The sequence below is a fragment of the Hyalella azteca genome, unplaced genomic scaffold (assembly GCF_000764305.2).
Source record: "Hyalella azteca isolate HAZT.00-mixed unplaced genomic scaffold, Hazt_2.0.2 contig15442, whole genome shotgun sequence".
NCBI lineage: Eukaryota > Metazoa > Arthropoda > Malacostraca > Amphipoda > Hyalellidae > Hyalella > Hyalella azteca.
In genome coordinates this window covers 85,724-146,671 of record NW_025945296.1, presented here as the reverse complement: position 1 = coordinate 146,671, position 60,948 = coordinate 85,724, and the positions used below count along the sequence as shown (strand labels likewise).

General features: G+C 38.4%; 5 protein-coding genes across 5 annotated transcripts; all 5 read right to left on the bottom strand.

Annotated features, from left to right (window-relative positions):
* Positions 1–401: 401 nt before the first annotated feature.
* LOC108664567 (transcription factor mef2A) lies at positions 402–11,883 on the bottom strand. The gene is made up of 8 exons (XM_018151182.2): positions 11,865–11,883; positions 11,218–11,407; positions 8,943–9,029; positions 7,700–7,761; positions 6,856–6,970; positions 6,324–6,501; positions 3,064–5,615; positions 402–1,685 (listed from the first exon to the last, which is right to left on the bottom strand). Exons 3-8 carry the CDS (start codon positions 8,976–8,978, stop codon positions 684–686), a joined length of 3,945 nt encoding a protein of 1,314 aa, XP_018006671.1. The 5' UTR covers positions 8,979–9,029; positions 11,218–11,407; positions 11,865–11,883; the 3' UTR covers positions 402–683.
* Positions 11,884–14,248: 2,365 nt separating this feature from the next.
* Positions 14,249–26,171, bottom strand: LOC125179149 (glutamate receptor ionotropic, NMDA 3B-like). The gene is made up of 6 exons (XM_047884424.1): positions 25,698–26,171; positions 24,666–24,862; positions 23,265–23,505; positions 22,361–22,429; positions 22,125–22,271; positions 14,249–14,881 (listed from the first exon to the last, which is right to left on the bottom strand). The coding sequence occupies exons 1-6, from the start codon at positions 26,169–26,171 to the stop codon at positions 14,249–14,251; spliced, it is 1,761 nt and encodes a 586-aa protein (XP_047740380.1).
* A 2,933-nt stretch (positions 26,172–29,104) lies between these two features.
* On the bottom strand, positions 29,105–31,162 carry LOC125179148. Its single transcript, XM_047884423.1, has 4 exons — positions 31,051–31,162; positions 30,330–30,564; positions 29,906–30,052; positions 29,105–29,272 (listed from the first exon to the last, which is right to left on the bottom strand). Exons 1-4 carry the CDS (start codon positions 31,143–31,145, stop codon positions 29,105–29,107), a joined length of 645 nt encoding a protein of 214 aa, XP_047740379.1. The 5' UTR covers positions 31,146–31,162.
* A 5,239-nt stretch (positions 31,163–36,401) lies between these two features.
* LOC125179157 lies at positions 36,402–41,235 on the bottom strand. Its single transcript, XM_047884445.1, has 5 exons — positions 41,183–41,235; positions 39,837–40,033; positions 38,538–38,775; positions 37,276–37,422; positions 36,402–36,657 (listed from the first exon to the last, which is right to left on the bottom strand). The coding sequence occupies exons 1-5, from the start codon at positions 41,228–41,230 to the stop codon at positions 36,490–36,492; spliced, it is 798 nt and encodes a 265-aa protein (XP_047740401.1). The 5' UTR covers positions 41,231–41,235; the 3' UTR covers positions 36,402–36,489.
* Positions 41,236–46,176: 4,941 nt separating this feature from the next.
* On the bottom strand, positions 46,177–54,127 carry LOC125179154. The gene is made up of 5 exons (XM_047884443.1): positions 54,086–54,127; positions 52,941–53,137; positions 50,003–50,240; positions 48,348–48,494; positions 46,177–47,396 (listed from the first exon to the last, which is right to left on the bottom strand). The coding sequence occupies exons 1-5, from the start codon at positions 54,122–54,124 to the stop codon at positions 47,229–47,231; spliced, it is 789 nt and encodes a 262-aa protein (XP_047740399.1). The 5' UTR covers positions 54,125–54,127; the 3' UTR covers positions 46,177–47,228.
* Positions 54,128–60,948: the final 6,821 nt, after the last annotated feature.

Genomic DNA, 60,948 nt, shown 5'->3' with positions numbered 1-60,948 from the left:
TAATATCGATCCTGGCTGCGATTAAAACACATTTTGCTCTCACTCGTCGCGAGGAATCGGAAAAAACGGGCTGTGAATTTTTGTCGTAAAAAGCTCTTGGGTAGAATACCTTGTATAACAACTAAAAAATGAATCGCCATGGTATAAACTGCGAGAATAATTTGAAAAAAAAAATTCCGTAACCAGCCTTACGTTAGATAAGCATCTTGCATATGATGACCGAAAAAACTAATGATGCATATCTGACTGCAGTATAAACCTCGTTGTCGGACACCCTGTCCAAGATGTCCCTTAGATCTTTCACATTACGAAAGACGAAACGTCTTCCATTGAGGCCGATTTCAAAGATGTGTAGGGTAATAACGCTCAATTTGATACAAGAGAATTCAACACAGAAGCTGTTCATTTTGTGAAGATTTAATAATTTTCAAACGTACAATTCGCTAAAATATTGGAAGGAGAATAGCATCGAGGTAAAGCGAGTACATCCAACAAATTTATTGAGCAGCACTAATGCTGCATATGAAGAGCGTAGTTACTTATATTGAAGAATAAAACCAAACCTACAGAAACTAAAACATTGTACATTATAAAAGAGTTTTTAATATTGTACAGATTTCGATGAACACCTGGATCGAAACATTTCATTGAGGAACAATTAGTTCTAATGTGCTAGGAAAATATTAATATATCCTATACAACCCATTATTCGACCAGACGGGGTTAAACTGGTCAATAGGGACAAGGTTAGGGTCATGACGAGACGGAACAGCGGAGAACCTCTGATCTCCCGAGTACCATACATCGTGTCTTCTTTGTTGGTTATGATCGAAAGCCGTATTTGGATGCACGTTTGGTTCGGCGTTATAGTAAAACCCGCCCGAGTTCTGATAAGTTTGAGGAATTTGATTGGGTTGTTGGTAAGCCGCATCATATCTAAGAAGCTTGCGCTGTTGGAAACCATGTCTTTCAGATGAAAACATTTCTGATGCTTCACTGTTACTCTGCAACTGCTCCTGCATGTGTGACGGCCAAGTTTGATGCGTTGGAGCTGTGTTGACGAGGAAACTTGACTGAGGATCTATTCGTTCAAATGTTGGTGCATTCTGAGCAGGGGGTGATTCTTGCTCCTGGGAGTCTGACATAAAGGAGAATTCCTGTGATATCGAAGAAATTTGTTGTTCTTGATCTAAATGAAACGATTTAGGCATATGGTGCTCATTGGGGTCAGGGTGAAAGGTCAGTGGCAGCGAGTTCAGTTGGTTGATGGACGGAGCGTTTTGATTGGACGCGTCGCCAGCGTCTAGTTTATGTTTCGCTTCGTTCGCCTCTAGAGCTCTCACCAGCCTGACGGAAGGTAACTCGTAACCCTTGGTGCCATGGGGTTTGTTATCAGCGCTTGGCGGACTGCTTGGTTGAGGAGTCTGGATGAATGATGAAGACGATGCCCTGCTTTCCTGATTTGGGTTGACCGCTGCTTCAGCCTGGGATGCCCTTGCTCCATTCGCTTCTCTCGAACCATCGACGAGGTATTGAGAGACATCTGCCTCATTTTTGTCGTCCAAAGATTGTAAGTTCGATTCTTGGCGATCTTCTTGATTTTCTTCCGATCTTTCATCAATGAAGTTGCTTGAGACAGGCTCCGAGGTCAAGAAACTGCCTGTTCTCACGTGTTTAGGATATACCTGACGGGGGGAAAGAAGCGAAATTTTAAGAGGCGCTAAATGAATGAAGCATTGATTATGTTGCATCAATGAATTGAGTCTGGCAAGGGAAAAATGCAGCATTCAGCACGTTTATTCGTTTGACTGCACACTTTTACCAAAATACTTTATGTTATGGAATCGGCTTTATTTTTTAAACATATTCGCAATCATATGAAAATTCATATTCTATGGATTATTATCAACAGTCGGAAAATTTTATAATGATAGTCTTCCTTGCGGCTTGTTCTAATTCAAGAATTATATTTAATGACTAGAAGCTTGTTAATTTATGACGTTAGTTCATGGATACGCACGGGATAAAATCTATTCAGGACATCTGGAATTGAGCGAACATATTTTATGCGCCCTTAGGACCATTATCATCGAATTCGGTCTAAATTCCACTTTATGCAAGAGTCTCCGAACAATATACTCGCACAAACCAACGTTCACCTCCTTGAAGCATCGTCACCTACTCGGTAGAATATGGTGAAATATTTACCCTACGATATTAAAAAAAGTAGCTTTAGCTAGGTACAAGTCGCCTTAGCCAGGTACATGTAGCTTTAGCTAGGTAAAAGTAGCTTTAGCTAGGTAAAAGTGGCTTTAACTAGGTAAAAGTGGCTTTAGCTAGGTAAAAACGGCTTTAGCTAGGTAAAAGTAACTTTAGCTAGGCAAAAGTAGCTTTACCTAGGTAAAAGTAGTTTTAGCTATGTAAAAGTAGCTTGAGCTGGGTTCAAGAAGTTTCAGCTAGGTAAAAGTATCTTTAGCTAGGTAAAAGTAGCTTTAGCTAGGCAAAAGTAGCTTTAGTTAGGTACATGTAGCTTTAGCTAGGTACATGTAGCTTTAGCTAGGTACAAGTAGCTTAAGCTAGGCAAAAAAGCTTTAGCTAGGTACATGTAGCTTTAGCTAGGTACATGTAGCTTTAGCTAGGTACAAGTAGCTTTAGCTAGGTAAAAGTAGCTTTAGCTAGGTACATGCAGCTTTAGCTAGGTACATGCAGCTTTAGCTAGGTACAAGTAGCTTTAGTTGCGTACAAGTAGCTTTAGTTGCCTACAAGTAGCTTTAGTTGCGTACAAGTAGCTTTACTTGCGTACAAGTAGCTTTACTTGCGTACAAGTAGCTTTAGTTGCGTACAAGTAGCTTTAGTTGCGTACAAGTAGCTTTAGCTAGGTACAAGTAGCTCTAGCTAGGTAGAAGTAGCTTTAGCTAGGTAGAAGTGGCTTTAGCTAGAAACAAGTAGCTTAAGCTTTGTCAAATGGTGTTAGGTACAATTGGGTTAGCCAAGCATTAGGAGCGTAGGCCAGAAACAATTTTAATGTACCGGCATATTATGTAATGCAATAACGGAACTTACTTTATCGTCCTCTGCTTGGTCACCCGCGAAATTGGGGTGTTTGTTTTCACTTGAATTTTCAGACGACGAAAAAACTGGTGCAATGTTGGTTTTCGGCATAACATTTGTGCTTTCAAACTGATGAGCAGATTTCTGAATTTCCGAATTGAATTTACTTTCCGAAAACTTAGCATCCGTTGAGTCAGAAGAAGTAGCAGTAACATCACTGAAACTTCTATTTATCTTGGAATTGAGTTGCTGGTGTGGATATGGTTGTCTGAAATTTGGTAATGTAATCGGTTCTTGCGGTTGATGCTCATTTTCTCTAGGAGTTACAAAGGAGCGCAGTGGCGAAACCTCCAGAACTTTTTTCGGGGAAGTTTGCGTATCATAATGCGGCGTTACTTGGTGGTGGCTTCCAGTGGTAGTTTGAGTTTCGAGTTCCGCAAACTTTGTTTGATCTTGAGAGAGTTGTTGAGCAGACTGAGTTCTTGAAAAAATTTCCTGAACTTTTCCTTCCCTTCTCACTTGTGAACCCCACTGTTGCTGCTGATGTAATTCATTGTTCCGGTAGAAAAGTGGCATGTGAGTTTCAGGCGGAAGCTGAACCGGGGCCTCTTGTTGCACTTGGGCTGCGGGCTGCTGATGCATTTGAACCGGTGTTAGTTGTTGCATCTGTTGCGGTGATTGCTGATGCAACTGAACCTGTGATTGTTGATGCGCTTGAGCTGATACCTGTGGATGCATCTGAAACGACAGTTCTTGTGGATGCATTAGAACCGATGCCTGTTGATCTACTTGAAGTGATCCCTGTGGATGCATCTGAACCTGTGCCTGTGGATGCATCTGAACAGGCGTCTGTTGGTCCATTTGAACCGGTGCCTGTGGATGCATCTGATCCGGTGACTGTGGATGCATCTGAACCGGTGCCTGTGGATGCATCTGATCCGGTGACTGTGGATGCATCTGAAGCGGTGCCTGTGGATGCATCTGATCCGGTGCTTGTGGATGCATCTGAACCGGAGTCTGTGGATGCATCTGAACCGGAGTATGTGGATGCATCTGAACCGGAGCCTGTGGATGCATCTGAACCGGGGCCTGTGGATACATTTGAATCGGTGTCTGCGAATTCATTTGAACTGGTACCTGTGGATGCAACTGAACCGGGGCCTGTGGATGCATTATAAGTGGTGCATGTGGATGCATCTGAACCGGTGCAAGTGGATGCATCTGAACCGGTGCCTGCGGATGCATCTGAATCGGTGCCTGCGGATGCATCTGAACCGGTGCCTGCGGATGCATCTGAACCGGTGATTGCGGTTGCATCTGAACCGGTGCCTGCGGATGCATCTGAACCGGTGCCTGCGGATGCATCTGAACCGGTGACTGTTGAGGTATCTGAACCGGTGACTGTTGAGGCATCTGAACCGGTGATTCTTGAGGCATCGAAGCGGGTTCTCGTTGGTGGACCTGTTCCGGTGATTGTTGATACGTCTGAACATGTTCTTGTTGATACACTTGATCCGGTGTTTGCTGATGAAACGGTTGTTGAAGCTGACGTTGTATCAGCACTGGTGCCTGGAATTGGTGTTGCAGTATCTGTTGTTGATGTTGTACTGAACTGTGATGCTCTCTTGGTTCTTGGTTTTGGTTCATAAATAGGGTTTTTTGGTTGGTTTCCGGCATCAGAGCCTGATTTCGATTTGGTAAATTTATTGACAGTTCTCCTTTCATCACCTGGGTTTGGTGCTCATTTCTTAGGGCCTGCTTATGTCCATGGTCTTGGTAGGTGTTGGTGGTTATGTCCAGATTTGATGGCAGGTTACCAGTTGGTTGGGAGGAGTGCATGTCTCCCAATTTCGATCCAATATAAGGCGGCAATTCAAAATTTTTTGGACTGACAGAAGATTGGTTCCCATGGAGGGATGGAGGATCGTTCATCATCATTTTAACCGGAATTCTAGTAGGCTGGACGATTCTAGCATAGAGGTATGTACCCCGACGGCTTCTCCTCAAACGTTCTCTACGAGATTTCATTAATGATTTTGATTTGGTCGGCGTTCTGAGCTGCGTGTCGCTGATGGGTTTAGCTACATTGGATCGAGTCTGTTCAACAGTTGCTTCGTTCGTTCCCAATGAACCTTGAGTAATTCCAAGACCAGGAGAAGTCATCATTTCGTCCGCGCGCTCTCGTTCCACATTGACAAGCTTTTCAGTGGCATCTTGCGTTTGCTGAGCCCCAGCCATGCTTGTCATATCAAGAGTCTCTACCGTAGTATTGGCCGCAGAATTTTGGGTCACGTCACGGCTTTTTTGCAGACGATAGTCACTAATGTTGTCTAGAGTATCGGGATCGCTTGTATTATTCTTGTCACTTATGCTACTTTTTGTATCGATTTTGGTGACATTTTGATGTGCAACTTTCATTGCTTTGTATTGTTTTAAAGTGACGTTTGTAGAAGGCGGATAGCCATTAACTCGTTTTCCGACGTAGGGAACACTCTTTGTTGCGTTGTTGATCTGCGGTTGGTCAATGTTTGCTTTACCTTGCTTTGGGTGGTCGGCATTCTGGTCTGAGATAAATAATTAGATTAGTTCGATATGAAATGCTTAATTTCCGCCAATTATACGTTTAAAACAAATCAAGATGTATATCAAGCGCTCAATTCCTGGATTAAATTGCGGAAATACTTGCAATAATTTAATTCGATTTTTACTTCAACAAATTCACTTATTTTAGATTTAGGATAACCGTAGCAGCTGGCAACTCCCTTGATATTACACAAATGAGAATTGAACTATTTGTAAAAATACTTTTCGTCTCCCTCCCAGACTTCGCATTGAAAATTGACCAACGGAACTACTTGAAGATTCGTGATTAATTAAAAAAATTTAACAGCAGTTGCAGGCAAAGCAAATGCTAGCCTCATCAGCGCACACAACGCAAATTCTACAAGGTTCTCTAGAATTTTAAAGCAAATATAAGTGCCCAGAAATTCGCTATATCTTTATAGATATAGAAAATTTTCTATAAAGGGATGTTGAATTTTCATTGATTTTTAATTTCCAGTGAATTTGCGATTCGAGCAATAGATTGACATTAATACTGATAACATCCTCTGCGATTCAATCAATCAATTTACATTAGAAACTTATAACATTCTCTCACCAAATGGTGAGAGAATGCTCAAGTTAAACGGGAACATTCAACAAGTTGAATATTGTTCAAGTTTAACTTGAAAAACAACTTTATATCGCATTTCAATATCAATTAGACTCACCAACTGGCCGTTTCTGAAGAATTAGCATCATGAAAGCAAGGAATAACCCGATAGCTAGCAGGGAGAAGACTATGAAGGCGACACTAGACAGCAGGGCGGAGCGTCGCAAGCTACTTAACCACGCTTTTCTCTTCGTCTGACGTCGGCCAAAGGATATTGGCGTAAACGACAACGGCATCTGCCAAAACAAATTTGATGTAATATCACAGAAAAAACTTGTATTTAAACAGTGAATAAAACGCAGTACTAAACAAAGACATCGAGACAACGGCAACTGCCTACCCAAATTGGACGTCAGCCCATAGAGGGCACTTTGATTTAAACAACGAAGACAACTTTACTAAGCACCTATATTACTAGTGTTTTCATTTATGATCCAAGTTTAGACTTTCATATTTGAAAATCATTATTCAAATATTTATAAAGGCTTGAAATTAAATGAATTGAGTATGCGTCATCTATACACACGTAAACTATATCCACGTTATACATTGACACGTTTCATATACACAAACGTGTCATCGTGACTCACCTGCCAGTCATCGCGCTCTGAACCAGGGCTAGTGCAGCGCAAACGTCGTCGCACGGGACTGTCGTCGTGGTAAGAGTAGTAGTCCATGCTATACCTACGGGGACTCCCAAACGGCCTGTCAGGATATCATTATGTAACAATCAGAGCATATCTTCATCAATGTGTTGGTTGCAATATGTCGAGGTATGTACTGGATTTGATGGAAACGAAGTGAAAACTATATTCGCTTGCCAGAACATATCTTCATCAATGTGTTGATTGCAGTATGTCAACGTATGTACTGGATTTGATGGTAAAGAAGTGACAACTATATTTGTTGCCAGAGCATATCTTCATCAATGTGTGTTGGTTGCAATATGTCGAGGTATCTCCATGTACTGGATTTGATGGAAACTAAGTGAAAACTATATATTTTGTCGCACCATCATTAATCAAATTGTAGTTGCCCTCCATATAAAATGAAGTGCTCGTTTACTACGCTGCATATTATATGACGTATAAGCTCATTGACATGGTTTAGAGCAAAGATGTCACTTTCCGTTCAAGACAGGAGCCTGTGTTCAGCTAAACTTCTTCTGAATAAGTATTCGGAGCTAAAAGCTTTCTTTGATTAATTAAATTTACAAATCAATTTCTCGTATCTTTCCAGAAATTATTGTTATGTCAAGGAATGCTATCCATGAACATAATTTAATTCAAAATTAATATTTTAAAATATTAATTATAAAATTTAAATTTAATCAAATAATCCTATTTATATAATTTAGACAAATTTAAATAATCCTATTTTGTATTAAATTTATTTATTCTGACTGATTATTGGGTTTAATTAAATAAATCTAACTTGGAAGTTCGAATCGGAGATGTGATGGAATTGCTTCGGCATCGATGCAAGTCTGCAGTGATCTGCTCGGGAGAGAAAATAGAAGGGACGCACATTAATAAGCGGCAAGTGACCGTACTATCATAAATAATTGAGTTCGCAACTCCCACAGCCAATCTCTGACGGCTTCTTATGCTAAACCCACCAATCATAGACGAGAAATCGGCCGCTACATGTATTCAACCCTCTACCGCCTGGCACAAGTAACCGGAGCAATATTGTCACAAGCCTACTTCCCCAAAAAGGATACGTTCTAGTGAGCGCAAAATGACTCGCACTGATGGTTGCCGCCACGTACGACAACTTTAAAAATGTTCTGTGTTGCGTACAAACGTCCTCAGGTTGCTACACTCAATTGTTTTCGTATAATTTAAGTTGAAAGTTATGTTGCCGGAGAGTGACACACGGCGGTAGAGGGTTAAGGAACTGTGATAATACGGCGCCAGCACACATTGAACTACTTTTGCATATTAATTTTGATTTGCAACCTATCATATAATCTTGCAGAGTACGAGATAGGTTAATGAAACGCTTGAGGCCTTGACTCTGGACAAGTGCAGATGATTAAATGTTTCTCTGAACGAACACCTGTTATGAAAATAAACAATGGGCAGCGTTGGGGTAGATCGCTAATGCATCTCTGAGGCATTTTTAAAACTAGGTTTTAGTCGCACTTGGTGTGTTCTAACATCCAAAAGCTTTTATTGCATTTTCGTTTAAAATAAAAATAGGGAATATAATTGGTCGATAATTGGGGCGGAGAGAGCGCTGCAGAGGAAGCAGTGCTACAGAGGGAGCAGCGCTGCAGAGGGAGCAGTGCTGCAGAGGGAGCAGTGCTGCAGAGGGAGCAGTGCTGCAGAGGGAGCAGCGCTGCAGAGGGAACAGTGCTGCAGAGGAAGCAGTGCTACAGAGGGAGCAGCGCTGCAGAGGGAGCAGTGCTGCAGAGGGAGCAGTGCTGCAGAGGGAGCAGTGCTGCAGAGGGAGCAGCGCTGCAGAGGGAGCAGCGCTGCAGAGGGAGCAGTGCTGCAGAGGGAGCAGGGCTGCAGAGGGAGCAGCATTGCAGAGGGAGCAGCGCTGCAGAGGGAGCAGCATTGCTCGCTTAACATTTATGTGGATTTTGAGATACAAAATGTCCCCAATGAAGCTGCATTGATTCACGGAACGTTAAAGAAAATAATTAAATACTGGCGTATAAATTACTCACGTCGGTAGGCACGTTGCTGGAAAGCAAGTACGTCATTTTTGAGGTTTCTTTCTTGCGTCTGCAAAACCGGGCCTGTAACGTTCGAGCCTGAAAAAGAGGTGGACTTTAGAAACAATGGGTGATTTAGTGGTGATCCGATATTATTTATTTTTATCTAAGTTTTCTGCACATAATTTGAAAATTATTTAAAATTGGGAGCATGAGAGGAGCTTTATGTAATAATGAGAAACATCGAGATGTCCAAGTCTAACTTTTATACGGCCCCAGATGGCAGATAGATCCGATCAGATGAATGATAAATAAGTTTCACTGGAGTGTCTCGTGGGGAATATAAGGCATCATATAAGCGACTTGGCCCATACAAATTGCATAGGGTGTTAGGGCGATATTACACGCTGGGCTACGCACCATGTGCAATTTAAATAAATGTTCGTCGTAGTAAGTCCTTCGCAAAACTTCAGTGGGGCGGTATACACGCTGGCCCGCTGGGCTACCGGCTACGCACCATGTGCAATTTAATGAAATGTCTGTCGTAGTAAGTCCTTCGCAAGACTTCAGTGAACATGCTCTGCAAACGAACATAGAAAATTGCCACTGCTTTGTAGTCTGACTAAAATAATATGAGCGACGCGTATCTAGTCCGGACCTAATACTAGAACCAGATGTACGTCTCTCACAGGAACACTAGCTGAAAAAAGTACTACCTACTAACATCAGTGAACAATAACTCGATAATTGACTAATAAACACGTATTAGAACTCAATTGACCTCAATTTATATCTAGAATATCCCTGAAAACTAAGTCGATATTCTAAAAAACATTGAAAATCCAGCCGTGAAAAAGCAGATTCAACAACTCATCGAAATTGTTTATTAACCTGAAATGTTGATGCAGTCGAAAGGGACCCCAATTCATGTCACAAACTGAGGCGTTAGTCATGTCTCTCACACAAACTATATAGAGAGTTAGTCATGTATCGTATTCGGACTGAGGTGAATGGTTTCGTTCCCCTCAGGTATCGATTCAGGTTCCGTAAGCTTCTATGGTGACGTGTTTAGATTAAATCTGCCCTTCGTCCAACGTACCGCAGCGCACAGAATTAAATGTCTCAACCTGCAATTCTTGCAAAGATCTCGCAACTTTTTCCTTGAGATTAAACTTGATGTTTAAGTGTACCCTAAGCTCTTCTTGTCCTGTAATGCTTTTCCCACTTGAATGCTGTGATAAGCATTCTTTCAACCCAGCTCATCAATATCTTAACCTACGATAAAATAGGTGAAAGTTTAGAGTTTACAGAGATTTTACGCTAGAAATTTTACACCAGATAACATGAATGAGGTCAGACTGGAATAATTTACAAAAAAAAATCGTTAATGTTTCTAACAAACAAGTCTGGCACCAAGACTGAAGTAAGGTAGGTAGGTAGAATGAGTAAGGTAGGTTGCAAGAATGAGTGTTACATCATAGCAGTGGCCTAAACAAGGATTACTATGCAAGTCTCTATTTTTTGGACTGGATTTTCACTCATTTGCACTGGCAGGAGAAGAAGCTTGCAAGCTGCCCAGTATCAAATTACAGATGCCCTAGTGAAGATCTACATATTGGCATTTGCATGAACCATCGTCCATCGTAGCCATCTTCTATTTCATGAGGGGTTATTTGAACAGTTAGAATCAATGCCCAAGAATGTGACATTCTTGCGGCACTTACATTTAACTGGTTCTAGAGTTAAGAAAAATTCGCACCCAAATTAGCGCCATCATTAACTGACCAATGAACTCCAACGCAATCAGTTAGATTTCTTCTGCAAGTAAAAAAAATGTGTTGATGTATCAATTCTCGACACAATGAGAATTGATTAAGTGCATCATTTCAGATGAATCGCCTTCGCCGATGCTAAATATTTATTAATTGAATCACCAATGCTGAATAAATAGCAGCTCTGCTGCCAGCTGCTACATGCACGATCCTTAACAATATCAAGCATAATCCATCGAAATTCCCCGACTGTTGAATCAAAGGGACAAAATAAACTGTTCCTCATCACAAAAACCTTGGTAAGTTAGGGACAATATTAGGCCATACTATGCTGTCTATAGGTTCAAAGGCGTAAATTCATAACTGCGCTCAGTTTCTCGATTAAGCTACACAAGAGTATATATAAAAATTTTAATGCCACATGGTGGAAACCCTGACCATTTCAATTATTCAGCAATACGTACGCTTCTTATTAAAACATGAAAATAAAAACTTCTTAATATTTTTTAACACACCTGCTCAGAAGCCTTTTTGTCGACACTGCAGTCAATGAAGCGAAACTTCGACACTTCAAGCAACTCAATTGGGGGTAAAGAGTTCTCAAAGAGGACGAGAAGAAAGTTAGGGACAACTGCAAAATATATTAATTTCAAAAAAGTTTACTGATCGACTACTGTCACTTCGCCACTTTCTCAAGTCACCGAGCTAAACAGAAAAAATTATTATTATTGTTGTAAACGGATTTCGGGAATGGTGGGTAGAGAAAACTTGCATGATTATGGTTGACGGCAAATAAAAAGATAACCGAACAAACTGAATAGCGTAGAACTTAGACTATCATACGAACTATAATTTTACAATGATTTTTTTTTGCAAACAGGGTTTTTACGATTTGAAATACTCAATATAGGATCTGAATTTCACAGCCAAAGGTTTATTATTAATAATATTTCATAAATTGTTAATGGAAAAATACGTCGATCGAAACATGACATTCAGACCCCAGCTGACTTGTCAGGGCCAAGAAGACGATGGCAATCCCGTTAGTAGAAACTATCAATAAACACGAGGAACATATGCGCCGATTAATATATGGAATTGGGATTTATTATTAAATTAGAATAAATTAGTCACCGTAAACCGTAAACACTTAAATTTTCACCTTCACGTTAACAATAGGCCAGCGCCGCGCTATGCCAGCCGTACCTTCTAGAGCCCGTTTAGTTCTTATTCTCTTACTGGCTCATAGTACCTAAATTGAGAAACGTTTTCTGTGGTCATCAAGTTAGGGAATTTTAACTAAGTTAGGGAACTAACTTAAATTAGGCAAAGCATTCAAATCTAAACTTGAAAATATTTTATCCCTTTCATATCTAGAATTGTGTGGAGTTTAAGCCTATTCTAGACGGAATAAAATGAGCGTTTATAGTTATTGTAACGACATTTTGAGAAATTAACTTCAGACATGCCTCTAATTTCCGTGTTTTAGATATCAAAATTAATTTTGAAAATCATATGTTTAATTTATGAACTGATAGCTTGTCAATAACAAATCTGGAATCATTCTGTAACATCGTTTACTAAATTTTTTCGAAATGTGTAACCTTGTGAAAACATAATTGCATCAAAATTTAAAAAGTAAAATCTAATATAACTAGACCAATTTTCAAGACGCCACCTTCACAGTTGATATTGCGAAATCAAAGATCAAAAAGCAAATGGTTCGTCGATGCCTTGAAAATAAACTTGATAAATTTACAGAAATTCATGCGAGAACCGCAAGATCGCTAATTACAGAACGGAAGTAAAAATCAATATAATTCCAAGCAAAACTATTTGGAGAGAACTCAGGATAAAAATCCTAATTAACAATCGTCCTATCGTTGTTTCAGTAGATGCCGACATTCAGTAGATGCCGGATAAATTTGCATCTGCCTATCAACACTAAACATTTATTTGCGTTGCCCTATAGTTATTCCTCACTATTTATAACATTCTCCATGAACCAATGGCCTCCCACATGTTTTAACTGATCCCCATTGTTTTAAATTGAACTGGTATTACTCGGATCAATTCTGATTATGCCATGCTTCACCCCGTTTAGCGTTTGGCAAGAAGCAATGGTATATGCGGTAGATCCTATCTTAGTTGCGATCTAAGAGGCAATTTACTGACATAAACTATAAGCGCCTGTATAGCCTCTATATATTTCCAGTGTCTTGCTATCAAAACACAAATGATTGATCTTTGATGAGTATTTTGCAGATTGTATGTTCCGACATCAATAACGAAATTTTTTATAAATTTCTTTCTATTTAAATCATTAACTAGTCACTTTTATTCGTAGATATCGCGCGCAGTTTCGTCTATAGTTACGTGCGTAAATAAAGTAATTCGTCGAAAAGGTTCCATTTGTACTTTTAGATCATTGATTTGATTTTTATATCATTAAACTTGTCGCTAACTTTAAGGTTTCCAGCAAGCAAGCATTATAAAAATGTATGTTATTGGGTTTCAACGATAAATCATTGTTTAAGGGTCATATATTTATTGGCCAATCGAGATAAACCACCCTACGTAATCCACGACATACTCATGAATTGTTCAATTCTTATAGTGTCTCAATTTCATTGTTTTTCTCTGAATCGAATTGATTTTTTCTGTTAGCCAAATTTCAATAGAAATACTAAATCAAAGATATCCAAAGTGTTATTATGTTAGAATTTTTTTTACCAGATTAACTTATAATCTAGAAGATTAAGATCGATGTTCCTGCATTATAATCAAGTCGGTATCTCACCGAGTGTTCTGTAATACCTCAGTCAAAAGAGTTCATTAGAGGGCAAACATGTCAGAATATATATTCTGAATATATATTCAGAATATTCATGAATCATGTCAGAATATAATTTTAATCCGGCAAGAAGTTGCCACAAACATTTTTTTATTGACAAAATATTGGATTTTCACAATGCTTTGCGAATATTCTGTGCCAAATTAAGCTCAGTATTCAACTTTCATAATTAATAAGGCAAGTCGTTACAAAAGAGCGAAATATGCTTTCATTTTTTATGGATTATAATGCGTCGAACGATTTAGAGCGGGAGCACTTGGCTTCCTGTCAAGCGTGGATCAAAGTCCAAAATTCGTTCCGTTGCTGGAACTGTTAGGTTTGACTACTGAAATAGTATTGAGCACAATCGTCCTTTTGAGCCTGTATTGATGCAATTACCAACGCAACGATACATAATCGTAATGATTACCTACTCAATATGCTACGATCAAAATGTAAATAGTTCGTTTTAAAATCAATGATATCAACGAAAGTTTCTTCCTCTAAAGTATGTTCCGTTTCATTCCTTCTTCGCATTTAGGTTAATTCCATTGAATTACATCTGTTTTAAATAGACTATGCTTTCGAAAGTCGTGTATCAATTGACAATGTGATTTTTCGAAAATGTTGCGGTGTCGCAATATCAGCTTATTTATTTTTTTGGTCTATTTAGAAGTATTGCACTGTTTTGGGGTCAACTTATACGGCAAAAATCAGGTCATTAGCATGCCAAGGTTATCCAGCTCATCTGACATCTGACTTGGTAAAGGATTTTCCAGCGGGTATATTTCACTGTGACGATTTTCCTGCGGGTATTCAAACGGCTGATTTTCGGATGGGTATTGTTCCAAAATATATGTTCCACGGTCTCCCCTTTCACGAACCTTTTCCAGATCATCGCGCTTGCGATTCTTCTTCGAAATAGATTCTACTTTACCTTCACTTGCGTGTTCACCTGTATGGTCCTGAATCGCTTCTACACCCTCGTTAAAGTCGTCGGTCGAGCCTTGCTTGTCCATTTCGTGGCAGTCAGCATGCGATAAATCATATTCATCATCATTGCTATCATCAGAGAACTTCTTTCTCAATTTTCTCGTGATCGTAGGGGATGTTTTCGTTGTTTGCTTATGATTCTGCCGGGCTTCTGATTCTGCTGGCCGTGCAGTGGACTTGGCTCGCCGTTTCCTCATCATGTCCCGCCAAATGAAGTTTTTCAAGATGCGGTCGCGGCTCACGATTCCAAGAAATGCCTGATGATCTCCGAAATTTTCTTGACTGTATGAGTTTGCGTAGAGACGCTTACCGAAGCGCATTGGTTCCCTGCTGAAGCCAAAAAAATCAATGAACTGGTGACAATAGAAGATTTAATTTACGGAGGAACGACAATTTCTCAGAAATATAAATGTAATGAGAATTGCAAAGTAAATCAAATAAACTGATAATGAATATATATAAATAAATAAATGTACATTAATAATAATGGACTGTCTATATTTTAGAAAAATTAATATATTTTACATCAACCTCAGTCTTTCATCGGACGCTGTCTGCTATCGTGATTCGCTGTAGGATCACCTGATAGCTGCGCACTGGGTGCAGAGTGTAGAACGTTTCTCAACGCTGCACGCAGTGCTGCACGATGCAGCGCCGACCAGGCTGCGGTGGGCTGCGCTTATGCAGCACAACAGCAAGAAGAGCAGCAGTGGAGTTGCTTTGCTGCCTGGGCAGTGGCCACCGAAAAAAACGCTAAACGATTTTAAAATTTCCATTGTGTAATTATTATATTTTTATTTAAATGTGTACTAGAGTCGTTCGTTCATCGAGGATTGCGCGTGTGGATCACAATCGTTCGTTAATTCTATTGGGATGCAAGATTAGTTCACAATAAGTTATATGAATTTCATACGCCTTGCAAGGGTCATATGTTCTACGAACACTTGCATGGACTCATTCACATTGAACTTTCGACTCAATTAACCCTCTACCGCCTGACATGATTAGCCGGAGCAATATTGTCACACAAGCCTACCCAAAAAGGATACGTTCTAGTGAGCGCAATATGACTTGCACTGATGGTTGCCGCCACGTACGACAACTTTAAAATGTTCTTTGTTGCGTACAAACGTCCTCAGGTTGCTACACTCAATAGTCTACGTATAATTTAAGTTGAATGTTATGTTCACGGAGAGTGACATATGGCGGTAGAGGGTTAAATATCTTGATTCTATAACGTCTCAATTAAATATCTCGGGCCGTTCGTCTCACTCACCACGACCACTTGATGGTCGCACTTACCTCGAAATTTCGACTCACTCACCTGTGATACCGGACTCGTAAACTCTTGTCTTAGGTCGCACTCTTCTCCTGGAAGCCATCTTGGAATCTTCCTGCATGAAAACGTTGTAGGTTTGAATAATAAGAATCTCTGGGTATTTTTATGGATTCAAACCTATGGATTATTAAACCCTTATACACTGAGAGAAATGGGCGGGTCTGGATGACCCACTTTGATGAGTCAACCGCGTCCGAAAATCGATGCACTTTTTTGACTCACTTGCCCCATTTGTGGGTCATACTGACCCATTAAATTTCAAGCATGACTCACTTGTGGCGTTAAATCGCTCCGACGCTCAGATGCTAACTACGTATCCATGCTACGGGTGGCGTCATAAGGGATTTGACGTCACAAGTGAGTCATGCCTGGAATTTAATGGGTCAGTATGACCCACAAATGGGGCAAGTGAGTCAAAAAAGTGCATCGATTTTCGGACGCGGTTGACTCATCAAAGTGGGTCATCCAGACCCGCCCATTTCTCTCAGTGTACTCATGGATTATTTAATCCGTGAGTATAAAAATCCATGAGTATGAGTAAGAATCCGCGAGTAAACACCTTCAGCTTGGGAGTACGACTACAAAGTTCGTGTCAAAACCACCAGAAATGGGTGTGTGTATAAAAATTTAATTGCTACAGCACGGATATGGGTTCCTATTATAACGTTTATTCGTACTCGAATTCATGCGTATATGTCTATTTATTTATGGTGGAGTTGAGAAAACAAAGTTTAGGTCAACACCGCAAGCTTGAGGCGCGACTACAAAATTTTATGAGCGATATTCGACGTTTGCGACGGAGTTTCTTTGATCTCGTGCGCGTCCGGGACATGTTTGTGACACGTCTTTCCCTGTAGTGGAGTGGGTGGGAGGAGGTTGGAGAAGAAGACGGGAGAAGGAATAAAATTGACGGAAGAAAGGTAAGGGGGCTACTGGGAGAAGCTGAAAAAAAAGTTTACCCGATATGAACATTTTGTCTTCATTTAAGGTACGGCTTTCTATGTTTATTTGCTTTCAAATTCTGGACGAACTTGTGATTTGAACAGACTATAATGATATTAGTTTTGCCAGCAATGATGCTTTGGAAATGTATGCGATTTTTCCCTCCGCCGTACATATCCGGATTTATAAAGCACGCAATGCATCATAAATGCACGCATATGAGATTGATGATAAAAAACGAATACTATTACTTTTACTGAAGAAATTTTTAATAAATTGCGCCTGTTAGGGACTTCGAGCCGTGACGTTGCATCACGCTTGAGATTGGCCTAAGTGTTTTTTTATTTTAATATTCACCAGAGAAAAATAGAGCTAGAAATTGATACTTTTCTCCCAAGGATTTATTATAAGTTCACATATATGTAATACTTGACTTAACCATAGATAAAAGGGATCCTCATTACATTTGACTTATCCACTACTATAGGAGTGTATGAGTGACGCACATAACACTTGACTCACCAAAGACTAGGATAACACATTTAACACTTGACTTATCCATGATTAGTAGTGATGCATCGACAATTGACTCACCTATTAATATTATTTATACGCATAAGACTAGACTCACTAATAACTATAGGAGTGACACACACAGCACCTAACTCGCTCATGACTGTGAGCGATACATATGACATTCCCTATTTTCTAAAATTCACCTGATTCATGAAAAAAATTGACTCGTGACTCACCCCCTGACTCCTGACTTACCCCCTGACTCGTGACTCACCCCCTGACTCGTGACTCACCCCTCCTGACTCGTGACTCACCCCTGACTCGTGACTCACCCTCCTGACTCGTGACTCACCCTCCTGACTCGTGACTCACCCCTGACTCGTGACTCACCCCCTGACTCGTGACTCACCCTCTGACTCGTGACTCGCCCTGACTCGTGACTCACCCCTGACTCGTGACTCACCCCCTGACTCATGACTCACCCCCTGACTCATGACTCACTCCCTGATTCAGTGACTCACCCCCTGACTCATGACTCACCCCTGACTCAGTGTCTCACGTGCCACGGTCACCGCAGAAGATGGCAGAGTGTGACGCGCTGCGGCCGACGGCGCTTCTTAAGCCAGCCGCTGGCGGGAAAAATACCGCGGCCATCTTTGATCTCCCACAACACCCCTCCCCTCTCCCCCTGAAATGATTTGGGTGTTGTATGTGTTATGGGTGTTGTATGTGTTTTGGGTGTTGTATGTGTTTTTTGGGTGCTGTATGTGTTTTAGGGTGTATATTGATTTTGGGTGTTGTATGTGTTTTGGGTGTTTTATGTCTTTTGGGTCGTGTATGTGTTTTGGGTGTTTTATGTCTTTTGGGTGTTGTATGTGTTTTGGGAGTTGTGTGTGTTTTTTGGGTGCTGTATGTGTTTTGTGGGGTATATGTATCTTGGGTGTTGTTTGTGTTTTGGGTGTTGTATGTGTTTTGGGTGTTGTATGTGTTTTGGTGTTGTATGTGTTTTGGGTGTTGTATGTGTTTTGGGTGTTGTATGTGTTTTGGGTGTTGTATGTGTTTTGAGTGTTGTATGTGTTTTGGGTGTTGTGTGTGTTTTGGGTGTTGTATGTGTTTTGGCTTTTGTATGTTTTATGGGTGTTGTATGTGTTTTGGGTGTTATATGTGTTATGGGTGTTGTAAGTGTTTTGGGTGTTGTAAGTTTTGGATGTTGCATGTGATAGAAATGTTGAGCGTATTGCGAGTGTTCTGTGTGTTTAATTTCACGTGTTGTAAGCACGAATAAACGTTATGCAAAACGGCCAAATTTGAATTACCATGACTGACTGAATGAGCCAAGTAAATATGTCTGAAATTCTACGGATATTAATTTCTCAGAGTAATTTTTGACTGTGATTATTCATACTGAGCACCAACAAATTCTTGTGAAGAACATCGCAAGATGAATATAGACTTAAAATACACATTCCTAATTTTTTGCGTATCGTCAAATACTTTTCTCAACCGGGTTCGTCAGTTAAGCAAAAACTTGCTCCCTTCGCTTCTCAGAATTTCCGAAACCTTGACAGGAAATTGGCGTCTGGTGTGCACCAAAACTCCTGCAATTTGTTCTCACTCAAGGAAGATTGCATTGGTTATGCGATTGACTGAAAATAGGTTGCATTTTATCTAAATATTATCAATAAACTTAACTGAACTGAAACTTTACGGCTTCTGTATGATTAATTAAACCGCGGTTGATGAAAATTGAACACAGAACAATTTTTGTTCAGCTTCTGTTCAGCTTCTTAGACAGCTTTGATTTGTCAGACAAGGCAACGTTTAACCTCAATGGTGAAGTGAAAAAAAATTCAGTAGGACTTCAGGAATATTTGCCTAAAATCTGAAATCGAGAAATAATTTATAACAAATTTCATTGTATCAAAATGGTTCATTGGTTTATAATTATCGTTGAGCATTGATAATTTAGTAAATGTTTGAGATTAGGAAAGGAGCCATGATGGTCGCTATAGTCACTGTAAGTCAAGACATAACACATCACAAGTTACATGAGGAGTAAAGTTACTATGACGCGAACGCCATGCGCCTACCCCCGTCTCCGTACCACGCACCCAAAATAAGAAAAATTTAGCTCTATGATGGACAAGGAACATTTGAAGTAAGAGAGCCGGACCTAAGTGACAATGACATAATTATATGTAAAATATCGTAGTAACGAGAAATATTTAATCAGTCGTTGTTTTTTAGGAAATGATGAGCAAAATTTGCTTCTTATTTTGTGAGACCAACGGTCTATTGCTGTATGGCGAACAACTAAACTAAAGTTTACGGACAACATCGCCAAGGAATAATAGGAATAACGTCTGTCCGAAATGAACGAAGTGTAATACCAAACGAATAGTGAATGAGTATTTAACTTTCAATCAATATTATTTCCTATACTGTCTAGATAGATTGTAGAAATCCGCTGACTATAAAAATGTAAGCTCCTCTTTACTCTCCTCCATTTTTGAAGTGTCCCTAAGAAATTAGCTAGGCATACATTGTGTGCACTGTGCAGCTAGATTTAGGTAACGTTTGACGGACAGAAATTTTTTTCAATAGTCATTTTTAGGATTGATATCTCAACTAAGGTGAGACTCCAAGAAAGTTTCCTTTCAATTCGAAGGTGAACACGGGCGAATTCCAAATAGATAGTTAAATTTCAGGAGTATTTCCCGCAGACTTAACCATGATCAATCCCAGCACAGGCAATAGCAGTAATCCTCGCAGGGAAGCACAATTGCCAACAGCACTAATCAAGTAGGGAAGTGCAAGGGCACTGAATGACACCTAGGATGACACTATCGCCAACTCTTGCAGTTACGGTCGCTATGTGGTCTCGAAAAGTGGTCTTGAATCACCATCACTACGAGATCGCAACCGAGTTGCTGCTCCAAAATTATTGTGCCAGTTGTTTAATTACAATTCTTCCGCCAGCTTTGTACCTCAGTGCTTTAATCTCTTAAAAAACACCCCACGTATACAAAAGTATGTCATAAGCAGTTGAAAAGTTTGATATTACACTGTAAGCAAATAGGTTAAAATTTTTTTTTCTTAAATCATTCAAACATTCATTCTCCTAATTGTTACCTTCAATTTAAAATAAAAATCAGAAAACTAATTTTTGAAGTGGCATACGATTTTCGGAGTGGGCGAAAAACATTTCCTGCAAACATTTCGTGAAGATAATCACGATAGAAACAAATTATACAGAAGTTCCACGACGACAAAACATTTGACTCCGGGCACATTTGTCAAAGTACTCGGAGGCAATTCATAGGTTATTTTTGGCTCATAAATTTGGACAGGACAATTGTGAGAACGCACTATGTAGATTATATAAATTTTTAGTATGTTTTCTTCGTGACTCAAAAATAGACTTTCAAACCATAAAGAAACTGAGAGCTTAAGGTTGATTTTGGATTCGTATGCATTCAAAAGACACAGGATTCACAAATTAAGCTATAATTAAGCATAAGGGAAATGATAACTATGCACGATTGCACGTACACGTCTCAAAAACGGTTCAGCACTCAAGAACTCATGTATTGTCAGGAACATAAAGAATACAAGGAAGCGAGCGGTATAATTTATTCCCAGCAACGCCAGAGAGTGCATGATGCCATCGACTGATCGGTGTCCATGAGAACACTTTAAATATATTGATCCAAAAATTTTAATGTGGGCTTCCTTTTCTTTCTTTACAGATAAAAATTGTATTTTAAATATAAATAATTAATAAACATGACTTAAAATTTTTAACTATATAAAATTCAAGCAATTTTGTCTCGCACATATCGAGTAAATGACTCGAAAATTCTTATCTACATTTTATTCAATGAATAATTTTCAGTAATTTGATTGAGATAGCTTTTCGGTTGTTTGCATAGTGTTGGAATAACCTACTCGTGGACGTTATGAATGTGGATTGGTTCCCGTTCCGAATAAGAAATTAGAGAGGATCTAGACTCCTGATTTTGAAAAGTCCATTTCGTCGTCTGTTGTGAGCTGTTTCGCCTTTAGACATTATTTCCTTTGAATGCTTTTCGTAGATCCTTTCAGCAGCGAATGCAATGAGCGAGAGCAATAAGCCGAATGCCAATATGATGAAGGGTCCTTGAAGATGCTCAATCCGCAGTATTTCCCACTCCGAAGCCTGAGAAAGACAGATTTTCGGTATTACAGAATTTTATGAAAATAAATACATATAAAAATTAATTAGCATTGATCCGGAAGTATCGAAGATGAAGTCTACTACTAACGATCTAAATCACATTAGCGAATTTTAAAGCAGCGTTTTTCGATGGGATGCAACGCAGCAGCGATAATTTTTAAACAGAAATATTACACATTTTCTTCAGTTTTCTTTTTCTTCTCCAATGAATTTCAGATCCGAGAAAAAAATGCTCAAACACTCACTGCAAGTATTTAATTGATACTTTGTCGTATTGCAATCTTCATGTGAATATTCATAAATGAGAGATCAATTCCATCAAACTGAAGATGCTAACTTGTGCGAACTACACAATTTATCAAATAATTTAGTTGATGAATAATAACGATTAGAAACTAAAATGCATTCATGCCCAAAGTTTTCATGAAATAATATACATTGAATATAGACGTTACCTGATGAATATACTACCTTAAGTTTAATGAGGGAATAATATGCACGGAAACTAGACATCACCGGATGAATACAAAATTCAACTCAATTAGAACAAAAATTTGTAGTATTAAGCATGTAAGATATTCACCGTTTCCTGGTCATGAGGCTCAACCATGTGCTTCCTGTAGAGCTTCTGGACGATGCCCGACTCCACGAACCTCTGGAGGGCGTTAGATATGGCGATCGTGTAGGCCGTGTTCTTAGGAAGGATCCAAGTGAGGTAGCCAGGAAGAACCTGTTGGTACAAGACGTACCAGCATCCGCAATGAATATATTTAGGGTGGACTTATGCTCGCCCAATAAATGTGAAAAATGATGAGTAACTGATTCAGATATGGCGATCGTGTAGGCCGTGTTCTTAGGTAGGATCCAAGTGAGGTAGCCAGGAAGAACCTGTTGGTACAAGACGCACCAGCATCCGCAAGGAATATATTTAGGTTGGACTTACGCTTGCCCGATAAACGTGAACTATGAGGAACTGATTGCAAAGCCTGATTAATAAACTTCTAATAAAGTTGTTACTGATGGATGAATGCCAAGTGAAATTATTACTGTTGGGTACATCAAAGATGAATGATAAACGATAGGCTGATAATTACACTGGAAGTTTTTGATTTACCTGAGCCGGATAGAATGATTTTCTTATTTTTTACGTGCATTAATTTTTACAAATTCAGAGATCCATTTTATTTCAGAAATGTTAAGAAGTACGTATTTAAGTAAAAGCAATTCCAGTCATTCCACTGAGCCTGAAGCAGAAGAACCCAAACGTCGTTATTTTATTGCCTCGCGAATGATGCTGCATAACTCGACGTGCCAGACTCACCATCTTGCACATTAAATTGGAAGATGTGACGTCTCAAACTCATCGTTAATAAAATTAAAAGATCCGACGCCTAAGACGGACTCATCGTTTCATACACGAAATTGAAAGACTAGACAGCTCGAGCAGATGTCTTGCATTCAAGAAAGGGCACGACGTTGCAAACTTGACGTTTCGAATAAGTATTCGAAGAAATCTACGCTTCAGACTCACAGTCTCACGCTTGAAATCAAGATGTCGACGTTACAGGCCCCCTGTTTTGCGCATTAGAAAAGACCTCGCTATTATGTACTCCCGTTAATCTACCGCGGAGCCACCGAAAGGCAAAATTGTTGTGTTGGTACCCGCATAAATTCGGCTCAGACTCACCATATGAAGCTTATGGACTCTGTGGATCACACTCACCTTCTCGCGCATGAAGTAGGTAGACTCGACCATGTTGGATTCATATCGTACCAGATAAAGGTACGAGTAGATGTCCACTAGTGCATGTGTATCAGCAAGGACTTTGGGAAAGGCGTATTTGGTAAACGAGTTGTACTCGTACGGGAATATGTCAAATCTGTTGCCAAGAGTCCTGAGGGACGGGTCTTCCGATATCCGTAGCGCTCCTGGTAAGAAGCTTCCATAGTCTTGCATGAGCGGCCTGATCGAGTATTAAGAAATGTTCTGAGCGCTGTTACTCAGCAATATTAATGCAAAATGTTTGACAATTTGGTTGGCATATCTATGCTTGAGTGACGATAATGGCATTTCAAGTTACTAAATAAGTAGGGTAACATGGGGCAGCGAGCCCACTGCGGGTCATGGGCCCATAGCGGGTTTCTCGCTATGTATGGCATATATTGGTCCGTGTTCTCTACCGCCGGTCGACAGTTTCACTGGGATGAAGTGTACGGACTTACGTTTTGCTAAGTGTTTGCGTTATTAAGTTATTTGTGAATAACTGTTTTAGCCCAGATAAAAATTTTTTAGCTGCTAAATAAAACTGTTTTCGATTACTGTAGATGAAGCTTATGAAATACCTGTGAATTATATTTTGAAAGTAATATTCATAGGGATAATTTTGAGATCAAGTTTAGACTATTAGCTTCTAAAATAAAATGTTGACACGATATAAATTGAAATGATACCTAGTGGGGCAACGGGCCCACGCGTGTCACGGGGCAAAGCGCCCATGGCGAAGTCTTGTGTTATACATCATTAAATTTGTCTCAATGACCTTTTCTAAACTATGACTAGCTTTTTGAATTACAAATTACACTTCATCGTGTTTCATTAAAAATTGAATAACTCTATAGGCGTCTAATTCACATCATACATTCCTCATTAGTAGTACCTTTAAACAAAACAAAGAACCACCTCGTATCAATTAAAACTTCATCAAAAATTTAGTTTAAAAAGGGGGGGGGGCGCTGCCCCATGTTGCCCTACAAACTTGATGACCGTAAGCCCTAGACGAAAAAGTCACAGTTACTTGTGATTCTCAGCATCTTTAGTCATGGATATAATCTTGTTATATAGCTTTACCTCATTAATTCAAAACCGCTTGTTTTAGAATAGCATGTCTATGTGGACAATATGAGGAGTTATGATAGTCAATCTTTAGGGAACCTTGTCAATCTTTAGGGAACCTTGCAACATTTTCGAGAAGACGTTGACAACAAACAAAGTTGCACGATAATAATGCATGAAAGGGGAATCCAAAACAGCTTTTAAAATATTTGTCAATTGCACAAATCACAGCTGAGATGCTTTAATCCCTATACTTTAATGCTTATATTCACAATTTCAAAGAAAAAATACCTCAAATTAGAAGCAGCAAGTTCGTCGACGGTCTGGATCTTAGACCGAGTTACAGGAACAGTGAGGAAGGCCACAAGGTTGGAAGTGTAGGCCAAAGACAGCACGAAGACCGCCAACCGCCAGCACAACATCCACAGCATCACCCAAGTCTTGCGTATAGTGTCACGGTAGTGAACACGAATCACTGCTGCCAAAACCTGGCATATCAAAAGAAGCTATTTGATGTCCGAAAAAGTAATAAATGCGATTTAGAAAAAATTAAACCTTTGAAGCCTAAATTCAAGTCATTTCACGGAGGACCTTCAACGACGTTTTATGTTAATAAAAATGGAAATAAGACTGCCAAGATTGCGATTCAATGATTTTTTTGTGAGTTTTTGTCTCTGATTCTTTGCCTTGGACAAGGTAGGACATAATGATTCTTAGTGGTAATTTTTTTGTGAATTAAATTATTTTTAAAACATTAAAATCGAATTTCCTATCAATCATATGTGGCGTCAAGCTAACGACACTTCGAAGCGCGAACTTTGATTTAATTGGCTTTCATCAGAGTTAATGAGCGATTACAGTAGGAGGTTAAATTAAATTTTAGAACAATTGATCCAATGCGGATATTTTTTTTATCACGGAAAATGGTTTATCATTTAGTCTCTAACGAAAAACCATTCGCCAAGCTGTTACTAATTTTAAGAATGATATCTTCTGAAAAAATTACCAATTCTATTGGAAAGCATATGAACGGTGGTTTCACCGGAGTTAAGACATCTATTATTTTATCATGGTAACCAAACTCAATCAAATAATGCCACGGAATTTAATGCTTCATTGCAATTTAATGATTAAATATAAAAAAGCATAATTATATTGAAATTTCTGCAATTCCATAACGGACATAATAACATAATTCAGTAAGAAAAACCATTGTTTTCAAAAAGTAGCAAAAATTTTTACATAATTCAGTCACTGTAATAGGTTTCAGAAACTGCGATGCTTAATTTAAAAATTGATATATCGTCATGTACTGCTGCTTACCATCAAAACTGATGAATCAGATTTTCGACCTTCTTTTGTGATGAATAAAACAGCGGTAACCAAAACGATGACGATGGCTGTGGTGAATATGAAGAGTATCCACACAGATGTCGAGAACGGGTAGTACAGCCCCCGCCACGCAGGCAGGGGAGGAGGTTTGCGAAGAACGAAGCCAAATCCCTCATTAAAGTATGGGTAGGTGGTGTCAAAATCGCTGTACCTTTCTTCAGTGAGGAGAAAGTAGTTTATAGTTAAGTGCTTGCCGTTGTACATGAGGTCAGCAAACATTCCGTTCCAGGTTCCGTTCACTTTGGATCCCCAGCGACCATCAGCAGTTTTCAGCTGGACATTGTAGGAGAATCCATACTTCTGGGCGATGATGGAAAGGAGGTCGAGAGAGACACCTTCGCATTCAGTTTTCCCAGGGTAAAGGTGAATAAATGGCTTGTCGTCACACCAAGTAGCTAAACTCATTACTCCCCCAGCCAAGTCATAATGCACATTCCCGAATAACTGAGCCTTGTTCGCGAAATTTTGTGGCGTGTAAGTCCCAAGTCGTATTTTGGTAGCGCTCTCAGCCCCTTTTCCAGGAATTATGTGTCGCATTTGATAAACGTCAAAACGTCCCTCATCCGCACCCAAATGTTCTATCGACGTAACTAATAATGATCTCTGAATCAACTTGTGCCTAAATATATTGAGTGAAGAAACTTCTGACTCGACTCCTAGAAGTATGAAGTTCTCGGGATCCCAAACCATAGACGACGCTTCAATATCTAAGAAGGGCTTAGGGTCACGATGATACAATAGAATTACAATTAAACTTGAGCCCCGAAGATAGTTCTTATTGATGGTCATTCGAACGTCTCGTAGATTTTCCAGTGAAATCAAGATGGACGAATTCAACGAATCCGATGCCCATCTTGACACATCGTCCAAGTTAACAAAGTTTCTAACTTCCCGATCATAGAGAAAAATTATATTTTCATTTGACAGCGTCTTGGTAATCAAGTTTTCTAAAATCGTTGCATATGCCGGTAAAGTCTCGTCAAACTCTAAATTAACTCGAAATTTTGCCTGAACCAAATATACACTTACTACTATGAGCCACCAAGAGCTCCTGAGATGCGCCGCCCTCATGGTGCCATTGCCTGGCGGGTATTAAAATCTTTACTTTTCCCATGTCTAAGGTTTTGTCAAATGACTTATTAAACTCGGCTCATTCCACGATAGAAATTGAATCTTGATTGCTGAAAGTCAGAAGTCCATTACTTCTTATAAATTATAAATCATCTAACCACTCCGGAGCAACAATTGAAAGTTCAATTTCTTCAATAATATATTCTAGTTGTAATGCATTCTGATGGAAGTGATTCATCAGTTTCGCTGCTGCTACTAGCATCACACGTGCAAGCTTACCAAAGCTGTGTAAGACTGACATTCAAGACTTGAATTTGTTATGATTTTGTTACTTATTTAATCTTCTAATTACTCGACACTCGACCTTCTAATTACCATCGCAATACACATACCCGGATGCGAGCAAGTTTTTTACATTTTATGACTTGGGCAACAACGTAGTTTTTTCGCAAGTAGACCGCGCTACAGATTAATAGTTGTCACATATCAAAAAGAACATAGAGTTTTGGTGAGCCATACTTAATTATGTCATCAGATCTGCAATTGTTGCTCGACGATTTTGGATGTAGTTCAGAATACAGAAGACTGGTTATGTCAATCGAAAATAACATTGTATTTCAAATTTTAAAATTATGAATGCGGTCAATCTACAACTTATAAATTAAATATTACTAACTAATAATACATGTTTTGGGTGAGCATATCAAAAACCTAAACAAAAAATCTGATATAATAACTGTGAATAATTTTCGCACATTTTTGAATTGAGCTAATTTGAAAAGCGTTTGAATTTCCCAGTCATAAGTGCTCAATCTAACAGCGTTGTAACACATCCATGCGACAACATTTCATCTCGCTTCGAGTCACCGACATGTGGAACAGCCTCCCTGATAGCATCGTTGACGCTCCGAGTATGAACGCCTTCAAGAACAGACTAGACGAAGCTATGCAGGAGCATATGTTCAGTCTTAAAATGCCTAGCAAATTACGGGCCAGGCAATAAGTCCAGCAGCTATCTCAAACAATCGTTAGTTATGGAAAGATCGGATTCAAAAGGCCGGATATCTTGTGAATAAAGTCATGAAAAGTACAAGAATCAGCAACAGGCCATGGGCCTATTTCTTCATTGCCGACAATTATATTCTATGATATCATTAAACCTATGACTGCGATATTAATCGCGGAAAAATACATTCATACGTTCTTAAAAAATAATTCATTGAAGCGGAAACACGAGTACATTGCACGGACTGAATAAAATGTTTGATGCTATTTATTATAAATGCCGAACAAAATAATATATAATTCATGTCAGAAGTTGAAGCACGATAGTAATTGGTTGTAGAAAATCACCATTGTCAATAAATTAAGTTAAGGGGTAAATTTTATGAAGGAACTTCAGGAATAAGTTAATTAGAGACCTAATTGTGAAAGTCGTAACAATAAATATAGAAGTATACAAAAACATTCGCGATCAAAATTTAATGATGCTGCGGAGCAAATTACCTAGAAAGCGGCTTGATTCCAAATTCACCGAATCCTAGCTACTCCTAAATAAACAGAAATAATTCAGTGGCAGTTCGTTTCTGTATTTCTATGGACAATCGACTAAAGCTTTGTTCTTTCTACTTTTGCCATAAACCGTAAATAGAAATCTATATCATGAGAACGATGGATCCATAAACCATAAATAGATATCTATATCATGAGAACGATGGATAAGAACACAGCAAGCACGCAATCCAGAGATTATTATTACGTTATCACTGCCGACAACACGTAAGAGCCAAGTATCTATTGCTCATCACTGACACTAAACGTGACTGAACATTTCTTCTTACATGCATTGCGCTGAGTATTACGATGAAGAAGAAGAAAGGAGACTGGTGATTCGTCAAATTTCAGGCTTCTACTGACGCGAGGCCACTGATTTTTTGGAGCTCCGCAGAACAAAAGATGCGCCTTCGCAAATATGTAAAAATTTCTACCAGCATCGGTAGTGACTGTAGCATTATACCAATGGTGAACGGCCACATCAATGTGAATCTAGAATCAGCGTCCTCTAACATTACAATCATCAGGGCGGTTACATGAATTCGGAGTATAATGTAAATTTCCCAATACAGGGTTTACTTAATCCTGCATAACCCTCTATAAATTGTTCAATAGAACAGCGTTTCCATGGTAAGTTAAGTTATACAACTTTTCTGAATAAGTAAATTTTATCATTCACGCAGTGTGATTTCATGATTTGTATATTTAAACAATCAAGCCACAAAAAGATTTTCAATTTTGAACGTATTTTTCCCTTGCTTCACACGTCGGGCCGTGAGCAGCTCGAGCAGCAGGCACAAAGTTGCCACCCCGTACAGACAGAGGCAGAGGATAAAGGCGGCAGAGAGATGGGGCATGGACAGCGCTTGTAAATCGTCTTCCTGCGTAAAGATTCGGACAAATTGACAAGTCAATGCAGCTAACCTAAAGGAAAACTCAAGAGAAATTGCCCCAAATGTGTTGGAACTTGACCAGAAAACTTGATGCTCTACGGAACAATTTACTCTATGGAACAAAATACTACCCTAGGTCATCGTTCGACTTATCCGATGATATAGAATAGAATAGAAGTGTGGGCACTGAAGAAATAGGCCCATGGCCTGTTGCCGATTCTTGAATTTTTCGTGAGTTGATTCACAAGAGATCCGGAATGATACAATTTAATTGTTCTCGATACATCTGTGGTAAATTAATATTCAATTGTGATTGAAGGTGTCTTAACGACAGTTTATAACACTAATAATTAGCTAGTTTTATTTTAACCGCGTAACCTCTCTGTTTGAAAATTTGCTTTTACTTAATGTTACACTACAGACACTTCCACTCTATGAAAACACGTTCACGAATTAATTCTTAATTTATATCTTGTCAATTATACTATCCCAGACTAGCCATTCTAATTCTATTGCCAGAAACCACCCTTACAATTTATTGTGATTTCATCGTGAATTTTAATCATAATTATTTCAATCATTCAACTTCAATCTTGGTTTGAAATTTGCTCCTTAGCTAACCTTGTCAGGAGGGATCTCCTTCAGCATGTGTTTATCGTACAGCTTGCGTATGAAGCCTGCGTGTACAAGGTGCTGCAGGTTCTCCGATAGCAGTTCAGTTTGTGGCGTGTTCTTCGGTAGGTAGTATACCACAAAGCTGGGGTACAACTGTGTGCCAGAAAACAGGGACAATACATTTATTCATCATGACGCTTATTCAGCCGAATTACTACGAATTCATTTTTAATGCCAATCGGGGTTTAAGGCCTGGTAATGTGAGTTGATGAATTGTTGTCCGTTAAAAAAATTCAACTGAAATAAATATCTCATTTGATTGCGGATTGGAATCATTTTAAGCTCAAATCACAGGTCTTATTGAAGGAAGAACGTTGAAATGTCAAGTTGATATTGAAAATGAAAGTAATGCTCGAGTCAGAACTCTTACCACTTCTTGCATGAAGTAGGTATATGGCGTGATGTTGTAGTAATCCCTCACGTAATAGTTGTACGATTGCCCATTAATAAGAGCATGGGTGCCACCTGCTACCTTACCGCGCACCATAACGCTTTCTTCATTGTGTGAAAACAATTCTAATCGAGCTCCAATTTTCGCCAAACTTTGGTCCTGGGAGTTGCGCAGCGCATCCGGCACAAAGTTTCCGTAGTCCTTCATAGACGCTCTGAAAAAATTTGCAAAGGGGAAGTTCTGTCTTTTCCTCTCATTTCGTTTTCTTAGTAAGCAAGGCCTAACAATTAAAGATAGGGTGTCGTGTCAAATTCATCTTCTAATGTTATGATCAGCTTCACAATATTGGTTGCCAAATTCCAGAACCAACCATGATAATTTCGTTCACTTATTATAGTTTTCAATAAGTTTTATCTACGTGACGGCCAGCTGGCTGATAATTTATGTTAAAAGGGAAAGGAAACAATCAGGACCTGCGAGGCCTTCAACAGAAGTGCTCGTTAAGGGAAGATTTATACGAAGGTTAAAAAAACGATTAATGTCACATTGACTTAACAGCTGTTGGGATTAACTTGACGTGAATAGTATTAGCAGAGGTCAGCACCAACCATCAGACATTTAGTCGTCTTTAAAATAGTTTGAAATCAGATGAGTGAGTACTTGTATTCACGTTTGGGAGAAACAAATTAGCGTTACTTACATTATTTTCGAGTCGGCTAGTTCGTTGATGGTTTCAATGCGTTTTGTAGGCACGGTGATGGTGAGGAAAGCCACAAGGTTGCTTGTGTATGCCATACAGAGTACGAAGCACATAAACCACCATGGAAGCATCCACACGTGCATCCACACACCATGCACCTCGCTGCTGTAGCCTTGGTTTGACAAACTGGCCATCAACTGATGATAATCAAAGAGGAAATTTTTTTAATTATGATAAAGCGAGGAAAGCAGACTAGTTATAGTCGAATTATATATGTTAGGGTAAGGATAACTTGATTACAATGATCTTCGTGAGCTCACGGTTGTGGGTTGAGTGACACTCGTTCTATTTCATGATTGTTACAATTTTCAAGGCAACAAATACCGTTTGGTGTGAGGGCTATGTGGCAGAAACTGAACCATACCTTAGAAATCTATGTGTTATTGTTTTGGCTTTCCACCCATATCAGTTTATCTCTTTTTGATTTAGATTATTTTTTTCTTTAAATTACAGCCAAAATGATTTTTCAAAAAAATAGAGGGAGAATTCCTGAGAGATTTGCGAAACTATTTCAATTAATAATAATTCAAATCCAGGGGAATGCATCAACTTACTTGCATGAACCCTATGTGGTGAGGCTTGTAGGGTTGCATGATGGACATAGCAATAGTGAAGAGAGCAACAACCACTATAGCCATAATTAAGATGTACACCCAAACTCTGGTAGTGAATGGGTACAGCACTCCTCGCCACTTTGGTAATGGATCTGGGATCTTGAGTATGAAGCTAAAACCTTCACTGAAGTACGGATACGTGCTGTCGAATTCAACATTTCTGTCCCATGTGAGTTCAATATTATTGATGATTATTGATTTGTTGTGGTATGCCAAGTCTGCGAACATTCCGGTCCAAGAACCGTTAGTTTTGGACCCCCAGCGACAATCGGCTGTTCTCATCTGCCACGTATACGTGAAGTTGAGTTTCGCAGCCAAGATGTCTAGGATGTCAAAGGCAGCTCCAGGGCACGTGTTGTTTGGTCCAGGGTACAGGAAAGGAAAATCGGTGCACGATGTTGCCAACGCAATCTTAGCTCCTCCGAAGTTGTCAATTTCCCGTCGCGATCGATTGAATTTATGTTGAAAAGCGTTAGAATTCCACCTTCCGACTAATCGAAGTGCGGCCTCACCCGTCCCACTGGAGTTGGAAAATGTTTGGTGCACATTATACACCAAGAATGTATATTGTGAAACACTCGGTTTGATCATAATGATAAACCTTGATCTACGTACTACGTTGTGATTAGCAATGGCACTGTGATCAAGTTTTTCATTCAAAGAGAAGAGTACAAGCAGTTCTGGGTTCCATTTCCATGAATTAGAAAGCAGATTGAAAAATTCAGATGGATAATTGAAGAAAACCACAATTACGTTCATAAAACCTCCTCGGATGAATTCCAGTGGAATGTATTCATCATTGGTGTACTCATCCCAATAATATAGAGTCCGTATGGAAGACGCATTGGCTAGTGTCCAATCTAGAACTTCTGAAAAGCTTTCATTAAACTTTAGAAACGGGTCTAGAATCAGTAGCAAATTTTCACCCGAAAAAGTTTCCCAAAGTAATTCACCAAGAACCGATTTGATACTGTCGAATTTTTTTTCATGGTATGGTGTATTTTCAATAAATTTTAACTGATCATTGTCGCTCATGCTAGTATGAGTAAACATAATCAACAATCCTATAATTCGTCCACACCACATTGTTCATTTTCTCCGTCGATCATGAATTATCTCACATGTTGATCTCAACATAACACAGAAGACTACGTCACTGGCCGTACACTGGCTTGTAGTGTTCATACCAGTGGGAAATCGTCGACATTTATCATATTTGATAAGTCTTCTGTGATATCACTAGTACTGACACGCGTCGAACACTGCCCTACCCTCATGATGGTATCGTTGATAATGAGATCCAACAAGTCGATCTGCGAAGCAGCTTAGCATTGTATCATCTTTGATGCAACTTTTGTGGAAATCGATGCAAAAATGTCTGGCCATAAATTCCGTCGTCTCAAGTCAGTTAAATATTTCAGTGATCCTCATCGATCGATTTAGGAGAGAAAATTCACGTAGCTTTAACAAATAAAGAAAGGTCTTCTTACGAACACTAACAGGTCATTGTCCTGGTGAACTGAGGATCATGGTGACGTTCCTTCCTTTCTTTTCTAAATCCACTTTCATTCCTTTTTCTAAAATAACACATTTTTCACTATTTTTAGCACATTTTCTCATTTATAAAAAAAAGGCGCTATTGTGCTCGTAGTCCGTCCGTCTGTCTGTCCGTGACTTCACGTTTTCGTCAATTTTTAGAAAATGCGCTCTCTGTCACTCACTGCAGTGAGTACTGCGGTATATATTTTACATATTGACATAAAATTGACGTTAAAATAATAAAAAAAATAAATAAATGATAGAATAATAAAAAAAATAATAACAAATAAAAAAATAAAATCCCATTTCGGTTGCTTTGGATAAAACTTTGAAAATTGTTGCTCAAATTGCGAGCAGGGCAATTATTAGCAAGGTAGGATTCAAGGCAAAAATTTCAATCGTGTGAGTAGGAATATAGATACGTAGCTTTAGGAAAACAAATCAATCATGAATTTATTTACCACAATTATTTGCTATGGTTCACATAGATCAACGATAAATATTTATGTTTTTCAGAAAAGTTTTTTAGTATATTCTGTCAATCAATTTCATCATGTTCACTTAATGAAGGCGCTTGATTGGTTATCCTTCTTTGATAATCGTTATGGACCACTGTTCACGATTAAAAAAAAAGACTATTAAACTCTCATGATCGTCAGGGCAGCAACATGTTCGAGATTTATGTTCAAGATTTATACGTAGTTAAGCGAATGCATTGCTCTAGTTAAGTATGAAATTAAGAAAAGTATAGGGTATTTCGATGATGAGTGTCCGTTACAGACACAAAGAAGTATTAAACTCAACCTATTAAATTTTTTGCAAATAAATACTAACGCAACTTGAAAGCTTAGTATATGAGTCGCTTACCATAGTCATTCTCCAGCTTTCTAAATAATGTGCATGCTGATATATTGATATCCTCTGTTCAAGAACCAGGAGGCGTCATTGAGCTATCAAATTTTGACAGAGGACAAAGAAGACTCGCGCCATTGAAGAAGAAAAAATGCAACAAAGAAACCTACTGTCCCCTATTGGAAAGGAATAGAATTTTCTTTATCCGCAGTAGAATATATGTTTTGTTCGGTTTGTTTTCTATATAATATTTCGGTTTGTTTTTATTCGCGATCCTCAACCATCTTGTTCGCTGTTAATAAATATTTCATCCATCTTTGTTTGTTGTGTTCGTTATAGACAATAATGAATGAACGGCAAAATAATGCATAATTTGCACTGACACATAAAAACCTAATTATAGTCGTAGGATTTATTTTTTTTCTTTATGAGCTCATGTTCCGATTACTGCAGCGACTAGAACAATCGTTTATCAATGCTGCTCCCATAGTTTTTTTTGCAGCCTGCCAAGTTTGTAAGAATAGGTATATAAAAATCACAACTTTAAGTGCAGAGCTTGTCAAGTTGATCGATGGTAATCATTAGTCTTCAAGAAAAGAGTACATATTAATCATGATATCGCCTGTTTACAAGGTTTCTATCATTGCTGAATATTATAGATTTTATAATATGCAGTTGAGGAAATGTTCGACTGAAATTATTGTTGATGTTCTCATGACCATCTGTTGGATAGGATTGTTCATGAATATTATATGGTAGTAATTGAGACAAATGCAGTTGAAGCCTATGAAATGCGGATTTAAATTCGTACACTTATTGCAGTGCATCATAGAGCCTTCAATTATAGATAGATGAGGCATAAAACTGAAGAACAAATGACGGTGGATGGTTACTGATGATAAAGTGCACTCAATGATGTCATGAAATGTTCAATTTGTTTCGACGCACGGCTTTAATCATTGCTGAATTAAGAAGTTCTCCTGTACTGCTGAGAAAGGCATCGCAGTTTTTCTATGCAGGTAATTAGCCAATTATATTGCATGTATAAATCTGCGCCTACACTCTTAGACCGAATGTGTCATTTACCTGCGAATAAACTTCGTGGCTCACATTTGTAAACATGTAACAGGACTGGAGCTTATATGAGGCATATTGTTTCAGTGGCAGTTACACTCCCGTATCGATAGACTTTAATAATGTCCAAACTTTGAAAAGAGTTTCTTCCATGTCAGTGATTATGCAACTTGTATTCTCAGGCCTGGCAGGATATGAAGCGACTTCTCCGTGACAAACGGATTCTAGAAAGCAATCACATAACAATACATACCAAGAAAAACATAAGGGAACGGTATGATATGTTAATGAAATAATTACCTATGAAACAAATGATCACTAATTAAAGATGAAAAGATAATTAAACATAACGATTAGCTGGATTATTCGGGCCACAGCACGTGTCGGCATCTACCTTTACAAACGAATGCTATAGACTGCGACTGAAGTGAACTGCGACGACTAGCCTTCAGTCGATCATTACGATAAATACCAGCAAACATGGTATATTGAAAAAATTCGTTCACACGAACTGCGGCTGCAATGAATTTATTTATGAGCCCATCGAGCGTTGTTAACTTAATAATTTATCCACCGTAAACACCACTGCTTCAATATGCCGCCTCACGCGGCGCAAGTAGGAAATTCAAGTCCGAACTGAAGCTCAAGCTTTGGCTTCGGCGAGACGAAGCTGACGCGCAGCCTAATTTGGGTTCTGGGAAGTAGGAAATTCAAGTTCGAACTGAAGCTCAAGCTTTGGAATCGGCGAGACAGAGCTCTGATGCTTAGAGTTCTGGGCTAGACAGCAGAAATAAAAAGTTTGTAAGTTTTTGCACGTCCATGTTCTCATTTCATATTTATTCCATGGACGATCATATATTTGCGCGGCATTGCTCCATCCCTTTCAATTATGCAGACTTGAATGACGTTTTCTCAGTGAAAAAAAAAATAAACATATTTTAAGCGACGATGCGATTTCGCCTATGTCTTGGCGGATGTCTGAGACATGGCTACAAATACTAAATTTTAGCGTTACAAAACAACACTGATATTCTCCCTAACTTATTTGTTTAATGCCAGAGATTGATAAGTAACTNTACCATTCCCTGTGAACTACTAGTCTACATAGGTGCAGCATGTACGCAAGAATTATTAAAACTTCGGTCATTGACCGAAGTTCGGTGATGAAGGGTAGTATTTTTAGGGAAAAACCGTATAAAATCCGAAATCGGAAGCTGTGTTCTTTTTAATTGTGGAAATGCATGGAACTGTGCAAATTCCACTCATCCTATGGAATTTCGCGCTTCGCATAATAAAAAATTTAGCCCAGAAAAAGGGTTTCCATGGCGTACGTGTTTTTCCCTTGCTTCGCACGCCGCGCGGTGAGTAGCTCCAGCAGCAAGCACAAAGTTGCTCCCACGTACAGGCAGGGACAGAGGATGAAGGCGGCCGCGAGGTGGGACAAAGCCAGGGGTCGCAAATCATCTTCCTGCAATAAGAGAAAATTGAGCAGATCTTACAATCTATCCAGACTTTGTGAGGAAAGCCGCCGTGAAAACCTCGTCAATGATTGTGGGGCCGTGAGCGACAGGCAAACTTAGACACCGGCAAGAGGGAGTGAACAGACCGGCGAGGCTCTAATTGCCTAATTGCCCTAACCTGATAACCGAACTTTTCACATGTAATTACTCGCATGAAAGAAAATATAGATATTTCCATGAAAGTAATTTATTCCATCAAAGAGTTAGTAAAATTTGAATTCAGAAAGAGCCACGTGGCCTGGAAAATCGATTTGAGCTCAAACTATTTAGTATGAATTTCCTTCACTCAATTTGAATGCTTGGGTGAGTCTGACTTTATTTACATTAAACTACGCTAGCCTATTCCTTGAATCCAGCCGAAACGGTCAGAGTTATTTATAAACCAGACTTTTGGTCATCGTTTACTTTACAATTTTGCGTGGATGTTAGTTATTTAATACTGAACTGGGTTATTCCGATTGATATTGATTTAAACTCAATCTTTTTACAATTACAGCTCAAATGGGTGTCTCTGATGGCTTATCATAATTATTGTTGCATTTTTTCTAATTTATTTCAGTACTTGCCTTATCAGGGGGAATCTCCTTCAACATGTGTTTGTTGTAGAGTTTTCGTATAATGCCTGCCTCTACGAGGCGCTGCTGGTTCTCAGAAAGCAGTTCGGTGTAGGGCGTGTTTTTCGGTAGGTAGTATACCAGGTAGCTTGGGTACAACTGCGCACCGAGAATAAAAGAAAAACCGCACGTTTTATCTTCAACTATTGCATTTTCCTCGTCAGAATGAAATTTCACGCTCTCATACTACCTGGTGTAATTTACATACTACAAACTTACAGCGGTTTCTCGCCTATTTGAAATTGGCATACGCGTGCAACAGGAACCGCCGCTGCCAAGGGGAAATTGTTCTTCACAAAGTATTACATCATTTGATTTCTTAAATCGCAGGTTCAACAAGAATTTAAAAGCAAAGAAAACAGCCAAATAATTCACCATTTCTTATGAATGAAAACGTTTCGGACTTCAGCTCCACCGTCATTTCAAAACCTATAAGACAAGCAGAATCAATTAGAAAACTAAAATTCACATTGAATATAAAAACCTAAATTGACAAAAGAAAAACAAATACACATGAGGCGACAGGCCTATCTGTTCACAATTTCAAGGGGACAGGAGCTGAAGGCTGCATTTAAACTAAATTTTTGTTAAAAAAAATACAGGGATTCTAAAATTCGTTGGTCAGAAACAGCAGCGAGGCACTCATTAACTAATAATGAGTGCTTCGCCGGTCGTGAAAGCTAGAACTCTAAAATCACTATCAGACCACGGAACATCGCACTGCTCGGCATGGACGCGCACATCTGAATGTAGAGAATACGCAAGTAATGTTCCCGTTCGAAAACTTCAGCCCCTATGCTCCGCCAGCCTATAGTGTGACATTTGCGAGACATCATACCGACGTACGCTGATGCACACTGCACACAACTGTATATACTATGGACGAACGCATAAAAGGCGGTAGAGTATATTTATGATTGAAGTATAAAGACACTATCCCGCTGACGACAGATTGCAATGCGAAAAAAAGATCAAATCATAAAACGCCTCAAGGCCACTGAAAATAAAATATACAGACATAAAGATAAATAGATACGAATTGCTTGATTATCTTCACCCTAATCTCAGTAAATTTAGAAACTACAAATAGCATCATCACACACTAGTCAAAACTAAATCATAATAACGAATGGAAAAAATAATTGAATTAGGTGAAAAATATTTTTCAAACTTTTATCTGTCACACACTAACATGCAAACTTCAAAATTCTCACCACTTCTTGCATGAAATAGGTCTGAGACGTGACATTGTTGATATCCCTGACATAGTAGTGGTAGGACTGTCCATTAATAACAGCATGTGTCCCTTTAGCTACTTTCTCCCGTAGCATTGGGCCCAACTCCTCGTTGGAATGAAATAATTGTAATTTGGCCCCAATTTTCGCCAAGCTTGGGTCTGTTGATTGCCGCAGTGCATCGGGAACAAAATTTCCGTAGTCTTCCATAGCCACGCTGGAAAAGTCATGAAAAAATATTTTAGTTCTTCGCCACGGTTGCCCTGCCGACAAGTTGCAGTGAGAAAGGTGAGACAAGTTGCACTAAATATATAAATTTTATTTGCATTACACAATAAACGATTTTTTCCCTTCAACCAGAGAGGAAGTAGGTTTGTTTTTGTTAATTTTTATTTTATTTCGCTAGTTTAATTGTCGTCTTTTCTCTTTCTCGAAAGGTTACTCAACAATTTTACTGAAAAAATTCAAGCTTCAGTTTGCAAAACACGTTTCACTGGTTGCGCAATTAAATTGCAATTTAATCCTTGATATCAGGCTTCAGATTCGTTGAAACACAAAGCTTAGTGCAGTATTCTTTCCTACGATCAGTTCATGGGATCTGAAAAAGAACTTCGGTTGCGAAGTTAGATTGCTTTTTAGGTAGGATTATTCGTTTCTGATAATGTGCATACGTTGTCATTGCACCCTTTCATTATTCCTGCTGAGCCTCAAGCGAGGATATTTAATTGACTAGAGTTTTAAATTTTGATAATTGTCTTTAAATTCGGGTTTCCAACACGGTGTACGATGGACTGACGAACTTGTGTAATAACAAGCCATCTCTCCCTTGCTTTTGGGGTAGTTTTTACAGTCCGATCTCAGATTCGGCCGCCCCTGCAGGGCGCGGAGTATGGTGTGCGAGACGCGCGCTTCACTGTCACTAGAGAATTTACCGAGTGTAAATCAGGGGCTCATTTTGCTCGAAGGAATGGAACGAAACCCGAACAAACAGCAGCTAATTTGCGAGCTAGGTGAGTCTGCGGCGTTATTATGCCAGAGGTGCCATTCACTTAGATTGAGACTGAGAAACTAGATGTTAGCTCTATCGGAAATCAAGTTAGCATTAAAAATTATATCTCATTTCATGCGTTTATTCCTACTAAACCCAAGGTGTGTCTATGAGGTTCGGAGTACAATCAATAAATGATATTCAACCGTGATGAAAATACGAATAGCTACATGGAATTTGAGTGAGAAATTCGCATTCTATTCTAGTGGGAAAATATTCATGATACTTACATTATATTCGAGTCGGCTAGCTCGTTGATGGTTTCAATGCGTTTTGTAGGCACGGTGACGGAAAGGAAAGCCACCAAATTGCATGTGTAGGCCAAACAGAGTACGAAGCACACGAACCACCATGGAAGCATCCACACGTGCATCCATCCACCGTGAACTTCGCTACTGTAGCCTTGGTTCGCCAAGCTTGATACCAACTGAGGAGGACGAATTTATAATTTATGATTCTACACATACCGACTATTTACAATGTTAGCAAGAATATTATCGTGTATGGTAATCTTCGCGTTTTTCATTTTTCTCCGCATTACTTGCCTAGTGCACGTACTGAACTGACGCTTTTCCGAACTCGTCAGCCGAACGCAACTTAAGCAAAATTGAACCGCTCATAAGCCACTCAATTCTGAATTGATCTGAAAGAAGCATGAAATTAGAAACATAACTAAGTATTAGCAATAAGCCGCGGTAGGAATCGTCGAAAATTTCTACATTGAGTAATAGCATTTTAATTGAGTATTAGTATTTTAACTAAGTATTAGCACTACGCCGAGGTAGGAATCGTCGAAAATTTTTACATTTTCGTTTGGTAAAAAAGAAAGTGTCTGAAAATTGAGTTAAGTTGGGTTAGGACTGATTAGGGTCGGCTATTTATTATTAAATCATAATCATTTAACCTATTCTATCTTAACCAATACTGACTTAACCTATGTTAACCAATCCTAACGTAAACTATATTAACCAATCCTAAACTAAACTATAATAACCAATCCCAATAACATATCTTAATCTAACCTATCTCAACATGACCTAACCTTAACTGTTTTCATATTATTTTAATAAAAAATGCTGCATCGCGAAAATTTGTGATGATTACGTCCTCAGTGTCTTGCTACCATTTAGTTTTGAACTGAATTTCATGCACATACCTTTAGAACCGAGGTATTTCTATATTTCTTTTAGAAGTGAGGTAGCTGTTCGGTTTCGCCTAAAGTTAAGTTTTTCGCTAAGTTTTTCGTTAATTCTGCTGACGAGTTCGCGGCTGAGTTGAGGAGAGCTATCAAGCTACCTGTGCACGTTCTTAATGAGGTTTAAAGGCATCAAAATGGCTGAAATGAATTACGCAGGAATAATGTGTGCTATGTTGAAATAAAACGTGTCGAAGATTTTATATCTAATTAACATTAAACGAATTGGGAACCGTGTCCAAATTTAGAAGTTCCAAAGATCGAATTCACCACGGCAATGGGAAACCACACGTACACCGTTGGTCCTGTGCCCTATGATTTTTAGCATGTCAGAACTTTTTCGATTTTGCTTAAAAATCCAGACCTTAATCAGGGACTTACTTGCAAGAACCCTATGTGGTGAGGCTTGTAGGGTTGCATGATGGACATTGCAATAGTGAAGAGAACAATAATCACTATAGCCATAATTAAGATGTACACCCAAACTCTGGTAGTGAATGGGTACAGCACTCCTCGCCACTTCGGTAATGGATCTGGGATCTTGAGTATGAAGCTAAACCCTTCTCTGAAATACGGGTACGTGATGTCGAATTCTGCTTCTCTGTCCCATGTGAGTTCAATATTATTTATGATGATAGATTTTTTGTTATAGGCTAAGTCTGCGAACATCCCGGTCCATGAACCGTTTTCCTTTGACCCCCACCGATCATCGGCCGGCCTTTCTTGCCACGCATAAGAGAAGTTGAATTTTCTTGCTAAGATATCCAGAATATCAAAGGCAGCTCCTGGGCACGTGTTGTTTGGTCCAGGGTACATGAATGGGAAATCCCAGCAAAAGGTTGCCAAGTCGATTTTAGCACCTCCAAAGCCGTCAATTGTTGTTCGAGACAGTTTGAATTTGTGTTGAAAGGCCTGATAGTCCCACCTACCTACCATCTGAAGATCGGTCTCACTTGCATGTGTAAGTTCAAAATTAGTGTGGCGGACATTATAAACTATGAATTGATCTTTCAAAACGCCCGGTTTGATAAAAATTATAAATTTTGATCTCTGTACTGTGTTGTGTTTCGCAATGGTATCGGTTTCGAGTTTTGCATCCAAAGAGAAGAGTATAAGTAGTTCTGGGTTCCAGACCGAAGATTTGGCAAGTTGATCAAAAAATTCATATGGATCATTGACGAAAACCACCACGATACTCATAAAACCTCCCTGGATAAATTCCCGGGGAATATATCCGTCGATGTTGGTGTACTCGTCCCAATAAATCAAACTCCAGGGAGCTGATGCATTGGTCAGTGTCCAGTCGACGACGTCCGAGAAACTTGCATTGAGCCTCAAAACGGGATCCACAATCAGCAAAATATTTTCACCCGCAAAAGTTTTCAAAATTAATTCACTAAACACAAATTCGAAGTCATATAGCTTTTGTGCTTTGTCTGTTGTAAATTGTATTCCGTTGAATGAATTGCAATGGCAAATTGAAGTTTGAAGCATAGCGATTAAAATAGTTGCAATTCGCTTTTTCTGCATTGTGACTTTATTTGAGACCTTAATCTTTCTTTGTATTTTCTTTTGCAACAAGAATTTCGCGCTTGAGATTGCAAAGTTAGATTATCACAAGCTTATTATTTCCATATTGGAAGATCGTCATATCAAATTTAATTCGATGACTTCGCTGTTACTTCCTTCAGTTTCGATGAGACAGACGCTGACCTTGCTACGTGACAATTCTGGAGACAATGAGTTTCGACTGAAGATTCTGGAGGTGATGATCATAGCATAATTCAGTTGGCAAATGAAGATTCAATGAACTGCGATGCAACATCTGTGAAGATCTATTGCAATTGCCTATCTGTGATCGCGGCTATGCACGTTTTGTTTGTAAAATTTATGGACTTGGGCACATTATTAGTCGATCGAATCAACGTTGATATTGTAGACAGTTAAATAATTAAATCTATGATGGCACAGAACTCTTCACCTGCCCCGTAAATCTGTGGGCGCAGTGTTGACCTAGGCCATCACATTCATCTAACATTTCTTATGAAGTCTCCTTCTTTATGTATAGCATTCATCTTGAACGACCAAACAGTCACAACGACAGTGAAATGATATGCATTAGGGCACCACTAAATCCTCTTTAAATCTGACTGAAAATTCATTCACACTTTCGTGGTAAATGTGCGCATGGTAAAGAAAATATTATCCCGTTTATAGCAAAAATAATTCGTATTGCTTAATACGCGCATGGCGTAGAAAATAGTATCATGGCACGATACTATTGTGCCTATATAAAAAACGAAACCTTGTTGTAGTACCTGCCAATACCTTGTACCTAGTTTTTCGATCATAGAATTCGCAGATTCATGAAACGTACATAATAAATCTGGTCATATTGAGCAACGGTATTAATTAGCCAATTGTATTGCATGTATAAACCTGCGCTTACACTCTAAGACCGAATGTGTCATTTACCGTCGAATAAAATACGTGGCTCACATTTGTAAACATGCAACAGGAGGGTGCTTATATGAGGCATATTGTTATAGCGACAGTCACACTTCCCAATGATAGACCCAATTGATAGACCAAAACCTTAAAAAAAAGTTTCTTCTATGCCAGTGTTTACTAAGCTTGAATTCTCAGACCAATTCTCAGGCGACTTCTCCATGACATACGGTCGCTAGAAACAACCGCTTGATACATAAGAAAAACATAGGGGAATATGGTACGGTATGTTAATGAAAAAATGGTCCATGAACCAATGTGGGAAATTTCCCACCGTTCGTTGATTTTCAATTGTTAAACTTTTATATAAATAAAGTGTTGGGGTAGTATTAAGATAATTTGGGGTAATTTAGATTCCGTAATTTGAGATGGTTAGAACGGGGAGCCGGAAAAAAAGGAGTAGAAAGCAATACGCCAGGTTGAGGAGAGGTACGAAACCAAGAAGAGAAGGTTAAGTGTTTGCGTCACCGCCTTAATATAGATCGCCAGCGCCGCTTCAATTATGCTCAAGTTAAATTCTACTAAACTTCCTTGAACTTTGCTGTGTCTTTACTTTATTTTGTTTGCCAGAGTTTCTTTCGTTTGTTTAGTTGCAAACTGCTATGCTTTATTTTCAACTGGGTGCTTCAGTTTCAATTAATTCTATTAAAATATCTTAATCACCTTCAACAATTAAAATTCAATTTACTTAAAGTTCAAGATGGCGGCACTGAAAATAGCTGTGTTGTCACTAGCGTAAGTCGTCACTTGTTCATTAACCTTCTTTCTAATCAAACTCTTGAACTATTCTATACTATTTCCTAACTGAAGCATCCTCCTTAATCTGATTTCATCTATTTTCATTTAATTGTTTCTTCAAAAAGTGTATTACCACACTGAGTCCACAATTAACTCAGGTGTGTTAACATTCAATTTTACTATTTGTTTTAAAATCTCACAAGATACTTTGAAATTTAGAAACGGTTACTTGTTCATCCACCTGTATTCAGCCTGCACCCTTATTTTTATTTTCAGTATCACTCCATCTGTTCAAGACCAGCTGCAACTCTTTGGTGTCGATGACGATAGCATGACGCATTTTCTGATGTCCTTGATTCCCTTGCCGAGACCATTGCCGACTCCTTCAAGTCTACCAACAATTATTGTTTGTTCAACATTCATCTATAAATAGTTTCATCTAAATAAATTAAATAAATCTCTAAAGCTATCATTCAACTAACTATCACTTACCTTAAGAACGATTGTGTGAAATTATTCACACCAAATAATCAATAATTAAATATTGAAAGATAAATTAAATCAATAAATTATTTACACCAAATAATCAATAATTAAATATTGAAAGATAAATTAAATCAACCGCTCAGAGTGATTCCTCGTGGCACAGCAAGTGTCGGCATCTACGTTTACAAACGAATGCTATAGACGTATAGGTGAATTATTGAACTGCGACGGCTAGCCTTCTGTCGATCACTACGATAAATACCAGCAAACATGGTATATTGAAAAAACTCGTTCATACGAACTGCGGCAACAATTAATTTATTCATGAGCCCATTGAGCGTTGTTAACTTAATAATTTATCCACCGTGAACACCACTGATTCAATATGCCGCCTCACGCAGCGCAATTATGGAATTCAAGTCCGAACTGAAGCTCAAGCTTTGGGTTCGGCGAGACAGGGCGCTGATGCTTTGAGTTCTGGGCTAGACAGCAGAAATAAAAAGTTTGTAAGTTTTTGCACGTCCATGTTCTCATTTCATATTTATTCCATGGACGATCATATATTTGCGCGGCATTGCTCCATCCCGTTCAATTATGCAGACTTGAATGACGTTTTCTCAGTGAAAAAAAAAATAAACATATTTTAAGCGACGATGCGATTTCGCCTATGTCTTGGCGGATGTCTGAGACATGGCTACAAATACTAAATTTTAGCGTTACAAAACAACACTGATATTCTCCCTAACTTATTTGTTTAATGCCAGAGATTGATAAGTAACTCATACGACAGCAATTTTTTGCCACAAATTGCGCTTGCATGAACCGTTGTTTGTTTGCAACATTCTGTTGAAATAACATAGTTTCTCCATTCAAATTTGCCATGAATACTAATGTATGCAGTGTTATATCATCTGTATGTGAGTATATCATTGGTTAGGAAACAACTAGGGAAATGAATGCAATATTAGGAAATAAAAATACAAATGAATGTGTGATATACAGTATATATGTATGGATTTTTGCCAACAATAGAATAGTCATTGCTTTAAGTCGAAGTGCTTATGAAAGAGGATAAGCAAAACAAATTCTATTTTAATTCACGCTGAGTTTGCGCAATTTCCGTGATTGCGTGCTGCCTAAAATTTAAAACCTAAATTATACTTATCGATGTACAATTATATAATTTAAAAATAGAAGAGCCACATGTTCAAGGTAAATGTTATTTCTCTAGAACCATGAATCACTACTTCATTTTACTCAGATAATAAGTTTGTCTTTGACCAAAATTTTTCTTTCAATTGCATGCGCCCGCAAAGAGCGGAAATAGAACTGCACGATGTGCTACATCAGCACATTTACCTGGCCAAATTCCACCCGCACATCTGCAGAATTTACCAGGCCAGACTTTGCAAGATTGACAATAGGAAAGTTCAATAATTACCCTTGCACGATAATCCATTAGCTGCTTTCATGCAAAATTTGAGAATATTCCAAAACGATAATAAGTTATTGAATTAATTAATAATTCCGATATTTTCCAATGTGACAAGTAAATTTAACATCTCTTGGATATTGTGTTCGCAAATGTTCAGAGAAACAATCATGCGAACGATTACGCAAATAGATAAAAGTTTTACAGCGCGTTCTTCTCCAAATCTAACTTTGAGGTTAAGGACCACAAAAAAATTTAAATATTGCTAATCCAGGCAAATAACTTCTTCGTATAATACATTTTGATGGCGACTAGTATTTACTCTAGAACGTAGGCTGTGGAGAATAGAAAAACGTATACCCTAAACATAAGAGGTCTATGATCAGTGTAGAGGCTGATTTTGGCTAAAGACTCACACGCAGATTCGTTTTTTTTGCAGATTTTAAAGCATTTATCCATTCAAAAACGATACAGCTATTTAGCTAGAATCATTAATTGCCACCGAAAACGCTGTTTACTTACGGTATTATTCGTATTAATGAATTTATTCATTGAAAGAAGCATATCCAATTTATGTCGATTATTTTGATTCTAATCGAATTACACACAGCAGATGCAACTTTCATAGTACAACTTTCTTAGGAATTTTTTTGACACAATTTTGTTGGAACATATGACTGTTTCCTACTCATTCAATACTTTACTATTGGACTACATCAGCGATAATTAACTTTTTTGTGATCAAGCACCACTAGTAGGTCCGTCCACTTGTCGCGAGCCACCAGGTTCCATGCATCGCCTATTAATCTCTGACATGTAGTTTCAGGTGCATTTGTTTTACTAAATAAGCTAATAAATGTAGTATCAAGTTATTGTACCGTTTGACTTTGACGATGGGCAGCTGTGGTTATGTTGATGTCGCGTAGCAGTAGTTGTAAATCGTTGTCAGATTTGCTTAGGGAGGACAATAAATATTTCTAGGGAAAAAACGAACGAATAATCGTTCACAAGATCTAAAGTGCTTGCTTATTACTAGTGATACACGTGCATAGGGTGGGACTACTAGGCTACATAGGCGCAATATGAACGCAAGAATTATTCTGACCCACTGACAGAAGTTCGGTGAAGAAGGGTAGTATTTTAAGTGAACTGCCGCATCAAATTCCAAATGGAAAGCGGTGTTCATTTTTAATTGTGGAAATGCATTGAACTGTTCAAATTCCATTCATCCTATGGAATTTCGCGCTTCGCATAATCAAAAATTCAACCCAGGAAAAGGGATTCCATGGCGTACGTGTTTTTCCCTTGCTTTGCACGCCGCGCGGTGAGCAGCTCTAGCAGCAGGCACAAAGTTGCCCCCACGTACAGGCAGGGACAGAGGATGAAGGCGGCCGCGAGGTGGGACAAAGCCAGGGGTCGCAAATCATCTTCCTGCAAGAAGAGAAAATTGAGCAGATCTTACATCTATCTAGACTTTGTGAGGAAATCCTCAGTGAAAACCTCGTCAATTATTGTGGGGCCAAGAGCGACAGCCAAACTTGGACACCGCAAGGAGGGTGTGTACAGACCGGCGAGGCTCTCATTGCCTAATTTCCCTAACCTGATAACCGAACTTTTTACAAGTAATTACTCGCTTGAAAGAATCGATACTTCTATGAAAGTAATCGATACTTCTATGAAAGTAATTTATTCAGTCAAATACTTAGTAAAATCTAAATTCAGAGTGAGCCACGTGGCCTGGAAAATCGATTTGAGCTCGAACTCTCATGACACTGAATTTCCTTCACTCAATTTAAATGCTTGGGTGAGTCTGACTTCAATTACATTAAATATAACTACGCTTGGCTATTCCTTGAATCCAGTCGAAACGGGTCGCAGTTATTGTTTAATCCTGACTTTTGGTCATCGTTTACTATAAAATTTTGCGTGGATGTAACTTTTTTTACTACTTATCTTAGCTATTTGAATCGATATTGCTCAATCTTTATACAACACTTCTCTTTAACTTCACTTCTTGTTGTTTGTTTGTCTGCTATAAATCTTATAATCGATATTTAACACACTTCTACCTGACCAATCGATCAAAAATTTTGCACACTTGCGTGAAGGCAGAGACAATGCATGAATCAATTGGCGTAATAAATCATTTGAAATTTTTTTTAATTATACAAATGATATGTAAAATTAATTTTTGTAATATATGATAATAAAATTAGAAATTCGTTGTAGATGGTAACATAGGAGACACTGGATTCTATAGAAGTGTTGTCTTTTAAAAGTAATTTTTAAACGCATATTATTTACAATTACAGCTCAAATAGGTATCATTTATGGTTCATCACAATACCTGTTGCATTTATTCAAATTTATTTCAGTACTTGCCTTATCAGGGGGAATCTCCTTCAACATGTGTTTGTTGTAGAGTTTTCGTATAATGCCTGCCTCTACGAGGCGCTGCTGGTTCTCAGAAAGCAGTTCGGTGTAGGGCGTGTTTTTCGGTAGGTAGTATACCAGGTAGCTTGGGTACAACTGCGCACCGAGAATAAAAGAAAAACCACACGTTTTATCTTCAACTATTACATTTTCCTCGTCAGAATAGAATCTCACGCTTTCATACTACCTGGTGTAATTTGCAAACTTACAGTGATTTCTCGCCTATTTGAAATTGGCATAAGAGTGCAGCCGGAACCAAGGGAAATGCAGGGGTGCAGGGGTGCAGCTGCCAAGGGAAATTGCTTTGTTGGCATCACAAATATCGCATTTTTCAAAAAACACCTTTATATACAAAAAATTATGTTCTCGTCGAGCTTTGCCCAACGGCAGTATGAAAAGAGAACCATATAGATTTACTTCATATGCGAGTATTATAAATATTCTTGCAGTTAATACAAGTTGTCAATAGACTATCACGTCATAATATATCAATAAAAAAATTAGCGAGATAGCGCTACCTATGCTCTATCAATTCTGTTAGAGCACCTTTTGTATCAAGTATTGGTTTAACATGTGCCCTCTGCTTCGGTTTTGGCCTGTGAAATAAACGATAAAGTGCGGCACTTTGCACTGACACAACAGACGTGAGCTTATGATATTGCCACCAAGACAAGTAGAGTAGAAACGGAAGTGTAGGAAGTGGATACGATCATATACGAGCTAAACCAGAACGCATAGGTGAATACCGCATCGAACATAAAGTTGCCAGAAAAAAAACAGTCAGGAGGCTTTACACACGCCTAAGTATATCATCGCCTGAGAAACACACAGAGTAAGGACAATTCAAGCATATGAACATAAATCGCTTTTTCAAAATCAGTTCTTTCTATAGATATATAGATATGCTCCCTTTCCATATGCGATCGTCCCTGGTTACTCAATATTGTTGTGCACGATGCGCATCTGCGTACGTCAGCTTGACGACGCGCAATATTTATTCCAGGATCGCTGAGCATAAGGGCAGGAGTTGTAGGACCGGACAGTTGCTATCGCGCCCCTCTTATTCGGCTGTGCGCACTCATGCATGCAGAGCAGTGTGATGTCCCTGTTTCTGACAGTGACTTTAGGGTATTAGCTTCCACCACCGGTACTTCAGGTTTGCGTATTTTAGAATTATTGTACATTTTTAAACTTAGGCCCAGTTTTAATTCAGCTGTTAACTCCTGTCCCCTTGAAATTGTGTATACATAGGTTTCTTATGCTCTATTACTTGTAAATGTAGGTTTTTAATTGCGTTCGGTGTTTTTAATTGTTTTAATTTGTGACATTCTATAAAAATTTTAGGTTCGAAGAACTGACGATGGAGCTGGACTCCGAAACATTTTCTATAAAGATATTAATTTTTGTGGACTATTCTTTGCTTTTAAATTTTTGGTAAACTTTCACCTAAATCTCAACCAATTTAGAAACTACAAAAGCACCATCACAGGCTAGTAAAAGCCGAATCATAATCACGAATGGGGAAAAAATGATTGGATTTTGAGAAAAATATTTTGCAAATATTTATCTGTCACACACTAAAAGGCAAACTTCATAATTCTTACCACTTCTTGCATGAAGTAGGTCTGAGACGTGACGTTGTTGAGATCCCTGACGTAGTAGTGGTAGGACTGTCCATTAATAACAGCATGTGTCCCTTTAGCAACTTTTTCTTGTAGCATTGGGCCCAACTCCTCGTATGAATGAAATAATTGTAATTTGGCCCCAATTTTCGCCAAGCTTGGGTCTGTTGATTGCCGCAGCGCACCGGGAACAAAATTTCCGTAGTCTTCCATAGCCACTCTGGAAAAATCAATAGAAAATATTTTAGTACTTTGCTACGGCTCCTCTGCTGACAAGTTGAACTGAGCATGGCGTTGCACGGGAATAAAGGTATAAATTTTATTTACATTGTTAGTAAAACGATTTTTTCTTTGCCCTCAACCAGAGAAGAAATAGGTTTATTTTTTTATATTCTATTTCGCTAGTTGAGTCGTCGTCTTTTTCTTTCTCGGAAGGTTGCATAGCAACTTTACTCAACAAATTTAAGCTGCAGCTTACGAAACACGTTTCACCGGTTGCGCAATTAAATTGCAATGTAATTCTTGATTTCAAGCTTCTGATTGTTGAAACTTAGAATAATATTTATATAAAACTTAGTATAACATTAATTCCTACTAACAGTTCATGGGATCTGAAAAAGAGCTTCATTTCGAAGTTAGGTTGAATTTAGATAGGATTATTCGTTTCTAATAATGCGCATACGTTACCATTGCACCCTTTCCTTATTTCTGCTGAGCCTCCAGGGAGGATTATTCAATTGACTAGTTTTAAATGTTTTGTCATTAATTTCAGGATTCCAACACAGTGTACGAGAGACTGACGATCATCCTAAGTATTTATCTGTGTGCCACGCAACGTCTTGCTTCATTTTACTTTTTTTTCATACGGGTGGTAACTTTTTATTCTAGGGTCATCGTTCCGGGATATTAACTTTTCGCCAGCAGTGCGGAATTGTTCTGGCTTACGGTATTCCGGTGTGGTCTGCTGCTTCTATATATCTGCGGCAGAGCGTAGTTATTCCACGCCAAGGCTGAACGTTGGCACCAGCGCTAATATATGAGTTACATTTGTGGTGCTCGGCTTCGCCCCAGAGGCAATCACAGAGTGGAAGATATTCGTGTTCAGATATCTATGTAAAAAATAAACTTCTGCCAAATTACACCAAAACATGTCTATATTAGCACACGTTTCTATGTTCAATTCTGTGGCTGACTGCTGTTTCGTGGTGAGGTTTTGAATCGGCCGTCAACACGACCGGCTTGCAAAAAAAGGCGATACATAATGGCGATACAAGATCAAACCCATTCGTAAGTAACTTATTTGCTTCGTTTCCGTAATATTGTACTTCATTCCGTTGTATCGTCAGGTTTGTTTCCGGTTTAGTCCTGAATGTTATTGTTTTCGAAGAACTACAAATTGCATGAAAAAATAGATTCTTAAGTTATTAACGAACCAGAAATGTTAGAATGGCCAATTTCATCTGAAATTTCGACGATAGGAATGGTTAAATTCTTGTCTTTACAGAAGTTGTTGACAGAATTTTGAAACCGTTACAAAATAATTTACTCGACGAAACTCCTATAGTTACGTATCGTGAAATAGCTAGTTATTATCAAATTATTCTGGATTTACGTAGATCATGCTCGATGAAAATTGAACGAAAACGGGACCTTTTCTTGCTATTAAATCGGGTTTTGCATTGAATTGTAATACCGCGCGCAATTCGTTATATTTTGATATTTTGACGCTATGAAATAGGCGACTAAATTAGAGCCACTTCCCGTTGAAATGGTTACAACTTGCATGCAACGTTCACGCATTTGAATTGATTCATGCAGATACGCTAAGTTGGTGGCGTTGAAAGTAAGAGTAAGTTTGCTACTGGATAATGGGAAGATTGTTTGATTCTGTGATATGTGATAGAATGTGGTATAATATATGTTACTGAATTATGGGAACGAACGTTTGATACGGGTGAATGAGAGAAAATGTGTTATACTTCTGAATGTGGGAGAATGTTTGCTAATGGTGAATGGGATAGAAGGTTTAGCACTGGGGAGTGGGGAAGGAGAAAATTTTCGTACTGAAGAATGTATAGAATAGTTTGGTACAGGTGAATGGGTGAGTATGTTTAGTTGTAGCCAATGTGGGGGCATGTTGAGCGCTGGTGAATGTTGGATAACATTGAGCGCAGGTCAATGTAAGAATATGTTGAAACTGTTAATATGATTTTTTTCATACATGCTTCATCTTATAAAATTGGTATAGAGATATACAAGAGCTAATTAAGTAATGAAATGCCATCTCTGCCTCGCTATCGGGGTAGTTTTTACAGTCCGCTCTCAGATTCGGCCATGCCTGCACGGGACGGTATTGGAATTGGAATTGGGGTGCGTGGTGACCTACGGTCACGACCTTTAAATCGGCCATACACGCTGCCAAAAAACTTTTACTAGCATCAAAAAGAATTAAAAGTTCACACTCTTATGTTAAAAAAAAGTTCAAATATACCATATTCACAGCTGCATGTATAAATAGAAGTGTCGACCCTGAAGAAATCAGGCGTGTTAGAGTTAGACGAACGCTTCACAGTCACCAGGGAATTTATCGAGTGCTAATCAGGCGCTTATTTTGCTCGGCGAAATGGAGCGAAACGCGAACTAAGAGCTGCTAATTTACGCACAGGGCGAGTATGCGGCGTTACTATACCTAAATTGAGGTTGAGAAACGAGGTGTAAGCTCTTCCGGAAATCAAGTTTACAAAAATATATATCTCATTTCATGGGCTTTTTTGGTCTTACTAAATGCAAGTTATGTTTACGAGGTTGGAAGTAAAATCAATAAATGATATTCAACCGTGATGAAAATACGAGTAGCTACATGGCGTCTGAGTAAGTAATTCGAATTCTATTCTAGTGAGGAAATATTCATGCTACTTACATTATATTCGAGTCGGCCAGCTCGTTGATGGTTTCAATGCGTTTTGTAGGCACGGTGACGGTAAGGAAAGCCACAAAATTGCATGTGTAGGCCAAACAGAGTACGAAGCACACAAACCACCATGGAAGCATCCACACGTGCATCCATCCACCATGAACTTCGCTACTGTAGCCTTGGTTCGCCAAGCTTGATACCAACTGAGGAGAGCGAATATATTATCAGTTATCTCCGCGCTGTTAACTTTTCTCCGCATTACTGGCCTAGTGCACGTACTTGATTGACACTTCTCCGAACTCATCAACAGAACGCAACTTTGGCACAATTAAACCGCTCATAAGCCCCCTATATTCTGAAGTTATCTGCATGAAATTTGAAACATTTGTAGGTGTAAGCAATACGCTGCGATAGTAATCGTCGAAATTTTTTAAGTAGCTGCTTTTTCGATAGAAGCGAAAATTTCTAAAAATTGAGTTAAATTAGGTTAGGATTGGTTAGAGTTGGCTATTTATTATTAAATCATAATGATCTAATCTATCCTATCTTAACCAATCATAGCCTAACCTATCTTAACTAATCCTAACCTAACCTATCTTAACCAATCCAACAAATCTTAATATTACCTATCTCAACATGACCTAACCTTACCTGATTGTTTTCAAAAATTTTTGAAATGAAGAATACCGCATCGTAAAAATTTGCAATGATTACTACCACAGTGTCTTGCTACTATTTGTTTTTTTCTGAATTTCATGCTGATCCCTCAAGAATTGAGGTACTTATGAGCTGTTCGGTTACGCAAAAGTTACGTTTTGCGTTTAAGTCTGCCGACGAGTTCGCGGGTGAGTTCAGGGGAGCTGTCGATCCACTTGTGCACGTTCTTAAATGAGGTTTTAAGGCATCAAAAAGGCTGACGCAAGAATAATGTGTGCCCTATTGAAATGAAACGTCGAAAATTTCCTATCTAATTCATACTGAACGAATTGAGAACCGTATCCAAATGTCAAAGTTTTTAAGATCGAATACTCCACGGCAATAGAAACCCACCCGTACCTGTCTACCATCGTGGGTCCTATGGCCCATGATTTTTAGAATGTCAGAACTTTTCCGATTTTGCTTAAAATTCCAGGCCTTAATCTGGGACTTACTTGCAAGAACCCTATGTGGTGAGGCTTGTAGGGTTGCATGATGGACATTGCAATAGTAAAGAGAGCAACAACCACTATAGCCATAATTAAGATGTACACCCAAACTCTGGTAGTGAATGGGTACAGTACTCCTCGCCACTCTGGTAATGGATCTGGGATCTTGAGTATGAAGCTAAACCCTTCGCTGAAATACGGGTACGTGATGTCGAATTCTGCTTCTCTGTCCCATGTGAGTTCAATATTATTTATGATGATAGATTTTTTGTTGTAGGCTAAGTCTGCGAACATCCCGGTCCACGAACCGTTTTCCTTTGACCCCCACCGATCATCGGCCGGTCTTTCTTGCCACGTATAAGAGAAGTTGAATTTTTTCGCTAAGATATCGAGAATATCAAAGGCAGCTCCTGGGCACGTGTTGTTTGGTCCAGGGTACATGAATGGGAAATCCCAGCAAAAGGTTGCTAAGTCGATTTTAGCACCTCCAAAGCCGTCAATTGTTGTTCGAGACCGTTGGAATTTGTGTTGAAAGGCCTGATAGTCCCACCTACCTACCATCTGAAGATCGGTCTCACTTGCATGTGTAAGTTCAAAATTAGTGTGACGGACATTATAAACTATGAATTGGTCTTTCAAAACGCCCGGTTTGATCAAAATGATAAATTTTGATCTCTGTACTGTGTTGTGTTTCGCAATGGTATCGGTTTCGAGTTTTGCATCCAAAGAGAAGAGTATAAGTAGTTCTGGGTTCCAGACCGAAGATTTGGCAAGTTGACTAAAAAATTCATATGGATCATTGACGAAAACCACCACGATACTCATAAAACCTCCTCGGATAAATTCCCGGGGAATATATCCGTCGATTTTGGTGAACTCGTCCCAATAAATCAAACTCCAGGGAGTTGATGCATTGGTCAGTGTCCAATCGACGACGTCCGAGAAACTTGCATTGAGCCTCAAAACGGGGTCCACGATCAGCAAAAAATTTTCCCCCGCAAGAGTTTTCAAAATTAGTTCACTAAACACAAATTCGAAATCATATAGCTTTTGTGCTTTGTCTGTTGTAAATTGTATTCCGTTGAATGGATTGCAGTGGCAAATTATAGTATGAAGCATAACGATTAAAATAGCTGCAATTCGTTTCTTCTGCATTTTGACTTTTTTAAAATGCAAATCTTCCTTGTATTTTCTTTTGAAAGAATTTCACGCTTGAGATTGCGCAGCTAGATTATCATAACCTTTTTATTTCCATTTTGGAAGATCGTCATATCGAAATTAATTCGTTAGCTTCGCGGTTTCGATGAGACAGACGCTGACCTTGCTACGTGACTATTCAGCTGACAATGAGTTTCGACGGAAGATTCAAGAGGTGATGATCATAGCCTAATTCAGTTGGCAAATGAAGATTTCATGAACTGCAATGTAACATTTGTGGAGATCTATTAACAATTGCTTATCTGTGATCTCGGCTATGCACGTTTCATTTGTATATTTTATGGACTTGGGCACATTATTCATCGATCGAATCAACGTTGATATTGTAGACAGTTAAATAATTAAATATATGATGGCAGAGAACTCTTTACCTGCCCTGTAAATTTGTGAGTGCGGTGTTGACTTAAGCCAACGTATTCTTCTAATATTTCGTATGAAGTCTCCTTTTTATGTATAACATGCATCTTAAACGACCATACAGTCACTACGACAGTGAAATTAAAGGCACGTGGGCACCTCTACATTTTTTAACCTGACTGAAAATGTATCCACACTTTCATGGTAAATGAGCGCGTGGTAAAGAAAATATTAGCGCATTTATAGCAAAAAAAATTGGGTTTCTTGGTACGAGCATGGCGTAGAAAATTGTATCGTGGCACGATACTATCCTGCCTATACCTTGCAGCTAGTGTTTCGATCATATGTAGAATTCATATTTTCATAAATGTACATAATAATTCCGGTCATATATACTGAGCAACGTTCTCGTGTGATTGTTTTTTTTATTATGTAGTTTCGCTAAGTGATTATTTTCGAATTTGCATTTTTTTACAGTCATCGTTGCAGAAAACTTACCTGTCTTGATACAATGTTCATTACAGACCAGAATTCATTGAAGATTCTCTAATCTATACAAGTTCTTCCTGCATGTGCATTATTCACAACCTAGTAGAATGTGTGCATTATTTAACATATTTTGTCTATTTTTTCACAAACTTCAAGAATGTTATTTAATAATACCTCATAGTATTAACCTATAACAAATATTGTGTGCAGCGTTCTATGAAATTAATTTTTCCGTCCAATAATATGGATCTTTCCTAAGTCAAGAAGTATGCGCAAGGCAAAAAGAAGATTGTTTCTTAATTTCTTCCTATGCCGGTAAAAATAATTTTCGCATATTCATTTACCCGAATTTCAGCTTCGATCATCAACTGCCAATATCTCCGTTTAATATGTTTTCGTTATAAAAACACTCAATCGTCATTACGCGAGTTGTTCTTCATGAATCCTTTGCCGTTACGACTTGGGTAAACATGGGTTATTAATGTTCATTTCTATTTAATTCTGAATCATTAAATCTCATTTAACCACGTGAATCTCGGGCTAAAGAGAATAGGAAGTCCCTTTTGTTAATTGCCCTTATCAATATTTCCAAACAACTTGAGCCCATGCTGTGCCACACTTTTCAATAGGGTGGATCGAAAAACAACTTTTTAGCGCATTTCTCATTAATGGAAAATATGCACTATTGTGCTCGCCATGTCCGTCTGTCCGTCCGTCTGTCTGTCTGTCTGTCCGTCTGTCTGTCCGTCCGTGACTTCGCGTTTTCGTCGACGAGAAAATGCGCTCTCTGTCACTCACTGCAATGAGTACTGAGTTATACTTTTTGTAAATTCGCTAACCGAATGATTTTTCCTATGTGGACACTTGCAGAATGAATCCCTTCAGAGGATTTTTCCGACGAACAAGTTAAAGACTTGGCGCACAGACCTTGAAAATTGCAAATAACGGGAATTTCAAGGTAATTTTGAATTTTGGGCAAAATCTTCAAATGTTAACCTCGATTACTGAGGTGACGCTGCTGAATAAATATTTTGTAATCAATTGTGTATCAATAAATGAAATATCGAAACAAATCCATACGCGCGGGTGGCTACGATGTCCCTCCCCCTCCCCCCCTTCACCTAGATTGACCTAGGATTTTGCCGTCGCCTGTGTCTCTGTTGGAGCTGTAGGTTGGTTTATAGGAATCTATTATCTTGAAATGTTATTTAGTGCATTTAGTCTATTTGAACTTTCTTCAACGCCTATCAATAATTAATTTGTTTCAGCTCGAGACGATATTCTTGTTAGGTTATGCCAACATAAACCTAAAACGTCAATGACATAAATTCTGACGTCAGGAGCTTCGAAGTAAAATTCAATACGAAAATAGCGCAATAAAACGTTATTATGAAAATAGCATTAAACCTTTGAGTAAAACTTGGGAGATTCAAAATTTCGTTAATACATCTGGCATCATTAAAGTATGGTACAATACAGTTAGTTGTTCTTTGCGTTTGAATGCATCAAATTTGGTGAAGTCTGCATTATCTCTTTAGTCTTGTTTTTAAATGAAAAGAGTACATAAATATCCAACGTAGTCTGAAAAAATGCATTTAAAAAGTAAGACTCTAAAGCTCTGTAAAGTGTTAATAAATTATTTCTTTTCAAGTTGAATCGAGGTATTTATAAAACTCAACTATGTCCTCGCGTCCACAGTGACCAATATTTGCTAAAGAAATATTCATTTTAGCCGAGGACAGTAGGGCAGCTATGCTAATTTAGGTCAGCGATGCTAATTCATTAACAGACCATTTCACTATTCTGTGTCAGCATGATAAGGATTCTTTTAATAAGGCTAATGATTCTGATGCTTATTTGCATGCCTTGAACCGATTTAAGTTCAGGTGCTCGTTTCCTTTATAAGTTACCGTTCAATTTTCATTCTATTTCAACTTTAAAGATTTAGCATTCAAAGGTTAACATTGCGAGTTTATTCTGATATTTTAACGCTTTGATATGATCGAAATACACAAAATTTTGAAGCCAAATCAACATGTAATGATATTTTTATCTTCAGTCGCTCCTTGCTTCTATTTCACTGATAAAAAGTTGCTTCATTTTTTTTTTACTTTCAACAAACGTGTCAAATTTTATCCCACCTTTTTTATGTATGATATAGATTGTTCATAACTAAAAACACATCTAGTAATTAATTAACTATTTCAATTATTTCCCAAATAATTTCCCGATTGGCTATCACTATCGAATCCGCCATGCATGTCCAGCGACGGTGTCAAACCATTCGTATCCTTTATTGTGTTGATTTTATAATCAACCTGAGATGCAAATATATTCCTGCTAAAATATCAACTTGAGATGCAACAATGTTCCGGCTGAAAATCATTAATCCGGTGTTGTATACTTATTGATCACGCTCAATCAATTCACTTAAAAACCTATACAAGTCAGTGCATTTCATTCATTTAAAAATCGGGGGCCACTCCAAACGAGCAAGGAATATTTTTGGAACGGTCATCCAAATGTCACCGTTCGAACATTAAAGCTTTTCGCCATTCAGTGGTTAAGCTTGGAGCTAAGATGAATAAATATAGCAATTGTTCAGGTAATAAGGTCCTTTAAAATAGCCAGTGACCCGCCAATCAATTGAACTTCATGTAACAATTTATGGCCTATAGATGGTAATGTAATGTCTCCTCAATAGCTGGGTAGGGAAGTTTCAACTATTCAGGGCCGAAAAGGGGCCACTATTCAAACTTGACTCAAATTATTGATAGACCTTTCGGGAAAATATCTGTTAAGTCTAGAAAATATGCCGAAGTTTTATTTCAGCACTCATTAAGAATCAAATATTAGAACCTAAGGGGATAAATTACACTCCACCGCTAAGCTTGAATATAGTAGCATACTTATTCGAATTAATGGTCAGTAACTGAAGGGTTAAAATGTACATGTATACGAGGACGTTTGAAACACGAGGTTAAACTAATATTTCAAAACTTATGCTCCAGTTTAAAACTTCAATAAGGTATGGGTATAATAAAAACACTAGAAATATGCATTCTTAATTTTCATTAAATGCCTTGCAAGCCTGACGTCTTATTTGATCATAGGATCGTTATCCTGCTCCTATAAGCAACTGCAAGTTTGACCAGATAGTAGCTTTTTAAACCGTTATTGTCATGTACTGGCAATGAGGACGGTTTTTAATTTTGTTTGGGTCTGCCTGTCACCATGTCACTTCTCATCAGAAGCGTTGATTAATTATATGTAAATTTAATGTAACAATGATTTGCAATAAATAATTTTTTCGCTATGAAAAAGAACACTAAAATATCATACTGGTTTAGCTTCACCTCTTGCACAAAATTTGTGAGCACTTCATCTGCACACTGCTTTCATTTTTATATTAATATTCAATAATTTTGCAAGCCAATTCTACATGAATTTATTTTTAAGCAGCTGAATTTATTTGCAGCTGCAGGTAAGAGTTGCAGTTCCAGCCTAAGCGTTAATCTCAAATACTTAACACAACTAACTCCATTTACATGTGGAGTATTTTGCAAATTGTTATAACCAAAAAATTTTAATTGTAGAACTCTAACCATTTATATCAGCTCAAAGTCAGAGCCGAAAATAAACCCACTCTACCGGTGAGAATCTAAGTCGGCTTTGAGCGGCAAGTTTTCACGTTCCGATTCTTTAAAGCAGCCGACCACTGCTAATAATTGTAGAATTGCACTCCATGTAATTGTGTAATCTTTTCATCCAGGCAATGAGATACAACGCATTTTTTCGAACTAGGCCACAAAGAGATTTTCAAAGTTGAACGTATTTTTCCCCTGTTGTGCACGCCGCGCGGTGAGCAGCTCCAGCGCTTGTTTGCTATCTTCCTGCGTAAATAGTAAATTTCATAAGTCAATACAGCTTAACTAGACTGGTGCGCACTAAATTTCATAAGTCAATACAGCTTAACTAGACTGGTGCGTACTTAATTTCATAAGTCAGTACATCTTAACTTGACTAGTGTGCAGAGCAGACGATAAATTGCATTGAGTTTGTTGGACTATTAGCTAAAGACAAAATGACAGAATGCAAATTAAGATATTACTTATTGGTCATCTCTCTGCAAATTAAATCGAGAAAATGCTTTATTTCTTCCGTTCATTCGGTTTGAAACTAAAATTGTATTGAGATTGCAGTCTATAAACAAAAATAACTATATTAGGCCCGGTTTTCGCTAGAAGACCCAAAATTCCTTTAAGCATACGTAACAGCACATGAGGATTCTTCTTCAAAAGTTTCAACTATAAATATGCCCTTCCATTTTAAGGCGTTTAGTATATGACAAGTTTAGTCTTTTGTAAAGAAAACCACTTAGTACACGAATAAACATAATAAGGCAAATTTTAGGGAAGATTTAGCCCCAAAAATATTCTTGAGCCCTCTAAACAATTTTGTGTATGCATTTTCGAAATGGTAATTATTTTTTAATGTGATGATGCTTGAATGGAAGTCAGAATAAATAATCATACAATCAGTCCTTATTAACTTGAATATGATCATCAATATTTAGGGTCTTAGCCCCCATGTCCTTCGAATCTAGTGACGCTTGTGCATGCGAGCTAATCCTCTTGACTATGTGTATTTTTGAATTTTTCTCCTTCAATGTTCACATTTTCCACTCAACGTACCCGTATTATTTTCTCGTAGCTTTAATATAATCAAAAATTTGGCTCACATGAGTTTCAAAAATTCCGTATTCTCGTAGATTAAAACATTTACTCATGCTTCTTAGCTTACCT

What these genes read in the sequence shown, in the direction of transcription:
- LOC125179157 (XM_047884445.1), bottom strand. Translation starts at nt 41,230, where the DNA reads ATGTCCATCATGCAACCCTACAAGCCTCACCACATAGGGTTCTTGCAA. An exon ending in ACCACATAGGGTTCTTGCAA is followed by an intron (nt 40,034 to 41,182) that starts GTAAGTCCCTGA and finishes CGTCCTCCTCAG; the next exon opens with TTGGTATCAAGCTTGGCGAA. An exon ending in CTAGCCGACTCGAATATAAT is followed by an intron (nt 38,776 to 39,836) that starts GTAAGTATCATG and finishes TGACTTTTCCAG; the next exon opens with CGTGGCTATGGAAGACTACG.
- LOC125179148 (XM_047884423.1), bottom strand. Translation starts at nt 31,145, where the DNA reads ATGGCATACACAAGCAACCTTGTGGCTTTCCTCACCATCACCGTGCCT. An exon ending in CCTACTTCATGCAAGAAGTG is followed by an intron (nt 30,053 to 30,329) that starts GTAAGAGTTCTG and finishes TCTGGCACACAG; the next exon opens with TTGTACCCCAGCTTTGTGGT. An exon ending in AGGAGATCCCTCCTGACAAG is followed by an intron (nt 29,273 to 29,905) that starts GTTAGCTAAGGA and finishes ATCTTTACGCAG; the next exon opens with GAAGACGATTTACAAGCGCT.
- LOC125179149 (XM_047884424.1), bottom strand. Translation starts at nt 26,171, where the DNA reads ATGAGTTTAGCTACTTGGTGTGACGACAAGCCATTTATTCACCTTTAC. An exon ending in CTGATTCATCAGTTTTGATG is followed by an intron (nt 24,863 to 25,697) that starts GTAAGCAGCAGT and finishes TTGATATGCCAG; the next exon opens with GTTTTGGCAGCAGTGATTCG. An exon ending in CGATCGCCATATCTGAATCA is followed by an intron (nt 22,272 to 22,360) that starts GTTACTCATCAT and finishes TTGTACCAACAG; the next exon opens with GTTCTTCCTGGCTACCTCAC.
- LOC125179154 (XM_047884443.1), bottom strand. Translation starts at nt 54,124, where the DNA reads ATGCAACCCTACAAGCCTCACCACATAGGGTTCTTGCAA. An exon ending in ACCACATAGGGTTCTTGCAA is followed by an intron (nt 53,138 to 54,085) that starts GTAAGTCCCAGA and finishes CGCTCTCCTCAG; the next exon opens with TTGGTATCAAGCTTGGCGAA. An exon ending in CTGGCCGACTCGAATATAAT is followed by an intron (nt 50,241 to 52,940) that starts GTAAGTAGCATG and finishes TGATTTTTCCAG; the next exon opens with AGTGGCTATGGAAGACTACG.
- LOC108664567 (XM_018151182.2), bottom strand. Translation starts at nt 8,978, where the DNA reads ATGACGTACTTGCTTTCCAGCAACGTGCCTACCGAC. An exon ending in TCTTCAGAAACGGCCAGTTG is followed by an intron (nt 5,616 to 6,323) that starts GTGAGTCTAATT and finishes TATTTATCTCAG; the next exon opens with ACCAGAATGCCGACCACCCA. An exon ending in ACCAAGCAGAGGACGATAAA is followed by an intron (nt 1,686 to 3,063) that starts GTAAGTTCCGTT and finishes TCCCCCCGTCAG; the next exon opens with GTATATCCTAAACACGTGAG.